The sequence below is a fragment of the Prosopis cineraria genome, unplaced genomic scaffold (assembly GCF_029017545.1).
Source record: "Prosopis cineraria cultivar Desert tree isolate PC_DT_omini unplaced genomic scaffold, ASM2901754v1 PC10, whole genome shotgun sequence".
Classification (NCBI taxonomy): domain Eukaryota; kingdom Viridiplantae; phylum Streptophyta; class Magnoliopsida; order Fabales; family Fabaceae; genus Prosopis; species Prosopis cineraria.
The window spans coordinates 33,210,957-33,283,045 of record NW_026555341.1 but is presented as its reverse complement, the minus strand read 5'-3'; the positions used below and the strand labels follow the sequence as shown (position 1 = coordinate 33,283,045).

General features: G+C 29.3%; 4 protein-coding genes and 1 non-coding gene across 6 annotated transcripts; 2 read left to right on the top strand and 3 right to left on the bottom strand.

The window, feature by feature from the left end:
• The first annotated feature begins 3,496 nt into the window (after nt 1-3,496).
• TRNAI-AAU (transfer RNA isoleucine (anticodon AAU)) lies at nt 3,497-3,570 on the top strand. The gene has a single exon. It is a non-coding gene; the product is annotated as a tRNA-Ile (tRNA).
• A 2,943-nt stretch (nt 3,571-6,513) lies between these two features.
• On the bottom strand, nt 6,514-10,695 carry LOC129322869 (transcription factor bHLH30-like). Its single transcript, XM_054969314.1, has 4 exons — nt 10,460-10,695; nt 9,703-10,312; nt 7,804-8,279; nt 6,514-6,843 (listed from the first exon to the last, which is right to left on the bottom strand). The coding sequence occupies exons 2-4, from the start codon at nt 10,309-10,311 to the stop codon at nt 6,786-6,788; spliced, it is 1,143 nt and encodes a 380-aa protein (XP_054825289.1). The 5' UTR covers nt 10,312; nt 10,460-10,695; the 3' UTR covers nt 6,514-6,785.
• Nucleotides 10,696-36,416: 25,721 nt separating this feature from the next.
• On the bottom strand, nt 36,417-38,032 carry LOC129322950 (aspartyl protease family protein 2). The gene has a single exon (XM_054969418.1). The coding sequence runs from the start codon at nt 37,978-37,980 to the stop codon at nt 36,613-36,615; it is 1,368 nt and encodes a 455-aa protein (XP_054825393.1). The 5' UTR covers nt 37,981-38,032; the 3' UTR covers nt 36,417-36,612.
• A 5,957-nt stretch (nt 38,033-43,989) lies between these two features.
• LOC129322783 (uncharacterized) lies at nt 43,990-47,716 on the bottom strand. The gene is made up of 7 exons (XM_054969163.1): nt 47,548-47,716; nt 46,696-46,758; nt 46,525-46,604; nt 45,867-45,975; nt 45,348-45,507; nt 44,808-44,971; nt 43,990-44,675 (listed from the first exon to the last, which is right to left on the bottom strand). Exons 1-7 carry the CDS (start codon nt 47,548-47,550, stop codon nt 44,307-44,309), a joined length of 948 nt encoding a protein of 315 aa, XP_054825138.1. The 5' UTR covers nt 47,551-47,716; the 3' UTR covers nt 43,990-44,306.
• Nucleotides 47,717-68,195: 20,479 nt separating this feature from the next.
• On the top strand, nt 68,196-71,396 carry LOC129322859 (uncharacterized protein At1g26090, chloroplastic). 2 transcript variants are annotated; one of them, XM_054969293.1, is made up of 7 exons: nt 68,196-68,557; nt 69,369-69,512; nt 69,610-69,684; nt 69,795-69,985; nt 70,075-70,246; nt 70,323-70,742; nt 71,039-71,396. In XM_054969293.1, exons 1-7 carry the CDS (start codon nt 68,342-68,344, stop codon nt 71,168-71,170), a joined length of 1,350 nt encoding a protein of 449 aa, XP_054825268.1. In that variant the 5' UTR covers nt 68,196-68,341; the 3' UTR covers nt 71,171-71,396. The 2 variants fall into 2 exon arrangements, with proteins under 2 accessions (XP_054825268.1, XP_054825269.1); XM_054969294.1 differs by having other exon boundaries at nt 68,426-68,557; nt 69,275-69,512.
• The last annotated feature ends 693 nt before the right edge of the window (nt 71,397-72,089 follow it).

Below are 72,089 nucleotides of genomic sequence, written 5' to 3'. Positions count from 1 at the left end.
ATAGCCTTATGAAGTTTTGTCCAGTAGAACCCTTCAAATCACGTATGAATGAAAGAGGGACACACGCGTGAAATGTCCATAGAAAGCTTCAGTGTCCAATTCAAGCGTGAATCCTCATTACATTCACCTGTGAATTAGCCTCCAGAAGACTTATTTTCACTAAATAGCTTCCGTGGTCCATTTCAAGGGTGAATAATTTTCTATACACATGTCAAACGTCACCCAAAAGCCTTGTTTTTTCACTAAATAGCTTCTGTGGTCTAATTCAAGTGTGAATCACTTCTCATACATGTGTGAAATGTCGTCTACAAGCCTTATTTTCATTCAATAGCTTTTGTGATCTAATTCAAGCATGAATCACTTTTTATCCATGCAAAATTTGTCGCCTGTGCAATATCACATGACGTTTCAAGTGTGATTTGTTGTGTTTCAAACGAGATTCGTCATATTTCAAGTGACATTTGTTATTTGCGCATGTGAAATTGTCATTTCATGTGTGAATGAGGTTTATTCCACACTTGAAACATCACTAACGGCCATAATCACTATGTAATGACTATAAACGGTTATCTTATATCTTTAACACCTATTTCAATGGATTATAAATATAACATTTTAAATTTATCTTAATAGGTGATTAAGCTCAGAAATTATCAAGCTATGAAATTAATGTTCATATTACTGTTATTATATAAAAATTATTGTTCTTGAGCTAATATCATTTATATAATCATCATTCAAGTATTAGAGTTTTATTGTACTTATCATTACTCTTAGAGAGAATTTTAACTGAGTGATTTACATAATCAAAATCATTGCAAAGGTGAGGGAGAGATTTCTCTTGTAATCAACAGAAGTTATTCTCTTAGAAAAAGAAGCTTACTAATAAAGTCATTTGCTATAAAAGATTACAAGTGCCCGAACTAAACTTGTGAATATATTGAAGTGGCAAGCACCCACTTAAACTTGTATTATAGTGGAAACATTTTAAGTGACTGATTAAGGACTGAATGTAGGCTCAATTGGTGGAGTTGAATCAGGATAAATAATTATTTGTAATCTATCTTTCCTTATCTTTTTATATTTTCAGCAACCTTAGTTTATGCTATGTTTTAGTGTATAAAATTGAAATTGATATATCTACGTACTCTTACTCAAACTTTCATTTAGAAATTTATTTTACACATATTGAGCTTGTGATTTTTTTTTTGGCATTCTTGTAATAAGATTTTAGTATTTAAATTTGCTTAAACTTTTCTTTGAACATAATTTTGCTAAAAAATTTTTTAAAAGAACAAAAAATTTTATAAACACCCAATTCACCCCATTTGGGTATGTTGCCATAGCTAACAACAACGAGCATTTTCTTGCTTTACCTCGTGCCATGTGAACCCAATTCAATCGAACTTCTACCTTAGCTCAATCCTAAAGTTATTCATAATCCAAAATGTCAATTAACAACTCAAAAAACATGATTAACTTAATTAATTATTTTTAACTAATTTATCCTTTAATTAGTAATTAATTACAAATTAAATACTCCGAATGTTACATATATGTAGTTAAATGAGAACAAATTAACCCTCAAATTAGTATAATTTCTTACACTGTGTTTTGTTCTTTTGTTTTTAAAAATCTCATAGTCTAAATTTTTTCCTACCTAAATATAACTATACCTTTTTTCATTAATTAATATGATTGCCATCAATATTCTATTATCAATATCAATAAATTTTAATAATGTAACCTATTTTTTTAAATAATAAAAAACTAAATCGATAACAGAAGTAAACTTAAGAAATTAGATTCATAAAAATTAAACTTAAAAGATTAAATTAATAACTAGAACAAATTTAAAAGACTAAAAGTTGCATTGTCTCTTGCAATATTGATATATTGATACTTCAAAAAAAATTACTAGTATAAAGTGAAAGTGTTGACATTTTTAAAATATAAAATAAATGAATTATAATATAACGATTTTTTAATAAAAATAAGTTTAACAATGATGAAATCATTAACTTATTATTAGCTCCCCTTCCCTCCTTTCCAATTAAGTTAAACAAGGGATCATTAACTATCTTTCTTTCCCTCCTCTCCTTCAAACCAAACACGTTGGAAGGATTAGAATGATTAGTATTTTAAATAATTATGATGTAAGAGAGATTTGAAGTTATAAAAGAATTATAATAAAACATGGTATGGATTAAATCCAAATCCATGAATTTTTATTAATCTAAATGATGAATTTGATCTAAATCTAAATCCAAATCTCCTTTATCCAAGCATACATTAGTTCTTAGAAGATTAATTTAATAATAATTAAGTCCCAACAAAATTAATTAATTATGGAAATCTTAGCTGCAACATAGATGAAACCTCAAGTAGTGGTTTAACCTTGAATACTTAACCAAGCAGTTGCAAATATGGAAATCTTAGTTGCAACATTTAATCTTGAATGCTAACTACATGAAACCTCAAGCAGTGGTATATTTAATCTCATCTCTAGCAGCTAGTAAGAGTTTTCCCTCATCAAATAATCTTTATCAAACAAGGTAGGAGTTTAAAAGTAATGGCGGAGCCACACAAGATTGCACTCCCTTACTTTGAGAAAAATTATAAGGTATATAGATTTGTAACTTTACACCTCCTACTCTTAATATTTTGTGCCCTATAGACTATATAAAAAAGATATTTGTACTAACAAATTATTAGATATATAATATTTTAATAATTTGAAAAAGATATAAGAAATATATTTACAATAAAAGACCATATCAAACTATTTAATATAATTTTTTAAAATAAAAAATAATGATCACTTTTTTTATGTTATTATAATTTTAGTCATAGTATAATGATTATTTTAAAAATATTAATTTTTTTATAAAATTATTTGTACCTCTACTTCTAGTCTCAACTCTACCATCAATGGGAGGGGAGAGAAGGTGTCTCGATTCCCCTTCCCTCCATTTTTCTCTTTTCAACTTTGGACCAAAATTGTTCAACAATTTAGATTTAATTATTGAGAAAATTATTATTTTAATTTTATATAAAATATTATAGTTTTAAATTATTTAAATTAAAATGTAATATTTCAAATTTATTTATATACCTTATATAAAATTAAAATAATAATATTATTAAAGCTTAAATTTAAACTGTTAAAATTTTGATCCGAGAGTAATTTCAAAAAAAAACAGGGAAATAGAGACACCTCTCTCTTCCAGGGTTGAATTTGCTTAATGCAAATATTTCACCCTAATTTGCAGCCTTTTTTCTTTTTTGAAATTACGTAAGAAAACTTGCAACGCCCATCGCATGTCCACCTTCCACTGGCGTTGCTTTTTAGTCTAATGAGGTTTTTTATTAATTTTAGGAAGCTTCGTTGAACGGACACGTATCAGTACTTTTCTGTTACTATTGACAGACTGCAGAACTGTTCTGCGGGTTTAAAAAAAAAAAATATAATATTAAATAAAGCCACTAAACCGACGGCCTATTAGCTCAGTTGGTTAGAGCGTCGTGCTAATAACGCGAAGGTCGCAGGTTCGAGACCTGCATGGGCCAAATCTGATTCGTTTTGTTTTATCCATCTGTCAAATTATTTTCCCTTTTAAAAAAAAAAAAAATTGTACAATGGGCTCACTAAACGAAACTGCACTTCGTACCCAATAACCTAAACGAGATCCCAGAGCCCAACTTCTTGGCCTAAAAAGAAAAAGATTTTGAAATGCACACATAATTTCTCATGCCAAACTTCCTACTAATTGATGGAGAAGTTCATGGGCAAATTACTCTCCCCCGTGTAACTGGTGTAATGCTGAAGAGAAAGATATTCTACATATACTCCGTGATTGCATTTAAGCGGGACAAATCTGGAGTAAACTGCTGCCAAAAAAGATTTATTTTTACCTTCTTTTTCTTGGAATCAGAGAGTGGAACCTGAAACCACCCCCAAGCATGGCGATCTCAACGAGCTGGAATCTAATCTGGGCTCTCTCTATTTGGAAATTATGGAAATGGCGAAACTGTTATGCCTTCCAACAGGATTTCCAAAAGCCAAAGGATCCTGCTGCGGATATTCTTAATATATACGTGGAGATCTTTTGTTATGACAGAAGATAGGACAGAGAGAAATGGAAAAATTCCTGAATTGAAAGAAGGATGGAAGCCACCGCCTAGAGGGTGGGTTAAATTCAATACTGATGGTGCTGTCTCTTTCAAACAGAACAAGGCTGGCTGTGGAGGTGTCTTGCGTGATAGTGAAGAAGTATGGATTGTGGTCTTCTCCTTTTCTCTAGGTAATTGTAGCCCGTTTGAAGCAGAAGAATGGGCAATTTTTTGGAGCTTATGCATGGCTTGGGATATGGGATTTAAGAAAACCCTGGTTGAATCAGACTGCCAAGTTTTAGTGAATTTAATCAATGGGAAAAACGATGGCTTATACAGCGGCAGTTTAGTTTTTCTAGAAATACAAAGTTTACTCCAATATAACTGGAGCCTGATGATTAGCTTTATCCCAAAGGAGAAAAACTTGATTGCTGACTCATTGGCTAAAGAAGGAATCTCAAAGTCCTCCCTTTTTGACTCTGTCCCTTTATCTTTAAGGGATCTTGTTTCGAAAGATTGTTTAGGGTCACATCCCCCAGTTTCCTTTTAATTTTCAATGTTAGGGCTTTACCCCTCTTTTATACCAAAAAAAAAAAAAAAAATCTCATGCCAAACTTTATTAAAAAAATAAATTCTAAAATTAAAATTGGTATAAAAATATATTGCATGTGTTCTTAATGAAAATGTATATATCTGTCTTGAAATTAATTTGCCGGCGTTTTGTATTGCCATGATACATTGATAGCAAATATTTGTGATTTTATTTGGATGCAAACTTTGGTTGCAAACTTTTAGTTCTTTATAGTTTGTTTAAACAATTCTTTTGTGAGATACGATATATTTATAGTATTGTATTAATGTGTTGCCCTCAAACCAATTGATATTTGGTTAAAAATTAATATATAATTCATATTCTCTTCTACTAGCTCGCTTAACTTGATGTAAAGTTTGTCATGTGGTTTCTGTTTTTTCCCCCCAACTTACTTGAGGGCTTAAATAAGAAAATTGAGTTTCTTTTATCACAGAAAAAAAATAACATTTTAAAACATCTAGGTCTTATATTATTTGTGATCGTTGTAAATTCATAGAGAGAGAGACACACACACATACATAGTCTTAATCAAGACCTTGTGCAGCGTCCAATATGCAAGCAAGCGTGCAGCATATATATATATATATATATAGCTGCAGGACCAAGCCAAATTGTGTACTTAAATAAACTTACAAGTTACTAATTAATCTGGAAAAAGGTTTGGTTAGCAAGAAATTCATGTACTCTTTGCCCATGCATAAAATGTTAGCTTATCAGGGTCTAATATTTTATTAAGAAAAAAATATAATTTTTAATCTTTAAATTTTTTATCGATATAATTATCAATTCAGTCTTTAAGCTTCAATGCAAAGCAACATAATCTCTATATGTAGTTTGTTTTTAAACTTAGAACAATTTAGTCTATATAGTTTCTTAATTTTGTACAACAATCCTTGTAAATCCTTAACTCGATAAATTATAAGAATTAAGTTTATTGAATAAAAATTCAAAAACTAAATCAATAATTGAGATAAAATTTAATAACTCAAAGACATATTATCACTTGTTGGCCATCCAACTTGTGGCTTGCCGATGATAACCCCTGGTTTTTCACTCGTGGTTAGAATGTGCGGCCATGAATCAGAACAAGGATGTTTTATATATAAAAAATATATATACTCTTAAATAAATTAAAAAATAATAAAGACATAATTCCCACTAAATGGTGATCACAAGAGTACAATAGTTATTCGATATGTTGATCTGCATATTATAAATAAGCCACCTTTTTTCGTATGGTAATGTAAATAATTAATAATCAAATCTAAACTTAAAGATAGACAGAAGTATGAATAGATATAAAGAGAGATAGATAGAGAGAGAGAGGGCTTAAAGATACATGGGCATGCATATATTCCGTCGTCACCTTTGATCTCGTGACTCTGAGGAACATATGCAGTCTCATCATTTTGTCTCTGTTGTTCAGATATTCATTATTCTATGCGCTCAAAGAACAAGGGAAGCTAGATGTTTCATCATGCACGGCAAGCCTAAGAATTGGTTTACCATTCGTACAAAACCAACTGAGAAGTGAGAGGGAGAGAAAGAGAGAGAGAGCAAGAAGATGAAGCTATATATATATATATATATATATAAGGTTAATGGTTTTTAAACTCATGGAATTATGGATATATTAAGTTGATCTTTTTATCAAAATAGTTTCGCTAAGTCAATTTGACAGGACTTACTTAAACTTATATATCTTCAATTGTTTTTTTATTGCTCATATAGGTATCTTTCTATTGTGAAGACAGTCTCCCAGTAAGGATTTAAATTTTAATTAGCCAAGATCAGCTCCTTTCGCTATATCCAACTGACCGGTTGGTTTCTTTTGGTATTGAATCACCCATGAGTACTGGGGCCCGAGGTGATCTGTGGTGTGAACGTACACAGCCGATCCATGATGATAACTGAATCGTGGCCTTCCCAGATTGGAACACACATTAATGCCATGCAATGGTATAGAGAGAGAGAGAGAGAGTACAAGTGTTCATTACAATATTACAGGAATGCCCAGCTGCTGAGTGTCTTGAAAACATTTGGGTTCGGTTTCACAGAGCCATCATCAACACTTCATTTTCTATGTTGGGACTTTATCTAAGGTTTCTCTTTTCACGAAAAGGATCCGTTCCCTCTCTCTGCAAAACATGACACTATCAGCGAAAATGTTTTTGTCTTGTCAGAGATTGGGATCACTTCTACTGTATATCATTTTATTAGTTGTAAATGCACATATATATATAGTTCCCTTGTTCTTCATCACAGCATATTCAAACGTTAAAGGGTGGTTTAATTTATCGACTGGTTATTCCAATAATGAAATATGAATATTAAGGTCTCATGGATATTCGGTTTTCAAACTTTCAACAAGAAGCTTTATGATAAAAGGTTTTAAATGATTCAGATTCAGAGTTTACTTCAATAGCACTCATGCTGTCAGTGACATTATTATTTACGCTGGTATAATTGCTAAGCTCATAACATTTATATTTGGCAGTGTCAGGGGTCAACAAAGAAAGAGCCTTACTCGAGAAACCAAAATTAAAGCAAGTCCCAGGGTCAACAAGGTCTCCAAGGCATATAGTACTGAAAATCAATTCTGACTGGTTGAACCTGTATACTGTTTCCTTAACTATAGAGTTTGAATACAATTTTTATAGCCGTTTACCTTTAAACTACCTTGCCAAAAAACATATATATATTTCTCTATGTTTTGCCTGTCAAGATAATTAAATTACACTGCATTTTTATAAATAATTATGAAACACACACACACACACACACACACACACACGGACCCCCCTTCTCTCAGAACTCAAGCAATAACACTGATCATGACAGAAACCACATTATCACTAATGACCTCACTGCATGATGATGACGATATATATAAAGAACAAGCTAATATATAAAGCTAGAAGAAGAGACACTGTATGTTAAATTATTGTGTTTATATTTATAGCGGCATTTTCCAGCACACACTATCCAAACCACAACCCAATAAAAATAAAAAAATATATATCAACCATAATCTCCATGAGAAGCAAATCAAATAATAAAGATGGTAATAAGAAAGTCAATAACTTGATCATAAAGACCTGTTTTGTTCGAGGATATTGATATTATTATTAGTTCTTTGCCTCTTCACATTCCCATTCTCATCACCTCCACCGTTCTTCTCCATCACTGCCTTCAAAGCCTCTTGTATGGAGCTTATACAGTGCTGATGCTGTCTCTGTTCCTGGCTTCCGCCGCCACCGCAGCCCAACTCGTCTTCTTCTCCGGTCATGAACAAGACGTTCTTCACGCGGCCGCCGAGCGTGGTGATCTCTGCCTTGACTGTTTTCAACCTTAGGGCCTTCAATGTTTTGATGAGATCCGGCAAGAGATCGGACCTGTCTTCGCAGCAAAGCGAGGCTTTGATCACGAACCTGCCGTCCTCGTCGGAAGCATCGTCCACCGTCAACTCGTCGGCCTCCGTCGGCACCGGGCTTGTTTCTGCTATTATTGAAGTTTGACGCTTCAGCTCCTTCACATGCTGGATTACTTCTGCTAGTAACGAAGCTTTGTCTGTCTGCGTACACACCATCACAGAGAGAGAGAGAGAGAGAGAGAGAGAGAGAGAGAGAGAGAGAGACAACGTACGAGAAAATTCAGTAAATATACGCATTCTCGGAGAAATTGTCACGAAACATTACACACGTACCTTTCTTGCTGTTAATTTTGTATTATGTGCTAGCTAAAATATCATGGAACAAAATTATCACATGTAAATAAATTGTTTAAGTACTACTGCCATTTGGTGAAAAAGGCATGCATATATAATTTTTACTAGAAAATTTCGCAACAAATATTTATCAAAGTAGATGATAACAAGCAGCACTATTGATGGACATTACAATTTCTTATAATATAGATTTGTTAGATATGCATCAGACACATATTTGACCTATTTCGTATGCCATGAGACAAGAGTGTTTTACACGGATCAAACACATTAATAATGATAAACACGACTCCAAATTTTTTCCATAGGAAGTTTGAATATTGGGAGTCAGGTGTGAGTTAAATCAAATGGCTGGGGTAAACCAACAAATATCGCTGTCAATGTGAACCCTTGTTTGTGAGAAATACTCCTTCAAACGATCTTTAAAAGGCATGGCTTGACTATAATAAGCCCATGTAACCTAACTCACACAAACTTGATTTGAGCTATAAAGCTGATAATTAATTATAGCAAAAAGATGACATTGAAGAAATGGTAGAGTGGGGTTTCGTTTTGCGCAAGAGGAAGGAAAAGAGGCATATATACACAGTTACACACGGACAGACAGACAGGCAGACATATATCTATCTATATATGTATATAATTATGTAGGTATGTATAGGTATCCGTATACTTAGGATGTGGTATGTAGTGTGATGACTGACAAAGATGCTACTTTGCCTCTGTGCATGGCTTTATTTCTTTTCATTCTCGAACTGAGTATGACTGATCAATACATGGACATTATTATTCCCGGCAAGAAATTGCATTCTGAAGCTTTTCATCAACTGCCTCTCCTTTGGTTTCTCTTTACCTTACCAACCAACCGACATTAACGCTATTCTTCTTTTTCTCTTGTTCCTTCCTTTATCTCCTCGGAACTACCACACAACGACTCAGAAAAAAAAGAACCAGAAGAAAACAAAGATGACACATATATGGGTATAAAACGAAGAAACACAAGGAACTAGAAGAGCCAAAAAGGAAACAAAAGTAGTCAAGGTACAATGACACTGTTTTGCTAGCTCCTCATTTTCTAAAGTGATGATAGATTCACAGAGCGATCACAAAACGCTAGAGAAATAAGGGAGCTTTCCAAGTACAACGTTTCGTCTCAGGCGTGAAAAAGATTTCGTCTTTTTGAAGTTCAAACTTGACGGTTAGAATTATTCGTTGTATATATTAATGTAAGAATTAGATTGATAATTAATTGTGTAGGTTTAATACTTACTTTGGTTGTGTTGGGCAATAAGCTTCGAAGCTTGGCGAGATGGTTGTTGATTCTCTCGCGGCGTCTTCTTTCGGCTTCGCTGTGGCTCTTTGAGGCCGCGAGAGCCTTGGCGTCCATGATTTCTTGAGCCGTCATCTTGCCAAGCTCGGCTTGGAGGCCGAAGGGAGCTGAGCTGGGTTGACCCCCGACGGGTCCGACACCGAGGGTGTCGGAAATGATCCGGAGATGGTGGTGATCGGAATTGGACGGACCGTCGTAAGCGAACTGCAGGGAAGGAACCCTGCGGTTGAAGAGACCCGGGTAGAGCGAAGATGACGGCGGAGGGACCAAGAACTGGTGGTCGGTGTCTCGGACCGGGTTGAACGAGTGAACCGGAGGGAGAGACCATGGCGGCTGCTGCGGCGGCGGCGGATGAAAGATTGGAGAAACCTCAGGAAACATCAATCCTCTTTCGTTGTTGTTGTTGTTGTTATCAGAATTACCTCCGAAAACGTCGGCGTTTAGCTGTTGCTGCATCATTTGGTGAAGAAGAAGCTGTTCTTGATAGCTGTGAATGTTATTGATGGCTTGAGAAGATGAACACTTTCCTTGATCTTCCTGGTTTTTCATCCTATTTCATATGATATGGATGTTATATTACACAAACTAATCAGAAAAGCAGAACATGAACATGGTCTTCTTCAACGCATGCGCATGTACATAAGTAATTAACGGATTTAAAAAAAAAGAGAGAATGAATGAAAAGTAAGACACAAACCTTGTCCCTTTATTAAATTAATAAAGGAGTTGTTGTTCTTCTTGTTCTTGTCCTCTCATGATGGGTCTGTGTGTGTGTGATATGATATGAGTTTATTTCTTTTTTCTGTGTATTGGGTTGAGTGGGTGGTGGTGAATCTGGAAAGGGCAAGAGACGGCTTTGATGTCTGTGTTAGACTGAAATCTGTATCATCACTTGGGGAAAGTATTGTTGTGATGCCACAATAACCTTTGTGGAGGGCTAGGGGGCGAGATAATGGTCCTTTTTATCTCCCCCCCCCTCTTTTTTTTGGAGGCTTTGTTGGTATCTTTTTGGAATTTTTGTTTGTTTCTTTCTCTTTTTTTCCTTTTCTAATATATTGTACCACCTTTCTCCATACTCCCTCCAATCCTATTATATATTAGTCACCTTCTAGGGTTATTTGATGGTCCTATATAACATTAATCACTTTGCATTAAAATGTGAAGTATTAATTAACTCTTTAACCTATGTTTAGGAAAAAAATTATACTTTTAAATAGAGGTAAACATGAAAAGCCATAATTTTATTTTTAAACTATTTTAATAATTTAACTACTTTTTAGTGCCGGCAAAATAGTTAGATATGTCTTCTATTTAGAATAGGAGGGAGAGAGGGAGAGGGAGATGAGAGTGTGCGTTGGGGGGGGGGTTTGAGTGCTCATGGCATGTTGTCCCTTTCCTTTCTTCCTACGGCATTCTCTCTATCTACATTCAAATTTTGATTTGAACACAAAGCTGTAGACTATTGATTGAGTTGAGACCAACTGATCCCAAGAATTACAACAAGAAATGCATCTTTTAATTTTCAACGTAAATCTTTGTGACATGCTTTTAAAGTTGAGTGAACTACACACACACACACACACGTATAACTTACAAAGTTCGCAATCTATAAGAAATTCAAATTCATCACCAAAGTTAAGATGGGAAACCCAGTTCTTCCATATGGCATTATTAATTCCATGGCAGTGCATGCGAAATGATATTCTTCACGTAGGAAACATTATTGCTGATGAAACGTGATTTCTTTTAAGATATAAGAAAGACTAAAGGAGGACCATTGAAGGAGCAGAGAGAGAGAGAGAGAGGGAGTGAGAGCGCAAATAACGCAAGACAGAGAGAGATTATGGAGCGACCAAATAAAGCAGCAAAAAGGCTGAGACGGAGAGGAGAGTAGATGAATATGATAAAGGCGAAGCGAGGCCTTTTCTTTGGTTAGAGGAAAGATTAGGGAGAAGTTTAGTAATTAGTGAAAAAGGGGATGGGCTTTATCGATCTAGCTGAGGTAGAGATCTAGAGAGAGAGAGAGAGAGGGTTATGGTTATAGACTTACAGTTATATACAAAATACATGAGAGAAGATAGTGATGCAGACGGGGAGGGAGACCCCCACAGGGACAAAGGCAGAGGCCACGTTGTGAGACAGTGGTTGGCTAAGAATGCGAGCATATGTGTCACGCGACCTTTCTACTTCTCCAAGACCCTGCCATCATTGTGTCTTGGAACACACTCCTCTCTCTCTCTCTCTCATGGGTCTAACATTAAGATCTCTTGTTTGGTTTAGATTGTTCTTAATCAGTGAGCTTTTCATTTCTGGGTGTAATAATAACCCTCCTTAGCTTCCAACATATCTTAAGAAGGATGGCCTCTGCATGTACTCTTGCTATTTAATTAATTAAATTGTCCTCAGTTTACTAAAAAAGAACAGGTTCTTTATTAAACATAAAAAAAGAAGAAGAAGAAGCAAAAAATACAACAGTAAGGTCTCATATTTTTATTTGCATTTTATTTTTAACTTTTATAGTTTCATTTTGTTCTTTGCTATCCTTTTAGTTTGATCCTCAGTTTCTATAATTTAAAAAATGTGCATGATTATCATGAGATGAGACTAATGGAGTTATTTATTTATTTTGGCTGTGATTTTCCTAACCCTTCCGCTTTCCTGGAGAGGGAGCAAAGTAAACTTTCTTTTTTATTTGGATTAAACATAAGGGAGAAGAAGACAAACTTAAGTATGATATATCTTGTTAATAAAAGTTGACAAAGTTAAGTACATGTCAGTAAAATTAGCTCTCCCTATGCCGTTCATAGTCCTTAATTATGAGTATTTTAAAAACTATTAAGGATTAACATTGCAGACAAATCAAACTATAGGACTTGAAAACAAAGATCATATAAAATTACAAAGACTAAAAACAAAAAACAATCACAATACAAGTACCCACTTTTTATTTTCAAAAAAAAAATTCATTGAAAGGGTTTTTCTTCATCTAAAGCCTAGCTTAACTCAAATTTAAAGCGCAGTTGGCAAAAAAGATAGTTTGTTATACAAGTAACGAATAATCATTTATCAAAATCTTAAGGTTAATATTGATTCGAATACGTTCCATACCATTTCTCAGTATTTCTTTCTACACATAATCTACCTGTTTATTCAATTATTTCATTTGGTTTAACTATACATGTAAGATTGCTAATTATGAAATTAAGTTAAATATAATATTATTAATTTAATTACTACTATAAAAAAAGCATTATGATATTGTTTTCAAAAAATTTAGGTGATGATAATAAATATGCAGTTAAATAAAATAAATAAGTAAATGGACTGATAAAATTAAATATGGAAATTATATGGTGAGTGAGTATAGAATTAATGGATCCAAAACACTATACACATATTCCCTCAAACACAATGTAAATCATTTTCTAGAAGTTTTGTTTAGTGCAAAATACAGGCATTGGATAAGTGTTACATTTTTTTTTCAATTATACCCTTTTTTTGTTAAGTGAGTAAGGATAGTGTTTTAAATAAATTAAATGTTATATTTATTATATTTAAGGCCATGGTTGGAAAGATGTGAAAATTTTAGAAAATTAAGATTTTAAGCAATTTTTTTTAAAAATGTAAATTATCAAAGGCACATGCATGGGATATATAGTTCACCATTTTTAATAACCATTATTAGCAATAATCATCATAGTTCATCTTAACTTTGTTGAACTTATACATTTACATTAAACTACACTTTTTCTCACATTTTTCATTCTCTCCTTGAACAAGTTTGCCGGCAATAAACTATACTACATGTTTTCCTTTGGCATAATAATAATAATAATAATAATAATAATAAGGCTATCTGTTCGTTCTTTAAAGAAAGATTGAATCTCGTTGAGAGAGGTACTTTATTAGATATGTGAATACCCCAATACGTGCACACACAGATTCATACTTTAATTTATCACAAAACGATATTGGGTTATATAGTGTAAAACACTCGGGACTGATTAAACTACTTGTATTATAGAGGCTTTCTGACATTTATATTACACGGGTCTAAAAAGATAAGCTGTAATATTTTATATCAATATATTAATCGATATTCATAATTGTAGAAGTACACTGGGAGAATGACATTTAAGAATCCTTTAATTTGTGCACAATTTACTTAACTCCTGTACTTGAAAAAATGACATTTAAAGACCTTACAATAATATCAATTACCAGGTAAGGATTCTAAAATTATTACTTTAAAAAAAATATCATGGTCCTTAGTTGGTATTAAAAATTTTTGATTGAATATTTTCAATACTACTCATCTTTAAAATTTTCAGTATTCAGTTTTTTTTTTTCAATTTTTCAGTAGTTATCTTAAATGTTTTCAATATTCATCTTCCATATTTTTTAGTACTGAAAAACAATTTTTTTTAATTCTTTTTTATTATTCATAGGTATCTTTTTATTGGAGGTAATCCTATTTTAAGCATGGTTGAATATTAAATATAGTCACTTCTTCTAACAAAAAATCAAACCTTAGTTCTTCATGTTATGAGGAATTAGCTTTTTCCTTTAGACCCAACCTTATTAGTCAATTGTCTTTAATTCTTAAGTACTAAAACCATGGAACATAAGTATTGAAAATATCAATATTAGAAAATAAAAAATTAACTATTGAAAAAGTTAAAGATGACTATTAAAAATATGAAGATGAGTATTGAAAATATGGAACATGAGCACTAGAAAAATTTAATCAAAAAAGTTTTAACGTCAACTAAGGACCATATTTTTTTTAATTTCATAATTTTAAAATCCTTAACTGTAATTAATGTTAGTATAAGGTGTTCAAATGTCATTTTTTCCCAGTACACAAGTTAATTAAATTGTACACAAATTATTGCGAACATGACTTGACTAGAGTTTAAATTGTACGGGAAAATTCTTGGTGTAAACTTTCATATCTGGACACATCGTGCGTGCCAAAGCATGGCTTGTGTTGAGTATATCATTTTGAAATGCACAATCTGTAGGAATAATATATAAAAAAAATTCAACATATGATCTTCTTGGCCACTTCTTGATAATATAATCTGTCCTTTTTTTACCCCTTTCCCTCAGTGACATAAATTCTCTAGTTGGGATAAGCCACGAAAAGATAAAATCAAAATTCTTTATCGCTTTAATAAGCGACCAAAAGATAACATAAACATGTTGATCAGAAAGAATAATTGGGAAAATGAAAAGAACAGAGAGATGGTTGGTAAGATATTGTCCATTTAGAATTTGAAAACACATGAAAGGGCCACCCAACAACACCACAAAAGGAATTAAAAGATGTTTTCAAAAGAGAAAATGCTTTTCACTTAGTGGCACAGTTTTCCAAACTACTATGTCCTAATCAAAGCACTCGATGTTTGGCTTATCTTGTGCCACAACCCCAAGCTCTGATGGCTACTGCTACATAGGTCTCATTGGTTGGTCCAAAAAGACTTCATTTAATTGAGAACTATGTTGAGAGTTTCGTTTCAGGATGAGGACAACATTTTTACGTCTTGAATAAATATTTGTTCATTAGTGCAGGATTACTTTTCTATATCGGTTAAAAAAGACTTTCTACATCAATTCTGATATCAATATAAGAACTACCAATTTAAAAAGTTTAGAAAAAAATTTCACCTAAAGTCCAATACTTTTTAAATTATTTTTGCAAGTGCAAATGCCCCAAATACAAATATATTTCTTCATAAAAGGCGTATTTGCTCTTAACTACACAAATTATGTATAATAAATGAATTATTTCAGGTTGAGAGTTTTTTTTTTCAGGTTGAACAAAAAAAAAAAGATTTTTACATCTTTAGCAGTATTTGTTCATTAGTTTAGGACAACTGCTATAAAAAGTTTTCATTTTATACACTGGTTATTGCCCTGGTGTGTATATATACAAATACAACCAGAGTAGAAAGTTAAAAAATATTTTTTATTATTATGTTGTTTAGTTTATCTGACTTAGTGAACCTTGTAACTCATATTTAATTATTTTCAACTATATTTTAATTTTTATTACTTATAAAAAACATTAACAGTATTGTATACTGTATACTCCCTCCGTTATCTATTGTAAATCAACTTCCAGAATTTTTTCCCATAATTTTGAGTCATTTTTCATAATGTAATGTGTTTATCTTGAAAATGCCACTCTGACAAATAAAAAGACATGACTTTGTTAATTTAGTTCATTACCCATTAAAAGAGTCGATCATATAATTCAATGAAATATGTATTTGAAAAGATTAAATATTATAAGGATATTAACCAACCGCATGCCTTGATTTCTTTATCTGGAGGAGAGAGTTAAAGATGGCTTATAATAACCAAGGAAGGGAGTAATTAATTTTTTGGTGATCACTTATTTGATAGGACAGAAAGAAAATTCATGCTCTATCTATCATGATCAGTGTTATAAATACATAAAATAAATATTGATAAAATGTGAAGAATTGAAATAGCGAGTGCAAGTTTTGTATTAAATATATTTGTCATAAAATGAATTACTCCCTTCATTAAAAATATAGATATTTTTTTAGGAGTTGAATGTTAAAAAATATAAGGCATTTTTAATCTTTTAAAGTGTAATTACTGCTTTTTTTAAAAGTACACATATTAATAATGACTTTATATTTATCGTATGGTGTTTAATAGAGATAAATATGAAAAGTAAGGTTAATTTGAAAGCAGGTAATTACTTTATTGGGGGTGGGATTAGTTAAAAATACCTTATATTTTTGAACGGATGGAATATGTATATTGCATATATAACTTATCAATACATTTCTCATTCTCATAATATATATATATATATATATTCTTTTTATTCTTAGTCCTAATTAGGTAATTACCAATGCAATTTATGACGCAAGTGAAAGATGACTTCGTATAAGGATCTACATTGTTTATGCTTTGGACCAATTAGTGAGAGAAAATTTTATATTTTAAATATATAAGGAGTATGTAATAGGTGTGTATATATATGTGAGTATATATTGAATGAATCATTAATGGGTATTGTAATGATTGAGGAGTGATAGAAAAAGAAGGTAGAGAGACAGCCAACACTTAAAAGGCAAGCATGCAAGTCTTTGAAGTCTTCATAAGCAAGTCTGCAAAAATTTTTTGGCCAACCAAGCAAGTCTGCAAATTACCAATTATTAAATCCAAATTCACATCTCAATTTCATAGTCTAAACCTAAACCATGTACCGCAACAATTTTATAGTATATTATACTTGCTGTCACTGCATGCATGTCTGATCTGGGAAATCCAGAGAAGATTTTCACCTTGGAATCATAAGTATACTGTAGTTATATATTCTCTCCTTCTTACATATAAGTCACCTTTTGAAAGAAATTGATTTTTTTTCCTATTGAAGTCAATTTTACATAAAAAGATAAAGATGATTTATTAATTATTTTCTTTTAGTTTTATCCTTTCACAATTTTTTAAGTTGTAAGAGGTTGCACAATTTTTACAAAATTAATTATTTAACTACCCTTCATTAATTAATTTCAGTAAGATTGTTAGAAATGACTTACACATTCATTAAAAAAAAAAAAACAGAAATGACTTACACATATAAAACCAAATTAAGGGGAGTAGTAATCTGGCAACTCCATTCCTTTTACTCCCTTGATCGTCATTTTCATCATATTTTACCCGAATAAATTTTTTTTAATCTCATTAACTTTATTTAAAATTTAATAAGTTTTTAATTTATTTCCATTAAATATACATACTTTTAAAATAAAATACTCTATCATTTAGTAACTTTCCTTGTATTTAATAGGACAAAAGAGTAAATAAAACCAAAAGAGTATCATCTATTTGTTTTGGCCAAGGATTTTATCTAATATATATATATATATATATATAACTAACTATACAAATTAAATTAATATGTGAATCAATTAAAATACAACATAAATACATACATCAATCCTCACATACACAACTTGTCCTTTAAGATTATATTAATGAATAAATTATACAATGAGAAATCCATCTTAATTTTAGATAGATAGGTAGCTATAGATACAAAGCTAAAATTCATTAATATTAAAGTTGGGAGAGTCTCTAGCTTTTTACTACTCTTGTTTTTCGTCGTCTTCTTTCTAATGTACAATCATTCTTACTTTGGGTAAAGGAGAAGGAAGGTAAGAATTAATCGAAAGTGCACATTGAGGCTCATTACATGTTTCCTTTGAAGGTAATATTTTTTATTTCTTTTTTCACAAATAATAAGTTCAGTCACTCAGAACTATCGTCGTTTTAAATGTTTCTATTAATGTAGCTCACATGGAACCCCAATTTTTAAAGTGTGAGTGTGTGTGTGTGAATTATGTTGTTTTGTTGTGAAGGAAAGTGGAGGGATACACAGAGAGAGACTAAAAGGGTTGTTTTCTTGGGAGCTTTGTGGTCGCACGCATGTCTCTACTCTGGTCCCCTATTAACTCCTTTTCAGCTTTTTTAATTTAACACTAGTTCCTTTTTAAAAAAATTACATTCAAGCCCTACGGAGGGAAGTTTGTTACCGAGAAGTCTCATAAATTTTATAAAATACTGTCAAATCTTAAATCCTGCGCATTAATAACTTATCTAAGGGCATTAATAACTAGTTGTCCAGTTATCAATACCCTTAGCCAAATTAACAATGTGCAGGATTTAAGATTTAAAAGTATTTTATAAAATGAAACTTCTCGATAAAAAACTTTTTTTTGTAAGACTGAATGTAACTTTTTCTTTTCTTTTTTTTAAAGCATTGATATTTGTTATTATATTTTTTCTTAGATGGCTTAAGAATAGAGTTGGAAAATTCAACCTAGGCTTGACAGACCAGTTTGAATGAGTCGAGTCAATTTTAGGATTAGGATTGACAAAATGAGTAGTTTTTTACATTTGGATTTATATTCAAGTTGATTCAAATAAGTCCATTTTATTTAATTTCCTATAATTTTATTTATTTTTATAATTTTTTTATCATACAGAGGAGATTGAAGAGGATTAATGGAGCAAATTTGAATTTGGTTTGGTAGGAGGAGGGAGATAATACGTGTAATTATTTGGGATTTTTTTAAAAAGAAATAAATTATTATTTTTTAAAAGGAGAAATAATTGAGACTTTTTTGGACAGGCTCAAACAAAACTTGATAGCTTAAAGTATTAGAGTCAAATTTAATTATATAATTTTTTTAATATATTTAAGCTTATTTAAGCCTGCTTAGATAAGCCTTTTCAAATTGCCAACTCTTCTTACCGTAGAGGAGTTTTGCTTTACAAAAGAATTATTCTTTCCTCTTGTTGCATTAAAAAGAGAGAGAGAGATCTGATATACAATATTTATGGTGACATTATTATTATTATTTAATAATAATTATTTTTTCACTATTTATTTTTATAGGATATAAATAACATTTCTCATTTGCAAAAGCACATTTGTCATTCTATTTTATTTTGCTAAACAAGTTCCTAGATAATATAATTATCATATTTTCTAGCTATGTAATCGGTGTAATAAATTATAATTATCATGGGAGGATCGAATTCCAAATTAAAGTGTGAACTACATATAGAAAATCTCAAGACCATAGTAATGAATTCCATACTAACAAGATGATAATTATATATATATATATATATATATAATCTTGAAAGAACTATTACTATTAACTCATGGAGAGGCCATGATGACATCAATCCCACCTTATCATGACGTGTATGTGAACCCTCTTTCAAACATGAAGTGTTATGGTTTCTAATATCTCTAATTTTTTTTTCTTTTTTCTTTTTAAACGTTACATTCGCAACCAACTCAAGGAAATTAACCTTTGCTCCTCTTTTTTGGATTAATGAGTGCTCTTTGAATGTATGTCATTTCAATTTTCACATATGCCTTCAATTATTTCTCATCATCAACCTTCTTCAACCAATACAATTTTCTCCCCAGAAACTTCTACATTTTTTTGTAAGTTATTGTTGGCATAAAATGTAGGATATTTAATTTTTTAGTTTTAAGAAATATCTTTTTTTTCTTATCCTTGTGTTAATCAATATGGGTCGAGTGGTTATGCATGAGAAATTGTGGGTGTTAGTTGTGGACAAATATAAAACTGAAAAAAATATAATATGTCATTTTTCAAGAAATTTTGGGGGAAAAATTGAATTCCCTTCATACGCGTGATTCTTATTATGAACCGAATGAAATATCAAGTAAGGGAAGATATTTTATTCCATTTGTGTTAAAGATGAAATTGATTATGCAATAAAAACAGTTGAAATTAATTAAACATGTTTTCTTAGGCATTATACAACACATGAAAAATGAGTAAACTTATATAGAATATATCTGCTTCCCCATCCTTTGTAATTGCCATCCGAAGCAATTATTTTTTAATTAAAGTCTTTTTAAGAAATTTAAATTTAAATTGTATTTTTAAAATTTATGATATTACAATAATAATAAATAATTTTATTTTACTAGATAGGATTGGTTACATTTTTAAAATGTCTGATATTATATTAACATATTTAATATTTATGTTGTTTTAAAATTAACTATCAATTTTTATTTTGACAAAATTTATTTTAATTTAGGTAGGGATTACAGAGTTTAACATAAAAATTATTCTTTATATTTTTAACATACACAAAATTAACAAATTAACTGTTTTTTTTAGAAAATAAATTCATTAAAAATTTTTCTCTTGCCCCTTCTATATCTCTTGAATTAGGTGGATTAATATTCCCTTATGTTGTATTGGTTAAAAATCTAGTTATATATATTCTAAGAACACGTCGCAAACACATGTAGACTCTTTTTTTGAGCCTGTATGGTGCATTAATGGAACTCTAAGAAAAGTAATATTGGCACTTTGCATATATAATTAATATATATATATATATATATATATATATAACATAGAATATATTATTATTTCGTGTTTTAGTTTGCTAATTTTAATAGCTAATTAATTTCAAGGAATTAAAAAGTTGGTGTAAATTATACAACCTCTCATGATTTAAATAAGTGATTGGGGTTTGAATCTCTACCCTTATGTATGTAATAATTTTATTAAAAAAAATTATCATTCATCATCAATATTTTGGAGAAGATATTCTATACTGTTGATGAAGTCTATTCTTTATACGAGGAGTGGGGAGGGGACCTTAAGGATCATAGACATAGATTCATTTGGCTCCAAAGAAATCAAAGATGGAGGATTTGTCATGCTAAAGACAAAAAGCTACATCGCATTCCCCAGTCAATGAAAAAAAGGAGGCATAAAATCAGATAATATTCGCTGCATCTTCTTCTTTGGTTGTGTTTCATATATTAAAAGGACAAATATAGAACCGGTTATGAAAGATAAATTTAAAGGAAATTAACTTCTAAATTATAGGACTAAAAGTATCTGAGACTTAAACTTATTTTTAGTGTGATGTTTCTCTTTAATTTTTAAAGCAGTCTAATCTAGCTTTTATCATTAATAAAAGTTAACTTTTGCTGTAGAAAAAGGTCCAAATAATTGCATATAAAAAATCAAAAAATTATATAAAAAGATAAAGAAATTTTTATTGTTCTTTTTTTATATTTTTTGATATCTTTTTTTGTTATTTTCTGATTACCTAACAGTGAAAGTTATAGTGCTTTACTTTTAAAAGTTGAAGGGGAATATTTCACCAAATTGAATTTATGATTCCAAACATTCTTGAGCCTATAGTTTATGAATTAATTTACTCTTTTTATCCTTTTGAATATATATATATATATATTCTTTAAAAAGAATATATATATCAGCCAAAAAAAATTATATATAGCGTTAATAACAGATTCTTCCCCCCTCTATTAAGTTTTGATGATCAAGGTTGCTTCCACATAAGAATGAGATCATTCTGATGTAATTAATTCTATAAATCAAACAAAAAGTTTCAATGAGTTTTCTATAATTAATCTACACACATACATATCAATTTTCCCACTTATTCTTTTCTCACATGCATGCACCCCAAAAAGAAAAATCTTGCCATGGCCGTCATGTCAGTTAATGCTTGCACCTTTCCTTTAAAAAAATGTAAACTATTTTTAATTAAAGGAAAAATATATCTACAAATTTTTATAATTTTACTCAATTTTAAATTAGATCTCTATATTTTATTTTATTTTAATTGAGCCCTTATAGTTTAACCAATTAAATTTTTCAATCCTTCAAAGTTAGAATCCTTGCATTTTCCTTTTAAAAAACAAAATTAAGAATATTTATATTTTTATTAAATTATTATATGAATTTAGAATTAATTAGATAATTTTTATAACTCAAAATTTATAAAATTAGGTTGTCTTCTAAATATTTTTTATATATGTAGAATTTTCATTAAAAAATTATAATAAAAATATAAATAATGGATTAAATCAAATGTTTTTTTTCACAAACTCAAAATTTTTTTTGTTTTGTAAATTTAATATAAATTATTAATTTTTTTAGATTCAAGGGTCAATCTATATAATAGATAAAATTATAAGGATTTAATTAAATAAAATAAACTGTAGAAATTTAATTCAAAATTCAATGGAACTATAAGGACCTGTAAATATATTTTTTTTAATTAAATTTTATCTTTCATAAATTATTTATCCATTTTTAAATAAACAGTATTTTTTTCATATTTAACAAACTGTTTTAGTTAAAAATAATTATATAGTAATTTATTTATTAAGGGTATTTTTTAAAAAATATATTAATTACATCTTAAAATATTAAAAAAATTTATATTTTTTAACATTCAAATTCTAGCTTTTTAAAAAATATTTTACATTTTTTAATTGAGAAAATAATACAGTTAAAATGAATTACCATTGATGCTCATAATCTATGATCACGACTTGTTTTCATGATCAATGTTTTTAAAGATAAAATATTGATATTAATAGGATAATAAGAATAAATTAAAAAATTACTATAATTGGGAGGGATTACGCACGTGATGAAACATTAAATCAGCATATTTTTTTTCATATGACCAAAAATGCCAATTCGCAATATACAAACTATGGTGAGTCTAAGTTGCGCACATGAATTTCACACTCGAATTGACCACTCAAACTACGGTTTATATCATCATCTTCTCTTTTGATTAATATGTTTATTTTTTCCAAACAATATATTTTCATAGCTGTAACACACAATATATACGGTTTGCATGGATAAGTACATTGAACAATTAAGAACACAAACATAAATCATAAATGGTACTAAAATCAGGACTCGCCATTGAATTGGTGGAGGACTCAAGATAATGGTAGTCAATTCAGTTATAGTTGAGTTGAACCGAAGTGAATTTAGTCATAATTAAAATAATTTAATTTAATTTATGTATACACAAAAATATTTATATATGATATTGAAAAGAGTAATATTTAAAAAAAATATATTAATTCACAAGTAAATGAAATGTTTGTGTATAAATCACATCATTCAACAAACAGAATTACTAAATCACAAATTTCACAGGATGACTGCTGTAATTTTTTCTTCTTTTATTTCTTAAACTCAAAATGATGTTATTTTAACTGAATAAAAAATAGAAAATATAAAATCAATCAAGTCCACCCGACCAAAACTCTTAATCCAGACCTGTCAGAGAACTGGTTCACCAGTTTATTGATCTAACTGACCAACTTTGGGTTCATTTTTTAATACCATAAAAGTACAATACTAGTACAAAATTTTAGAAAACGTCATAATGAAAATAATATCAATCATAAAAAATCAACATTAATAAGTTGGAGAATATTCGTATGTAGCAACTAGCCAAGAACAAATAGTTGATAAGTCGGGCATGGGTCGTGTCTTATTCCGGTTCAAGAAATCACGATAAAAAAAAACAAAAAGTAGAAGAAAGAAATATGCTTCATAGAAATTAAAAGAAAGAAGAGGGCGCGATATGAAATTAATAGTTCCTCAATTAAAACTACGACAATATATTCATTTTCAAATTCTAGTCATGCAATTTTTTTGACTTTTTAGCAATAAAGGATTCATTGGTTTCAAGTATCGACCTTCAACAATCTCATTACGACATACAATAATGAGAAATCTTATATTTAAATCAGTGTTTTGAAAAACAGATCAGATCGAATAGACCGATCGTCGATCCTTCAATAAAATGGCTTGGTTTAATTATTTTGACCATCTAGGTATTTGGATTGGATTGACCTAGGCAATATTAAGGGAATCAAAGTTGACTTGGAAAGCGGAGCAAGTCAACCCGATCTAAGCTCGAAAAATAAAAAAGAAAAAGAAAACTTATGCTTTGTCACTTAGATTAACGATTTGTCATATCTAATATTTAGTTCTATTTTATTTTCTCTTCTCTAATTCATGATCTCTCTTTCACGACCTAGGCTCAATCTTTAATCTTTCCTCCAGCCTCTATCTCTAGTTCTAGTGATCTAGTTTTTGCATTGAGATCAAAACCTAATGAGTTGTGACATGATGACTTGCCTCTAATTCCAACATTTTGCTTTGAGATCGTGAGCTCGTGTTGACATGCTTCTGCTTTCAACTCCAGCAATCTCGGTGTCTAGTATTTGGCTTTGAGATCCCAAAGACCATCGCCAAATTAATGTTTTATTTATATATTTGTGTATATAAATATTATTTTTATTTAATTTTTATGTCACTAGTTTGATTGTTGGTCTAACCAGTTGAACTATAAGAATCGTGACCCGTTACTCTTTTCCATTTGGTGTCCGATCCGAGTTTCAAAACATTGATATGAATCTAAAACAAAATATATTATCTTATAAACTTGGAAGTCAATATAGTACTTTAAATTACTAGTTGAAATACACTTGCTACAAAACTAACTAACTTCTTTTAAAATAAAATAAAAAATACTAAGATTATATTTGGATGGGTGAATTTGGATTGAAAATTTAGATTTAAAATTTCATATTTTAAATCTCACACTTGAAATTCATAGATTCTAAATTTTTTATTTGAATGATATAAAAAATTTCAAATTATAATATTAAAATCATTTGTTTGGATCTTAAATAAAATTTTATATTTTATATTTGAATTTAAATGTAACTTGGATGACGTTGGCAATTTAATTCTAGTCAAAGTTAGTGGTTCGGTTCAAATCAAGGGTGGCAAATCCATCTTGGTTGACTTTGGCTATCTAAACTTGGACGACATTAGTGGTTCAATCTTGATCCGCAACAGCAGTTTAGTCCTGGTCAACATTGACGATTTGATCTTGGGCAGCAACGATGGTGGTGGACTGAAACTAATTGGATGCAATGGACTAGTGTTGGGCGGTAGTAGCAGAATTGCTCGGTCTCAGAGGAAGTCAGTTGGAGGTAGTAATGTTAAAGTCAAGATGGTGAACTCAAACAAAGAGAGATGGTTCCATGAAAATTTAAAATAATAGAAGTTTAAAAATAATTTAAAATTACGAAATGATTGAAGTAGAATTTGAATTTGGATTCGTGTCAAATTTAAATCTAAACATTTTTAATTACACAAATAATGAATTTGGCTCAAATCTAAATCCAAATCTAGATTCATATGCATCCAAATATAATATAAGTTCAAAACCTAAATTTCTGAAAGTCTAAAAAAAACAAAATAAAAGAATAAACAAAAGAAAGATACACACACACACCTACAGGACGGAGCAGAACATTCAGATGATCATTATCTTGTGTCTTATCCCGTTCTGCACCTATGTTTGTTTCGATCTTGTTGTGTGTTTCATGCCCACATCTTTGATAGGTACAAGTCAGCCCACAAGACCATGGCTGCGAGCTTTCAAATGAATGAAACACACTGAAACAACAAAACATCATTATAGAGGCAGACAATAATGGAAGACATGGCCGAACTTTCCACAGAGAGATGTTAACTAAATATTCAAATGCTATGAATGAAATAAAGTGTAAGGCAATAAGCTTCAGAACCAAATATGCGCGCGCGCGCATATATATATATATATATACACACACACACATGTGAGAGTTAATTACGCAACACTGTAAATTAAAGATTTAAAATGTTCAGTTCTATGATATAATATATTTTAAGCATGCATGTCTGGATTTGAAACTAGAATAATGAGACCGTGCTCAAATAAAATTTCAAGTGAGTTATGTTGCGCTTGGCTTATTAATAATGTGATATGATATAATAGTTACTCTTTCCGTTTAAAAATATAAAATATTTTTTAAAAAAAATAAATATTAAAAAATATAAGACATTTTTAATATTTTAAAATATAATTATTGCCTTTTTTTAAAGTACCCCTATTGATAATACTTTATATTTATTGTAGGGTGTTTAATAAGGGTAAATATGAAAAGATAGGATTAGTTTGAAAATAAATAACTACTTTATTAGAGGACAAGATTTAGTTAAAAATATTGCCTTACATTATTTAATGAAGAAAATATATTATAAAATTCACTTATTAATATAACATATAAAAATTATATTTTGGGAACTATTTTTGAACATAAGCATAAATAATGTGTTTTCCCGAACAAAATTATATTGTTTTGAATTTTGTGCCCTTTTCCTTTTATATTTCTCAATTTTTCTCTACCCTTTTCAACAAAATTTAAATGCTTAAATAATAAATGTGAGCCATCTTTTTAAACTTCTAAGTTAAAAAATAAGGAGAATTACATATAGGTCCCACAAAAGAAAATTAATTACTACAATATCCATTGACAACTAAATTAAAATTTTAATTTCATTATCAATGAATTTTGTAATAATTAATTTTTTTTGGTGAGATTTCAACATAATTTCTCCTATCCAGTAGTTATAAAAAATAAAGTAAAGAAAGTTGAATTCTTGAAAACTCGTGAAGATTAAACTTCTGAGTTAGTTGAATTAAAAGGTACTAGTTGTATGAATATGTGCAATGGTGGAGCCCGGGCTTTGAATCAGGGGGTGCAAAATAATTTAATACAAAATTAATATTTTTTAAAAAATAGTAATAATTATGCTAGGATTAAAATTATAACAATATAAATAAATTTATCATCATTTTTTATTTTAAAAAATTATATTGAATAAGTTGATATAGTCTTTTATTATAAATATACTTTTCATATCTTATTTAAATTATTAAAATGTTATATATCTAATAAGTTTTTAAATTTAAATATTTTTTATTTCGTTTAAAGGAGATAGAATGTCAAAAGTAAGGGTATAAAGTTATAAATTTTAGATGGCTCACTTGTAATTTTTTTTTAAAGTGAGGGGGTGCTCACTCCCACATGGCTCCGCCACTAAATATGTGTGTGTGGATGTATTTTTTGAAATATCAATTGTAAATTAACTTGGTTTGTTGTGAATAGAAGTCTCATATCAAAAAGACTTAATCTATTGAAAATATTTATAATGTGAGGGGGTGCTCACTCCCACATGGCTCCGCCACTGAATATGTGTGTGTGGATGTATTTTTTAAAATGTCAATTGTAAATTAACTTGATTTGTTGTGAATAGAAGTCTCATATTAAATAGACTTAAGTTATTAAAAATATTTATAAGTAAAAAAATTATAAATTTAATTTCTTAAAATTTTGGATTAAAATTTAGTGTTGATCTTACTTATATAACATGCAAGCATCATCTTGACGCCATTAGACTCGATCGTGTTTTTCCCCCTTTCTTTTTCATACAAGCGGAAAATAATATTAAACTAAAAGCAGAGAAAATTTGAGGCCTAAAGCAAAATCATTAATGAGGCAAAATGTGTGTAATTGCTCCTTCCAAAAAATGTCCAACTTTTTTATATTATATTTTTTAAACTTATTAAGTAATTCTAATAAGAAGATCATCATTTTAAATTCTTAATTCATTTTTTATTACCTATATGTATCATTCTATTAAATGCAATCTTATTTAAAGTATGGTCAGTCATTGAATGTGAATATCAGTTCTTATGAAAATTATTTGAAACCTTTTGGTTCTTTAATTATTGGTTATAATTGATGGGTTTGGAAGTTGTTTTCTTTAGATTTATAGTTTGATAAGTATACACTTTTTTATGAGTGGGAATGAAATGAATAAAACTAATCCAAATTGAAATAACATATAAATTAAAGTATTGTGAGCAAAATGCCTAAACGCAAGGATCGGAGAACATAGAAAAAAACCATAATCCACTTTCAAGTTTCAATATAACTCACCTCAAATGGAGTGAATAGTGGGTTCTTAATTATTAAAGTGAGCAATACAATTAGGCCACTATATCTAACTTTTCTCTCCCACTCAAACTTGTCTCTTTCAATACGGCAAGTACAAACATATATGCTTCTTATCTTATCTCCACAAATTTCTCTACTTAAAACGCAATTAAATAAAAATAATAAGGAGTGGTTTTAATAATAAAAATAATTAAATACAAAAAATATAAATTGAAAGGAATCCTCAACCTTATGTTTTAAAATTTTGGCTTAAGATGTCGTATTGGCGTCGCATATAAATTTCGCTCAACATTATTAAAAAAAATTGTACAAAGGCAAAAAAAAAAATGTTGTTGATTTGGTAATGGCTTGGTTAGACTTAATCATGGTTAATATAGCTTGTGAATAGACTAAATTAGAGGTTGGGTTTTAAAATTTATTTATTATTGTATTATAAATTAGATATCAATATATTAACTTGAAAGTGTGCTGATCGGTAAATATTAACCTTGAAATTGTTGGTAAATATTAACCTGCGGGTTCTTATAAATTAAGAATTTTTTCACCAGGACTAATGTCCATTAAATATTAATAAAGAACGAGTTATACAGGAGCAAGCGAAAAATGTCGAGTCACTGAATTGAAACTTTAGTTGGGCCTTTATTGTCTACGGCGTTTTGGGCTAGGAATATGGGCTTACTATCATGGCAAAAAGGCCCATTAAGTTCACAATAAATTAAAGTGCATTGGGATTGAATGGATGTTAGTTCCCCGAGAAGCCTTAAATTAAATTTGAATGGATCAACTTTGATGAAACAAGATATACTCCCTCCTGTCTCTATTAATTTGCCTTGGTTATTTCACAATGTTTAGAAATATGATACATTTTAATTATTTTAAGAGTGAAATTACTGTGATGCAAACAATTTAATTAGGACATTAGGTATTTCCCGAAAAATAGTGTAAGCGTAAAACTACATCTTAACTCTTAAATATTTATTATATATGTGTGTATAGTATAAAAGTTACTCTCCCCTCTGTTGTTGACTACAGCACCTTTGAAAATATTATAAAACATTTATTGTATATTTATTTCAAAATATACTTTGGTAGAATACCCATCCATAATTTCATATGGCTCGAATATCAAGAGCCAAGCAAAACTTGAGAAATGGAAAGAAGTGAAGAAGCAAGCAGCGAGATTCCAGCTTTCTCTCAGGCCCAATAATCCCTTAGAGGAAACTTTATTTTCTTAAATAAAAACATGATGGCAAAAGAATTTTCATCTTTTAATTGATTAAGGATAACTTTAAAAAATCCTAAAAGTGATTAATGCTTAATTAATTTTAATCAAGATTTTTAATCTTTGTAAAGTAGTGAATATAAATAGAATCATAAGGAATATAATATAAAAGTCACTCCTAAGTCCCGTCTATGTTAATGACTACAACAATTTTTACAAAATTTAATGAAATATTTATTATTAATTTCAAAATATACCCTTTTTTCTTTCTTTTCTTTGATAGAATACCCATCCACAAACTAATTGAAATTGACATAACTGGTGAGAACTCTTGTCAATTACTCTTTCTGTTAAAAAATGTAAGGAATTTTTAATCAAATTTTATTTCAATAAAATAATTATTTATCTTTAAACTAATATCATCCTTTTATATTTACTCTTATTTAATAGAATGTTTCACTCTAAATAAATATAAAATAATTTATTTATTAGGGACACTTTTGAAAAAAAAAGGCAATGATTATACCTTAAAATACTAAAAATGTTTTACATTTTTTAACATCTAACCCCTCAAAAAATATCTTATATTTTTTAATGGAGGCAGTAAGTAAGTAGTTTGGAGTTCGAATCTTAACCTTTATTCATATAGCAATTAAGTTTTTGGAGCCCAAGTCTCAATAGTCTCTTAGATGACACTCCTTTTTTTTTTTATAGTAAAAACATAACGGTAAAAGAATTTTCATTTTTTTAACTTGATTAAAGAAATAATAAGTTTCAAAAATCCTAAAATTTGTTACTGCATAATTAATCTTAATCATCAACTTTTTTAATTTATGTAACTTAGTCAACAAATGTACCCCTTTTTTTATAAAAAATTTATCCCTAACCTAACTATTTTCCATGGGAAAGGGAGACACGCACACCCACATGCACACACAAATATATTAACGTTAGGTTTCAACTTAGGACTTCTTTCAAAAGAAGGAGGTGGCATTGCCACTAGAATGATTGACCATTGACAATCAATAAATGTTCTTATATAACAAAAACCAACAAAAAATATAAGAAATTAGATTATTGATAAAATATAAATAACATAGTTCATCTCAAATTCAACCTTCAGTCGAGAGGCCAAGCTAAAATGAATATGCCTTACGAAAATTAGACAACCTAAGGAGCATTAAAGTATGTTGGATACATGAAAAAAGGTATGTTCTGAAAAAAAAAAAAAAAGGAATAGATGCATTTTTTTATTTATATTTTTTTATATTCCAAACATTGCATTAGATATTTAGATAGACCAAAATTTTTAGTGATCTGCTTGTCTAATTACTATACTAGCTGACGACGCCGATCCAGATAAATGGACTATCAAACATTGCAAACTTGGATACTCCATGATGGTAAAAAAAAAATAAAAAAAAAGGGGAAAAGGGAAAATTTTACTGCCAAAGAAGGGTATAAATTATATGAAACATGACTTACTAAATTGGCTCAATTCATATATCTTATACAGACATTATAGGTTAATATTTTAGAATATCTAAAATGAATTATAAAAGAATATCACATCAAAACTCATCATTTAAGTGCTTTTTTTTATAAGTTTTTTTAAAAAATAAATGAATTGGTGGGCTAGTTCATTTAACCCACCAACCTTCAAAAATTGGATTGAGTTGAGATTTTTCAACTCATAAAAATAATTGAATTCAACCGTATCAATATTTCTCTAACCTATACGGTTCAAGTTAGTTCATATTTTTAACTTTATTAGAACTTAGGACGGATCCAAAGTTTCATGGTTGGGGCAAAGTGAAAAGAAAATAAGCCAAAATCTATTTAAACAAATTTTAACAGAGAAAAGTTTTTTACACAGGCCATAATCCACATAAAGAATGGGGTGGAGAAAACCCGCCATCTCCCTTAGATCTATCTTTGCATAGAAGTGAGTTTCATGTTCTCATGCTGGACGATATATTAGTTTAAGGATTCAGTACTAGTTTAATCAAAACTCTCGAATTTAAACTTTGAATATGCAGTTTCATTATATATTTATTGAGAGAGTCCGAATTAGTTGAGATTTGAAAAGATTAGGATACTGGGTATGCATCCAGGCTAGGCACAGTCATAGTCGGCTTCTCCAACGGATGAGTTAGAGAGAGAGAGAGAGAGAGAGAGCATGTGAGACAGAAGCTTCTGGAGCCATGTCGACAGCTGGATGATCTGCAGACACAGTACACGACCCTCTCTCAGTGTCTCTGAATCCATTAATTAGGGTTCCCATCCTTCCTTCCATTTTTGAGTATTGCAATCAGACTCTCCCACTTTACACCCTTACTGCCCCACATGTCTTCCATCTCCATCTTTACTCTCTCTTTCTCTCTCTAGATTTCATTTCTTGGTTTATCATCGTGAGCTTCAACTTCGCAACGTCATTTTAATGCTCTGGTTCCTTCATTATGAAACGATGGGTTTCTAAACTTTAACGTAAAACTTTCCTTGCCATTAATCCTACACGTTCCTTCCTTGTCATCTCAGCAGTTGATATGCAGCACTTTATTAATATACTTTCTGTTCTATATAATGCGACATTTCGATATCTTGTACCTAGGCAAGGTGACCCCCCCCCCCCCAAAAAAAAAAAGGCAAAGGTGAATATGAACTACTGCTCTGATCTATTTATAATTCATTTTGAACATGTTTAATAGAAGTTAAGGAAAATCTTAAAATTTATTTATTGTGTCCACAAATTTATATGTTTATAACTTTGCTTCTATTAAGTATGTACACTTTGATAGCATACCTTTTTTTTTTTCATACTCTCACCAAGATTTAATAGGTGATAAAAGAACTTCGTGATAAAAATTTAATAATTTAACTTATGAATGAAAACAATTCTTTTCTCCCTCTGGCCCTCTCCCTTATAAATAAAACAGGAACAAATGAAGATTGCACATCTAGTAGAATAAGCTTCCTCACAATGTGATGAATTAAAATTTGAATCTTCATTGGAGAGATAACCACATTTAGCATTTGACTGTATTTGAATAAGATTGTCTTTGATAAAAAAAATAGAACTGAAAGGAGTAAACCCAAGCCCATGAAGTTGTTCTCATTCCTAAAGATGAAAGCGTAATAATTAGTTTTATTATTAATATGACGATCTCATTCAGAAATAATTTGGATGCTTTAATCTTGCTTAATCTTTTGGGCTCACCAATTACATAAACTTGTTTAGATTAATTATGAAAATAAAAGATGTAATAAATCCTAGGAAGGAGTTTTTTTTTTTTTTTGGCATGTGCACTCATTATTAGGAGTCTTTCAGATCCCAACTAATCCAGATCAAGCTGGCGGGTCAAACCACAAGGGTTGTAGGGCAACAAGTGTTCCTAACAAATATTTAACACAGCTACATATCCAGAACTCAAGCTCAACATTTCTGGTTAAGCTAACACATTTCTAACTAGCTGAGTTACATACACGCTCATTAATAGATTCATTTAATACCTCACTACACTCCTATGGTCCCTTGTATAGAACATTTGAGATTTTTTCATGCAAATTAAGAAAATTATTTTGTTTCTCTGTTGGGGGAATGATAAATAAATCTAGTCAAAATAAGCAAATGACAAAAAAGTACCACGAAATGGAATAATTATTTTAAAGTCCCCAAGGATTTATCTATCATAAATTATTTTTTTTGTGAAATTATGTTTATGCCTCTCTACAAAATAATAGAAAGCGTAGTCATAAATACCTACACCAAGGTTGTTAATAATAAATATAAAGTTGTTAATGTAAGAAGCATTGTTATTAGTTTAGTTATGCAATAACAACTTAACAAGTACATTTCCTATATTAACAATTTTAGTTTAAATATTAATAATATAGTTAGTCATAACTTCAATTTAGTCATACAAGTACGTAGGCTTCTTGTATTAACAATCTCTGCTTAAATATTAACAATACAATTGGTCATAACTTCAATTTAGTCATGCAATAAAAACTATGCTTCTTATATAAACAACTTTACTTATTATTAATAATCTTAGTTTAGGTATTAACAACTATGCTTTTTATTATTTTACTTAGAGTTAGAAACATAATTTTATACAAAAAATTACATAATTTTGTACAAAAAATTATGTCAATTCTTAGGAACTTCAAAGTAATTACTACATTTTATTGTACGTATTTGTTATTTGCCTATTTCCATGGGATTTATTGGTTAAAAAATATCCTAACGTTTAAATCATACTCTTGTTAATTAAAAAACATAAATATTATTACGAAAATATAAATAATGAAAATGAGGGGACAATTTGTTATTTGTGCAAGTTCACAATGCTTTCTAAATTACAAGAATATCATTAAAACTACTTGATAATTCAAATCAATTTTTTTTTATAAAATATTTTATATATAGAGGACGGGAAGTATATACTACTATACTATGGATGTAAAAATTATAGGATCTTTACAAGTTTTATTAAATGACAGTATTGCCAATATGGCAAACCTGGATGAGTTTCTAATTTAGATTGGTATTTATATTTAATGTGGACGCACGATTGAGGAATCACAGTTGAGAATTTGGGTGTGCATGTGAAAAAACAGAAAGAGAAAAAAAGCAGCTTTAATTAATTTGTTTGCATTATTTGCATGCGTTGGAAGTAGTCATTTTCTTAATATGTCACTGCCAATCTCGTGAATCAAATTATATTATATAACGACACGTTCCTCTTTCGTCTGTCAATTAATGTCCCCAACTCAATAGATTCTCACCATTACAAGAAACTTCCAATTTTTTCCTCCGAAAAAAAAAAAGGTTGAACCATCCATTCCTAATTAATCCAGATTAAGTTTGGTTAATTTGAAAATGAAAGGTGAATTACCCAAATGTCTCTTCGGTGGTATTTAAATAGATTGATCAGATTCTTTTGCTTTGTTTTTTATTTTTTATTTTTTTTTTGGAAAAAAAACTTTAGTCACTTGAAAGTTGAAGGTGATTTAGTTGTAAGAAATTATGGGAATGGATGGAAAAGAAGTAAAATTAAAATAAAGTGCCTAAAATCTGCAGTGGAGATAGGTTAAAAATGCTCATGACATGAGAGATGGTGCCTGATTTTTTTTTTTTTTTGGGAATGAAAAGGCAAGCTAAGCTTAAATAGAAAAACAAAACAAAAGAAGAATAATCTGAGAACTAATGGCTATTTCACAGTTTTCGTGATTTAATTGGTGAGACAAGCAATCAAAAAAGTGATATAATAATTAAATAACAATAATATATATATATATATATATTTATAAAAGGAAAAACATCAAATTGACCCAAAAAAACCACAATATGTTACATTCTTTATTAAAAAATATAAGGCATTTTAATTAAATCTCACTTTTAATAAAGTAATTACTTACTTTAAACTAAACTTATTTTTTTATATTTATCCTTATTTAATAGAGTATTTTACCTTATAATAAATATAAAGTGATTTATTTACTAGAGATACTTAAAAAAAATAATGATTACACTTTATAAAATTAAAAATATTTTATATTTTTTTACATCTAATATTTTAAAAAATGTATCACATTTTTCAACAAATGAAGTAGGTTATTAATATAATAACAGTGCAAATTCATTCTATATTTTAGTTGTCAACCCATGACACCACAATATCTAAGATTGAAGGGTTTAGGATTTTTCAGGTACCGATTTTGCCCCTGCTTAAGACCTGCCAAGTCAAGCAAACTTGCTTCAAGTTCTAGGTTAACTTGAGGCCTTTCAAACCCGCCCAAATCGAAATGGGTCACTCTCCAAATATAGTTAACATGTCAAACTGAGCTACTACTCTTACATTGTCCAGTCAGTCCGAGTATATGGGATAATTTGAGTCTTGAAACTTTTTTGAAAGTCATCATAATTGATCATATTTGATAAAAGTGTGTTGAATCTGTAGTCCCAAAAACGATGTTGTGCGAGCAGCACATCATGATTAAATGGTCTAGACATGATCCTCTTCTCTTAAACCTTCACTCAAAACAACCAACTACAAGGATTTGGATTTAGAGGTAAATAAAGAGAGGGGAGCATTGATGGGACAAGATAATGATGCTATCCTTATCACCTTATCTCTCTCTCTCTCTCTCTCTCTATATATATATATATATATATTCCTCGAATGTTACGTTTCAATTATTTATGCATGCAATCATACTTTCATTCCTTGTCAATTTGTGCAATTTTTCAACACCATGCAATGGTAATATGAATTAAACCCAAAAAAAAAAAAAAAACTTACCATTATCAATGGGTAGAATAGAATAAAGAAGGTGGAGATTTTGACTTCAACGATTCTCCTTGTTAACATGCAAGTACAAGCACAAATAATCAACAAATCAATTTTTAAAAGAAAACAATAATTGATTTTAGCTGGAGTTTTATTTAATTTATATTTGCAATTTTTTAAGCCTGCACGCATCATTTGTATAATTATTAAGCCTAAAATAACCACAAAAATTGAAGAATCTTGTTCAAAAGTTTGGTTTCATATTGAAAAAAAAAAGGATGTTTAAAATGTTAATTTAGTCAAGAATTTACTTTATTTATTTAAAAATATAAGGTATTTTTAATTGAATCTCATCCTAATAAAATAATTATCTACTTTTAAATTAACCTTATCTTTTTATATTTATTCTTATTAAAAACCCTACAATAAATATAAAATCATTTATTAATATAAATACTTTAATAAAAAAATAATTATATCTCGAAAGATTAAAAATAATTTATATTTTTTAACATTTAACTGTTTAAAAAATATAAAAGGAAGTGACAATTAACATTGTCATTTAGTATTATGCTCCTAAATATTCTCCGTTGCTACATAAATCTAGACTTGCTTTCTTTCAAAACATTTTAAAAGAGCCTTAATAGGCAAAAAGCAACATTTCGTGAATAAAAATTCCTAACAACTATTCAAGAGCAATTAAAACTGTTCTTGTTAATTTGTTCCATGGTACACTGTACTTAAAGGCAGCAACATAATTAACTTTTGCAGTCATTAAAGCCTTTTCTTTTCTTTTTTCATGACGCCTCACTTTCATTTTCTCTTTCTGCGTCTCTCTGTTAAAAAAGAAAAGTAACCAAACCCATTAATCGGATAAAAATCAAACAAAACTCTAATCCTTTTACCATTTATCAATGAGGATTCCCATCTTCACAGTCACAATAATGCAAGATATACCAAATTGTCTACAAGTAAGTACTAAGAATATATGAAGCAATCATAGCTATTATTTCTTTTGGGGAAAAATAGGAAGCGGGTTGACCCGTGAATTGAGATTGACCCGGCTGACATCACGGCGATGCGCAGCCATGGCGCGAGAATCCCAGTCGCGATCTGTCCTTGTCGAAATCCAACAAGAATCCTTGTTGCATCAGATTCCCTATCACTGAAAACCCGGACCCAGTTTTGACGGGTTGCAATGCCAGGCACATGACCCGATCCGCCAACTCCAGGAAGTAGTTTCTCGACGGTGGTGACAGCACCGACCTTCCCTTCAGCCTGAAGCTCAGCTTCGGCAAGTTCGGCCTCCGCACGCCGGAGACGTTCACGCAGAGATCGAAGCTCAACTTCGACTCCATCGATACTATCGGAAGCCTGAGCCGCCGTCGGAACGCCTCTAAAACTTGGCGGTAAGCAGGCTCAGCTAGGAAGCTTAATGTCGTGCCGGAGTCAATGACCGTTCCGCCGTTACCGAGTTCGTCGATGGACCATACAGAAGGGTTGATTGGTAATTTCGCGCCGTTAACGGAGACGCTCTTAATGCCAATGTAGTAGAACGATGGAGAGAGAGGGTTGGTCAGTAATGGTGTGTAGCTCATTCTGGAAGATTTCGAAACGGCGCCGTTTTGAGCGCTGCCACCGATGGTGAGGTAGCTCGTAGGAGGCGGGGATATGGTGTAGTCGAGTAGACAATAAGAGAACTTGTTCCCGAACCGATGACCTAACTGTGAAGCGAAGGAGATAGAGCCTCTTCCCAAACCCATGACCCCTTGAGCTCCATTGAAGCTCGCACCAGTGACACCCGGGCCGGAAATCCGAAAACCGCACCCAAAAGCGAGATCTCGGAGCTTCGCTTCTCTCCCAGAGCTGGTGTTCAAAGTCGTCGTTTCCCTCGAGAAGAAACCGCTCGTTGTCGACCCGTCAGCGTAAGAATACTCATATCGACACGGACTGTGTAGTATCGTACGGTTGCAGGGAAAACTAGGTTTCGGGTGGGGAACGAGCCGGCAGGCCTGATCGTAGCAATGGTGAGGCGAGAATGTGGAAGAATGGCGAACGAGGAACGCGGATCCTGGACGGTGATGGGAGCAGTTTCTGCAGGCGGAGCACTTCACCCAAACAAGATCGCTGCCAGTATCGGCGACGAGAAGGAGGCTCTGCGGTGGGGACCCGATTCGGAGATTGACGAAGTACTGGCCAGAGCCGGTGGAGGCGCCGGAGATAAGGGGAGACTTAACGCTGTTGCGACGGCCGTGGAGGGTGGAGAAGAGAACGGAAAGACGGTGGGTGTCGGAGGAGAGAAGTTGAGCAGGAGAGGAGAGAGAGTTCTTGTGGAGAAGAGGAAGCTTGAGGTAATCTTGTGAGGAGCTTAGTGAGTTACAGAAATGGAGGATGGCGAAGAAGAAGATACGGAGGGTGAGTGAGAAGGGAAACGCCATTGTTGGAGGCAGAATGAGAAGCAGACAGAGAGTGGGAGAGAGACAGAGTGAAAGAGGAGACAGAAAAACGCGTTTTGGGGGCTGAAATGCCGTATTGTATACGTATTTGAATACGGATAGTTGTATTAATTCGATTAGTGTGATACGATTAAGAGCACAAGTCTGCTATGACCATTTACTGTAGTATTCCATTTTATTTTATTTTTGTTTGTTTGTTTCTGAGGGACAAGAGGATCATTGCCTGTCGTGGCCCGTGGGTCTTTGCCCATGCAATATTTTAACTTTATATATATATATATATATATATATGTTATAATTTAACCAATCAGAGTGTGCCAGGTCATATATGTCCAGCTGTAAAAAGTAAATATATTATATTTTACTATTTTTCAAAGTGTTTATTGCAAAATTTTTCTCCCAATAAAATTGGGAACGTAACTTTACAAAAAATGGTTTTATCACTTTATGGTAAGTGATGCTTTTCTCTTCGAAAATATGTTCATGAATGAAAAAAAAAAAGTATATTAGATCATTAGAATAATTGTAAGATTTTCAAGCAAACAAGATCAAGTATTTAATTAGATTCATAGATTGTAGTATATGGCTTCTTTTGTTGTTATATGAATCTACCTAAAAAGATGGTTAAATAAAGGACACTCAAAGGCTTGCTTTATTTTTTATTTTTTAAAAAAATACAAATATTTTAAAACTCTTTATTTTTTATTTTTAAAATACATTATATTTGAGCTGTGAGGTAAAATAATTTTATATGGTCAAGAGAAAGCATGTGATTGGAGCAAACATGAAACATGACTGCAACACTGAATGTCCATGTTGGATGGATCAATTCCACGTGCAGGAATCTGTTTGTATGAAATTAACAAGCTGTTCAGTTCATAAATCTTGATTAACACAATTCTGGGTCTGTGAGTTGCATGAATTTCACATCTGGTTTTTTTTTAAAAAAAAAACTTATTTTCTAGCGTCATCCAGCTTATGCATAGAATTTGAAATTATCAAAATTAGTTTTCAAAATTACCCTCACTAAATTATAAGTATGTCTTAATTATATCTTTTTTTTTTAATTCCTTTCCCCGTTTTAATTGCGTAATATCATAAAGAGGCACAAATCCTGAAAATATTTTTAGTATTTTTCACATCTTGCAAAGTAATTTATATTAAAAATACTCAATCTTTCAAAATGTGTTTCAAATCATGCTTCTTCCTATCCTTTTTATAAATAACGTTTCAGAAGGTTTTTTGGGTCCTTTATATAAATAATTTTCTCTTTTTTTTTTGGGTAACATTTGATATACAATTCCAAAAATACCCTCCAATAAGGTATAAAAAGAAATGCAATATTTCAAGTTTCAAGAAAATCCTTCCTACACATCAAACCACTACATTTTAAATGTAGGGATAAAATTGGAACTGATTTATTTTTAAGATGATTTTATTATTTTAACCAATTAAAATTAGTTTTGGTAAGTTAACTATAAGTGACTTATTAAAGACATAAGAGGAAGTACATCTCATATTTGAGACCCAAAAGGAGGCATAATTATTTCCACAAATTCCACAAAAATTTGTACTTCTAGATGATACATCTTATTAGTGTGTATTTGGTTTTTAATTTAATAAAAGTTCATTTAATAAAAATTAATTTAGTGAAAGTTAATTGTTGTGATGAAATTTATGTTTAGATATATTTTTTTAAAAATCGATTTGATATACTGAAAGTTGTTTGGTTTGTGATAGTGAAATGTATTTTTGAATATACAATAATAAAAAAGGACATTAATTTATAATGATTTAATATACAAATGTAATATATTTAAAATATTTTAAAAATATGATAAAGATTTTAAATAACATAAAATTTAATCTATAATGTTAAAAATTTGATCTCTAGTTATTTGTACTCTTTAATTTGTAATTTTAAAAAAATGTGATAAGATTTATAATTTTTATCATACATTAATGCTAAAAGTAAACATGATTAATTATTTAATTTTGTAGTGATGAAAACTTGATACTTAATTATTATAATTGAAATGATAATTATATTTTTAATGAATTAACTATTTTTAAAATAAAAGAATAAGAGATTAAACTTGAGGTAGTATGGTCAAATAACATCTTACTTTTCAAATTTACTTTTTAAAAGTTTTAAATAGTTACATTTTAGAAATTCACTTTCAACCACTGTTTGAATGTGCTTTCAGGATATTTTTTCTGTAAAATATTTTACCCAAATAATTTTAATATTTTAAAAATAAAATTTTCTTTATGAATGTGAAACGAAAGAAAATCAAATGGGTCCTTAATATTTAGAAGTCACTTTTCAACATGTTGTATCAAAATTTTTAAAAACATTAAAATTCATTAACTCCCCTTAAAAATTTAATAAATTTTCAACTTTGCTACTATTTTAAACATATTTTTAATATCATACTTTCTATTACCTGATATTTAATAAAAGTAAATGAAAAAATATAAAAAAATAAATGATATGTTTTATAAATATGACTAAAAATAATTTCTCTCTTTCATAAATACTTCAACATTTCAGATTTTGGAATAAATAATGTTCCATGCAACTCCATTTTGAATTTGCATTGAAGAAAGCATCTTCTCAGTATTGAGTGTTACCAAAACACTAAACTATTAATTAATTTAAAATAAAAAGGGATGATTCTGAGATCTATGTTTGTCATTAGATATGCTATGGTTTACATGTGAGAGGATTAAGGTTGAGATTCTATTATTTAATAGCCAAATCAGTCAAAAGCTTATTTTGTCTTTTAAGGCTGAGTAATTTCTATCTTATTTGATTTATCTGTCAATGTCTTTAGCTCTAAAAGGACTAAAACCAATAACATGTCCACATATTTGCTTACTCCGCCTTTGTTATATTCTCTCCCATTCAATTCATAAAATATACTTAGGAAAACATAACTTTTTCACTCTATTTAGCTTATAATATTTTATTATAATTTCTACTTTTTTTTATATTTTAGATTCATATGTGTTCATTTTTTGGTGTTCAAAATTCTTAAATGAAAAAAGTGTAGGGATTTTAAAGAGACCTAACATATAAAAAAATAAAAATATAGGGATCTAAAATATTGAAAAAATGTAAAGACCAATAACAAAATACAAAAGCCAAAAGTTATGTTTTTTCAATATACTTTTATTGGTAATTTGTTATAAAATATAAAATATTTTAAAAAAAATAATATTTTATTAATTATGCTTGATATAATATTATTCTTCCCCTTTTATCATATTCTCTTTCTATGTAATGTTTCATGAATAAAGTTATATTAAATAAAAAGATACTCTTAAAAATTTACATTTATGTTTTTAAAAAATAAAATTATGAAGTGTATTTTAAAATGTCTTGTAAATTTGGACGGAAAGGATGACAAATTAATAAATAGGAAATACAGCAAGGCAATCAGAATATTATTACCGATTTTTTTTTTTTTTTACCTTAAATACGCACCTTTGCATGGGTAATACTGTTGATTAGCATGAGATATCTAATAATAGTACTCCCCGCATTTTCGTTTTTTTTTTAATTTTGAGAATAATATAGTTTTTAGTATTGATAATTGAAAAAAAAATTCAGGGATTAAAAGTTATATTTTTTTTCTTTTAATTTTTATTATTTTAATTAAATCACACATATATAAGTCGAAGATCAAAGTTATTTAATAATTGAGATATTCCCTCTGAAAACTATTACAATAACATTAAAAAAAATACGCTAAATTAAATCACTTTTTGCTAATATATTCATTTTAAATACCTAAGTCTGCCTTATTTGCAAAAATGAATTGATGAAAGTCATTTTTGGAAAAAAGTTTATCAATTTCAGTGTTCCTTGTAGAAGGATTTATACTAAGAAACATGAAAAATTAATATCCAATCGTTAATATATATGTATATATTGCACTATTAATAAAAATTAATATACTGTACATATCTCAATGGGTAATGCCATGTAATATCGCTTGACAAAACTCTTTGCTCACATGTGTTGAAATATTTGAAAAGAGAGACATGAAATCATTTACTCTAAACATGATATTCTTGAGAGAGACATTGCCTTCTCCAACATACAAGATATTTTCAATGATCAATACTTTCAATCTAGAATCAACTTTTTGATTCAACAGAGTGATAAAACAAAAGTCAAATGGTTCCCTCCTGAAAAAGATTGGGTAAAACTTGATATAAATAGCTCTGTCAACAATCAAGGGGCAATTTTTTGCGGTAGTCTCATTCAAGATGATCACGGTAATTGGATCAAAGGTTTTATTAAATTTCTTAGTTATCATCCCAGCATGACAGTTGAACTTGTGGGCATCCTTAAAGGACTCAATATTTGTTGGGTAGAGAAGTTTAACAGAGTCAATGTTTACTCTAATTCTATTGAAGCCATTATACTCATACACAATGAAGTTTTTAATACTCATCCACTTGTTGCAACTATTAAAAAAATTAGAAATCTTCTTATGCGTGATTGGTCAATTACTTTTGATCATGTTTTTAAGTAGGCTAACAAATGTGCAGATTGAATGATCCATCAAGCCTTTCTGACAAGTCAACTATTTGAATTTTTGATAGTCTACCTTCTGATTGTAGAAACTTCTTGTACGCTGATATGACTTAATATGTCTATCTGCATGGTTTTTTTGTGACCTCCTATTCAAAAAAAAAAAATTCACTTACTTGGATAAAAATATAGTAATTTAATTGAACATTAGCTATAGAATTGATGTGCTCCCTTCATTCAAAAATAATAAAATATTTTTTAAGGAGCTGAATATTAAAAAATGTAAATATTTTTAATTTTTTAATGTGTAATCATTGCCTTTTTTTCAAAAGTGTCCTGTTGATAATGACATTATATTTATAATAGTGTTTAATAGCGAAAAATATGAAAAAATAATATTAGTTTGAAAGTAATAACTACTTTATTAGAGAGTGAGATTCATTTAAAAATGCCTTATATTTTTAAACAAAGGGAGTACATATTATTTTATTTATTTTGGTCCGTTTTAGAGTGTGTTTATAAATTAATCTTAATTTAGTCTTGTATAGATTTCTTTAAATATAATCTCTCACATAATATAACATAAATTTAGTCAACATAGAAGCTATTGAATTGAGAACTATTCCATTCGTGAAGAAGCTGGAGAGAATTTTATCCCCATGTATTCTAACGAAAGATATGATATCTAAAATTATTTAATAAGGAAAAAAAATCCAGTAAAATAATTTTTTAAAAAGATACATACGTTTCTACCACATAAATTTTAAGTTAGAAGTACAAATTTAGTTTTTTAATTTTCCAAATGATTTTATTTTAACACTTTAATTTATAAAATATTTTTTTAATTCTTTTAACACAACATCATTAATTTTATTTTAAAAAATTTTTATATTAAATTTTTAAATATTGATTAAACATTATTAAATATTAAATTTTATTTTTTAAAAAATTATAATAATCAACACAAAAAGTAATTAATTAAAACTAATAATATTAAGATTAGAAGATCAAAAAAATACTTTAAATCAAATTAAAAAATATTTTATAAAATTAAAAGATCAAACTAAAATTTTATATAAAATTAAAGAACTAAAAATACAATTTAACCTAAATATTAACTAATAGATATGGTTATATTTTTCAAATTCAGATTTGTTGCCCCATCTGTTTTGCAGATGCAAGAAGAAAGACGCAAGCTTTAAAAGAGAGCAACGGAAGTTGAGTATGAATAGTAGAGTTAAACAACGATGTAATAGAGGATGTTCATTTTTTGTTTCACAAGATTGAAGCATACTCATTCATTATGTCAATAGATGCTCTAATACCTATTCCGATCACTTGCTAAGATGTCTCATAGATTAGATGTTAGCTTTTGTACTTTTGATCACTCCTCAACTTTATCTCAAGATGTGGTAGATGATGAGAGTAATTCAGCAAGTCATATATCGTTGTAATCTCGTTTTATTTTAATTATGAATGCATTTCTTCAGTCAAGAAAAAAAAAAAAGTCTTCTTAGCCATTCCTACACAACATTCTTGGAACCAAACGATGCTTCGTTCATGCTGAAACACCTTGATTCTTGCAACAGAACAAAAACTGGCTATCTACATATATTCTAATATTCTTGCAATGTAAACTAAAGGATAATAACAAGACGCAATACTTTCAGCTTAGGCTCCTATGACAAGCATTTGCAGAATAAAAACATAGTGAAGCGGCATCTATTCACAAGATCAATCACCTGGGCGTTGCGGATAGTTTTCACCTTCCCAACATCTTAACACGCATAGAAGCTCCCTGCTGCCTGCTTGTTGAGGTGGCACTCTGTGACCATGATGGCGGCTTGAATCCCCCACTTAGTAGGCTAGACGCTGCAGCGGCAGAAATTTTCCTTCTTTTAGATTCTAGCTCCAGTCTTCTCTTATCAGACGTGGAGGAGGCAGATGCTTCAGAAAAGATGGATGCAGCTTTGATTAGCGCCCGCTTATCTCTTCTATTTTTGTCAAACTTGGTAGAAAACTTGACTTTCGCTGCAGTGGCTGCATCTTCTTGTGTAGCTGGAAGCAATCTCATTCCAAGGCCTCTTTTCCGGGAGGCAGCCTCTTCTTCAGCCACTCTTTTCTTTTGACTCTGAGAAAACGAAAAAGTAAGACTGGTCACTAAAGAACAGTGGCATTATTATAAGAAATCAAATCCACAATGGACATAAAGGAAAATGAAATTAGAAAAAACAGAACAAATGTTGGGAGCTCAGAAACATACTCTAAGTTGGGCCCGAAGACTCCTGTTGAGAGCATAGTCATCTGAATGCCTTGCATCAGAAAGTCGCTGCAGGCGCACAAGCACTGGTTCAGCTTCCTTCTTTTTCTTCAGATCTTGTTCCTGGTGTTCCAGACGATAAAATGGATCCACAAGCTTACCTCTCTCTGCAATAGACAGTTTAAAGTATAGTTAGTTAGATAGCATTCAGTTTTGCAAATGCTCTTTAAGTCTTCCGTTAAAGAATCACTATATAAACATCATAATTAGTGGCAACTGACAATTAACAATAATGGAATAGCTGCTTCCTTGACCACAGCCGAAAAGGCTGAGAAGGATGAAGCAGTGGACTCATTATTATAAGAACCGGGATCTCAGTCCATGGAGAAAAGCCATTAGAACCCTAGGCCTAATTGCGTTCTTTCCCTCCTTGAACAACAAAGTTAGACGGCACATTTGCAAATTCCAAGCCAACTAAAGCAGGTGCAGATAACGAATAACGAATAAAATCTCAATAAGCATGATTTCATCCCCATTACAAACCTTCATCAGCAGGTAATTCAAGAGTTTCTGCATCCTCAACATCAAAATCCTCAGTTTTCTTCTGGGCTCCACTGATAATGACATACTCACAGTTCTTTGGATCAGTTTGGATGACAATCTCATGCCTACAGCATGCAGATTTCATGGTAAAGCTCCATATCTGACGGAAACAAGAAACATTAGTTTTAAAATGGTCAAGAGAAAATAAGATCAACAAAAATACTTGAAGAAGCTTTAAAAGAACATGATGCACGCTCTGTGTGCACATGTGTGTGTATTTGAGAGAGAGAAATTACATGCATGTGCAGTTAAAAGAACATGAAGCACGCTCGCTCTTTGCGTGCGTGCGTGTTTTTGAGAGAGAGAGAGAGAGAGAGAGAGAGAGAGAGTTTATATGCAGGTGCAGGATCTTGTATTTCTTCTTTCATCTCTAAAGCATTAATGCGGAAATAATAACATAACTTGCCAAGGAAGCCAAAAATAAACTGTCAGAAGCTTTTGCAATCATATGCAGCTTACCTTTGTAGAATAGTAATTTCCAACTTGTTTTTTCTCTGCATTGAACCGGACACCCTTTGCAATCATAGAATTGCACCCTCCACACCATATATTAAAAGGCATTTCAAACCTGAAAGCATTATAATTCAAAATTAAGGGACAACAATGTCAACATAGTACCCAGGAAAATTAATTTAAGCTTTGATGAGAAAAGAGAGCCATTCAAGGACCAGTTTCTCTAGCTTATTTATTCATCAATTAATGTTAAAGCAAACCCATAGATTGCCAAAGCAGTTTATTAATGCGGAAGAACGGGTTCCAACATATAATAAATCTTAAAAAATATGGATGCATTTTAAATCATCATTCATCAGGTGATCACTAGAATTTGCCCATGAGTCTTTAAATTTAGAGAATAATTTCCTTCCTAAACCATGCAACTATGCATTCCAATTATCCAGCAGCAATTATTTGGTATTCTGGTGCAAGTATATCCATGATCCAGAACAGACATCAATGACAAAGGTGTTCAACATCTACATTGTTTCCTCTCCCAGGCTAGAGCACTTCTTGCAAGATATTTAACAACTTTGCATTGAAGACCACTATCTCAAGAAGGATAGTAGACAACAACAATGGCAAGGTTATTGCTACTACTACTGTTACAGCAATTAATTACCTTATAATCAAGATACCCTGATCTAATTTTCTTGCTCTCTCCCTCAAGGCATGCTGACCATGAAACTTGTTCAGAGAACCCTGCAAAGGAAAAGCATCGTGTAAGCCTCCTGAAGTCCTGATATTATACTGTTCTGGACAAAAGCAAAACAAAACCTCCAAGCAAACATACCTGACTTGGGTCCCATTCTGGAGGATAGTAAAAGTTGTCTGCTCTAGCAGCCGCAAGTGAAGACTGCGGAAAATCAAAATAATGTGTTTAGTGTAATTATTATCGACAGATCGTTTATCAACTAACAAGACCCAAAAAAGTATGAAAGTAGCAAAGCCTTTACAGTCTCTACTCTTTTGTTAGGAATTAAACAGGGATTGATAACAAAAACAGAAATTTTCATCTCAGAAATCCACAATTTTATCTGCACTTACATATTAAACAGGAAGTAAAATTTCAAAGCTTCTATCAAAAAGAATACCGTCAAAAAAATAGTTGGAACAGCTAAAAGAGCTCACCAATTAGATTTCAACTGAAACTTCGCACATAATCAAGGCCATTGCAAACAAAAAATAAAGCATAATCCAACCTTCTCATTATTAATTATCCTTTTTTAGTTTAGTAAATGCATTCTTAATCTATAATAATGGCACTACTCCACCAATAGCACAGAAGATTTCTCAATAAAAAGATGAAGTTTATTGCCATAATAGGGAAACGTTAAGCAAGAAATAGCAAACGCTGTCCAGAGATGAATAAAATTACATGACAGTTAAGATGATCAATTACTGGCCCCAATGGAATCCCCTACCCCCAACACGCCCCCACAAGGGGGAACACTGAAAATCCCTCCCAATCTAATCAAATTAATATCAATTCCTCAATCTGCTGTCTTCACCAAACCAAAATAAATCAAAAGAGCCAAAATTTCAGAGTTACGATGAATACAAACCATTTAATCAGCGAAAAAAGGGCTCGCAGATTAAACCAAAACCCTAATTCACATGGAAAGATCGAAAAAAAATTTCGTACCATTTTCACTTATTCTTCTTTGAATTCGATGAATTCCTCACAGTTGCTGTCGTTCGAGAAAAGTCTCAGATTCAGAAAGCTAGATCGGAATGAATCAAATCACCGATTGGTGCTAAGCCTCCACGAACGATTTCTTAGGTTCCGCGAAACGTGTCCTTTGTTTTTAGTATTTTACGTGTTTCTAAATAAAATAAATCGCTTGATACTTGCAGACATGACGTGGAATCATTATCTTTTACATAAATAAAAATAAAATTAAAATATTTCAAACAAAAAAAAATACCCATATTAAATTTTTTAAATTAACTTTCTAAAAAAAATGAAATTGTTGCATTCAATTGACATGACTCAAGTAATTTAAAGAAAAAATATAATTATGAATATCTATAGTTTACTCAAATTTTATTTTTACTTTTAAATTTTTATAGTTTTTATAATATTTTTAATCCATATAATTTTAAAAAAATATGTGATTTTTATTTTTTAAGTCCCTATGATTTTTATTTTTTAATATTTTTAATCCTTACAAGAATTGATAGTATTAAAAAAAACTAGATGAACCAAAAACAAAATATGATGAAATTATAGAAATTAAATATTATGCTTTCCCTAATTTAAATTTTGTCGGGCAAAAAAACAGCAATTTAAATTGTGAAAATGCTATATTGATTAAAATTTATGAAATCAAGTAAAATTTTGAAAAGTATATTATATTTAAAAAATAAAAATTTATATCAAATAAAAAATTATTAAACTGTAAACATTCGATCCTTTTTATAAGTCATTTCTACCAACATCATCAATACCAACACAAAAAAGTACAAGCATTAAAAGTGTTTAGAATTTCAAATATGTCCCTATGACAAATTTAAAAAGTGATGTCATGTTACTTTTTTCTTTCTCATGAGGGATAATTTTAAAAATATCTTTTAAATATTACTTAAAAAGCTGCACCGTGATTTATAAATAAGATTAAATAAATCTTTTAAAATATGCATTATAAATAGGACTGGAGGGAGTATTTTTTTTGTTGGGTAAAGCTTATTTACTTAGTCTTAATATATTTTTATCCAATCAAATAAAGACAAGTAAATTTAATATGTTAATAATATTAATAACAACAAGTTGCTATAAAATGATTAATTTGTAAAATATTCATGTGTTTTGATTTAATTAAAAATAAACATCTTGAGTATATAAAAAAAACCACGAAGTTTGGATGTTGATGTTTATGAAGCTGACTTAGGGTATCAATGGTTTGTGCATGTTTGGTCTTGGATGTTGCTATGGAGGCTCCATGCTTGTTTGGCATCTCATCTGATTGGCCCAATCTATAGTTGGCATAGCTAAAAGCTAGCTAGAGATTTTTTTTAAAAAAAAAAAAACATGCTTGGGTAGAAGTAGTTGATAAATGGGCTTTTCTTCTTGTATGAGCTAAAAAAGAAACGTCACCGGCTAAAGGCCATAATCTCATATGCATTAAGTAATTGACGAGTAAGATCTAATCAACAATATAAACAAAAGGGTTAGTCCGGATCTCAAAAAAAGACTCAATTTGATAAACACATTGAGACCCTATTAGTTGCGAACTCACTTCATAAACTGTTGGTACAAAAAATCACAATTTCAAACGGTCCCAAATCTCGCTAGGACATGATCGCTATTCCCAAATATCTCAGAGGCATAAGTTGATTGTTTAATAATGGAACCCATTGATAAAAGACCATGCCATGCATTTCGCAGACCATGCATTGGGAATCCTTGACTATTCCTAAGCACATTCCAAATTCCACAGGAGCAACTGCCATAGCTCTGTCATATAAATAGAGTATCAAATCACAAAAAGAGGACATGAACATTGCTCCAAAGACTTCTATTTTGCACCCATAACTCTTAGATTTATCATATAGTTTTTACTTATAGCTTTTATTTTCATTTTCATACTTATAATCTTTTACGCTTTATAATTTTTTAGTATTAATCAAGTACTTATTTTACCGATTCTTGCGTATCTTTTACATCAGAATAAATTATGATAAAGAGTCTGAGAACTACTTGTTATCAATTGAGACTTAATATTTCTGACATACCTAATAATTTATTATTGCCCACGAACACTTCTACAACTACAATCATGTTAAAAGCTAGCTTTTGTGACTTTTAAATTAGTTGCGTTTGGCTTTTATTTGTAGGAGCAATCAGTGTATTTTTAAATATTATTATACCATTATTTACCCTTCCCTCATTCAACTGCATTTAGGGTTCAGAGCTTAGACATTATGCTCTTTCCATGGTCATCCCTTTGTGCTTTCTCTATATCTTTACAGCTTCTTTCCCACTCTCATCGTGCTCTATCTCTGACAGTCCCTCCCTTCTGCTTGCTGTCCCCATTTTTTCTGGTAAGAGTTAATAGTTTCTTCAACCTTAAATTTTAGGAATTCATTTGTATAAGCTTTTGCTGCTTCATTGTTTCTAGGTGTCTCGCTAATTCATTTGTTTTTGCTGTTGGTTCATGTCTGGTTGATTCATTTGTTTTTGGCTGCTAGTTCATTATTTTAGTTAATAGGAATTTTGTGTATAATAAAATCTTGGGGCCAAGATCTATTTAATTTCATGTTTTGCCAAGATCTATACCTTCTTGGGGGGATGGTTTTTTTTAGGGGTTTTTCAGATAAATTTTTAATGTAAGTTATTAATATAAATTCATTTTATTAAATTTTATAAACAAATAAAATGGAAGTTCACTCTATTTTTTTTCTTTTTTAACATGTTTTTAGCCAATGTGACATTGTTTTGTTTTTCTAGTTGTTATATTTTTTTTAATTAAAGTTGTTGTATTTTTATTAATATGCACTAAATGATATAATTTTCTATGTTAAGATTTAGCAATGATGTAATTTTATAGAATTTTATATTATATAATATTTATATTAATGATTCATATATGTTATATGTAAGCGGCTGCACATAGTACCGTGAGATAAATAGGCTTTTCTTATCTTATTTTTCGAGGATCTATCACTTTAATATATGGTTTTTGGGTAACTAGACATGCATTTGCTTCTTTTATAGAATCATGTCAAATGATAAAGGAAAAGCAACATGTAATCGCAACAAATATTTTCATGAAGGAATGCCCAGATCAAATATACAAGAAGCAACGTCAAGAAAAGTCTTTCACAAAAGTTGGGTGCGTTGCAATTGTTGGTGCATTTAATGGAAAAACAAGCAAAAACTATGACAAGAAGCAACTAAAAAATAAGTTAGACAACCTAAAGAAAGATTGGAAGAAGTGGGATGATTTATTTTTTAAAAAGACTGATTTAGGTTGGGATAATGAAAGAAATATGATGATGGCACCACATAAGTGGTGGGAGTAAAAAAATTGGTATGAAATAGTGAATATTATTTGATCAATTTTAGTTATCCAACACCAAATGAATAACTTGATTTATATATATGTGAGCATCATCTTCTCCTAGACTTCGTCCGAGAATTGAGATTTGCAAATGATAATGAGATATTTAAATATTATCATTCAAGTTTAAGGTACATTATAGAAAGAACTTTTGGGGTTTTGGAAGAATATGTGATCACTCCTACAAGTATACGAAATTACAATAATAAATTACTTGGAGTATTTCAGGTGTCGAACCCCACAAAAAAGTTATACTTTTATTAATTTAAATAATTAATAGTTCGAAAAAAATAGATAAAATGGATAATTTGATGAAAATATAAATAATAAAAATAATCAAGAAAATAATGATGATGAAGACACAATTACTTAAAGTGTTTGGGTTTAGGATTCACTCTATAGGTTGTTAGTTTCTAGCCTCTGAGTTGACTTTGATAAATTATAGTGACAACTATTCATAAAGTGTTCTAATATTCTACCAAATTATTAGTCCCTTTTTAATTAGCATTGAATTCATTCCCACAATACTCAAGCAACAAATTAAACTGTGAAGGTATAGTTTAAGTTATCACAAATTTTTAAAATTATCCCTAACCTAGTTATTTATGTTTATTTCTTTAGATTTATATTCTCTCTTCACCTCTCAATCCATCAAGATTATCCATAAATTTAATTAAATGGTAACAGTCATAAAATCAATATGAAGAATAAAAAAATATTTATAATTAAAAAAATATTTATAAATATAAATGTAAAGAGTCAAAACAAAGAAAGTAGAAAGTTAACTCCTTAATTAGACTACATCTCTACCCCAACTAGGTAATTAAAAAACACATAATAAAATCCAATAACATTGTTCTAAAATCCTCAATTATGAAAAATGATTATAGAGAAAATTAAGAAATAAAAAAAATAATTATGATTTGTAGAACTCCTCAACGATCTCGCTTTTAACTTTTAAAATGTTTCTACAGGCTCTAAATATCTTAGAGAAAATTTTTGAAGTATTCAAATAAGTGATTGGATGCCTTTTCTCTTATATATATATATATATATATATCTTTTCCTTCTTTTCTTTTATTTAATTTATACTTTTTCTTTGCAAAATATAAAAATAAAAAGATAGAGTTGATTTTGTATCAAAATTTCTTTTTATCTTATAATTAAGTGATGAGAAAAAATATATAAATATTAATTAAATAGATATACAATATTAATAAATATAATTAAATCTAAACCAAAATATAAACCTATTTAATTATAAAATATATACTTATTAATAGGTTTGCAATTTTACAACATATGCCGAGATTCAAGTTTCAAAACACAAGTTTACATAGTTTGTGCAATGATGATTATACATAATTTTATTAGGAGAAATTCTAAAACTAATATGAAATTCATACAAGTGGAAGATAAAAGTGCAATAGTGGATCAAAATAATGAAGCATCCTCATCAAATTTAACTACATCATCTTCAAGAAGATGTATAGTGTTCATGACATAATTAGAAATCAATTTGTAGAACACATGAGATCCAATTAGTTATGTATTAGTTTAGAAATTTGACATTTATATATTGTCTTTTTTATTTTTACATTTATAATTATAATTTTAATATTTTTTCTTAAATTTACCAAATTATATAATTATAATATATATACATATATATTGTATATAAAACTACATCCTCATCTGTCATTTTACATGCAAACTTACTTTTCAATTATATCATCCAAACATATTTCTTTTTGTTAAACTAACTTTTTCACAAAAGAATATTCAAACATAAATCAAAATACAATATTTGAGATATACCCTAATTTAAGTTTACAAGCTATAGTTTGTGCAAACTATAGTTGGCGAAAGGTTAATCCAAATGGGCTTAAAGATAGTTTGTGTATTCAAAAAGAAAGTCGGCTTAATTTTTGAAAGAATGACAGTTATGTCCTAAAATAATAAATTAACACAAATTAAGTCCTTGATAAATTTCTTTGAAAAGTAAGTTAAAAATATCAATATTAATTATTACAAATTTCGAATTTTAAATTATAAATAAGTATTTAAATGTCAAATGTAACTTTTAAATTGTAGTAAAAAATTTTATTTGTAACATTTAAATTGATATTTATTGAAAACTTAACCAGTATTAATTTATTATTTTAAAACCTAACTATCATTCTCCTTCAATTTTTCCATTACCAAAAAATAAAGTTATTAAAATTTTATTTAATAAAAATTAGTTTGATAAAAATAAATTGTTGTAATTAAATTTGTATTTATTTATTTCATATATTTTTTTTTAAAATTCGGCTCGGTAAATTGAATCTATATTCTATATTCTATTTAGTATTTACCTTCGTCTGTGCCTTAGGTTTGTTACTGTATTTCAACAGTAACCAACTTTTTTAAAAAAAATTTTAAAAATTTCTTTTTATTTTTAATTATTATATAATTTTCAATTTTCAAATATTCAAAGTTTAAAATATAACTTATTTTTTTATAAAGGGAAAATTATTTCTAAGGACTTGAAGAAAATAATATTTATTATAAAGGATGATAAAAATTAAAATTAGGTTGAAGGATCAAGATAAATATAATTTATTATTATAACCTTAATATAAAACTTGTTAATAATGTCTTAAAATTAATGGCACTTTATAAGTTACAAAAAAAATCTTTTAAAAACAAATTTGTGTGGATTTCAATTCCACACAAATGAAAATAAAAATATAGTATTTAATTTAATTTAATTTATTTATTTTAAAAATAATTACTTTTTGAATAATTAATTGAATATAATTTTAAAATCAACCTTAGCAATAATTTTCCTTTTTATTTATTTATTATGGTTTTAGCACAGGTTAATGAGATCCTTCATGGTCTGGCACTGGTTATTTATTTATTTATTATTTATTATTGTTTTTCTATAATACTATGACCTTTCATTGGAGGCATTGAAAAATGAAAATATTGACATTTGTTAGGCTTAGATAGAAGAGTTTATTTTAACTTATCAAATAACATTTGAAAAGAAAACAAATTTATTGCTATAAAAAGAAAAAAAGAAAACAAAACAAATATATAATATTTTATTTTCCTGAATAAAGAAAAGTAAGTTAAAAAGATACATTCTTTGTTAAAAAATATAAAACATTTTTAATTAAATTTTACCTTTAGTAAAATAGTTAATTATTATTAAACTAATATTATTTTTTATATATTTTCTTATTTAATAGAATGTTGCACATTAAAATAAATATAAAATAACTTATTTATTATAGACACTTTTAATAAAATAATATTAATTATACTTTAAAATAATAAAAATATTGTATATTTTGAAAATTTAACCTCTTAAAAAATATTTTGTATTTTTTAATGGAAAGAGTACGTAACAATTAAAACTCTAATCCCTCCAGTTTTACAATAGAAATCATGAAGGATTCCATTAGCCTGCGCCAAACCATAATAAATAAATAAAAGGAAAATTATTGCTAAGGATGATTTTAAAATTATATTCAATTAATTATTTAAAAACTAATTTTTAAAAAAATTTATTTAATTAAATTTAACACTATATTTTTGTTTTTATTTGGGTGGAATTGAAATCTCTTCATTTTCAAATATTTTTTGTAATTTATACATTACCGTTAATTTTAAGGGTTTTTTTTTAGAATTTTTAAGGTATTTTTAACAGGTAAGGTTATGATAATCAATTAATTATCTTGGTCCTTTAACCTAATTTTAATTTTTATGGTTCTTTATACTAAATATTATTTTTTTCAGGTCCTTAGCAATAATTTTCCCTTGTATAAATTTAACCCCCCAACTATTTGTATCTTGGTTTTTGCTCCACACACAATGGTTGAGACTTGAACTCCAAATAAAATAATTGTTATTTTTAAGACACATGAAATTATAAATTGTATGACAGATTTTTCTTATAAAAATATTTTTTTAATAATAATTTAAAGTTCTTTAAATTAGGGAGAAGGAAATAACAGTTAGATGGTAAAGATTTTTTTTTTATCAACAGATGGTAAAGATAGCTTAATAATTTTAAATTATTTAACATATTTACAAATCATAAAAATTAAGTAATTTAAGATTTTTAACGTATATTTCTAATAATATTAAAAATTAGATTCAAGTATATAGTTTCAAAATAGAGACGAGATCTCTATAATTTCAGCAAAATAGAAAAGTGAACATTGTATTTTACTCAATTCTTTTAATGATTTCTTTTCTTTTCCTTTTTTATTTTTTAACAGAATTTTATAACTATTTATCCATCTTTCCTAAATCACACACATTAAAATCTTTCATCCCCTTCACTTTTATTCAATTTCCCTCAAATCAATCCTTCGTTCCCATCATACCAAATAGATGGTAATTAATATCTCATATATTGCGCAAGTGTTAAATCTAGTTGGATTATATATAATAAAAAGTTCTTTTAAATATATAATTATAAAAAAATTGATTTTTATTATTTTTAATTTTTATCATAAATGTCTCATATTAAAAAAATTAATTTTGATTATTTGTAGTTTTTATTATAAAAAGGCCTCATATTTAAAATGTTAAAAAATATATGTGATAAAAATTTTAAATAACATAAAATTTGATATATTAAATAATAAAAATAAAAAATGTAACATTTGATATATTGAATAAAAATTATATACATAATTTAATATATATTAATAACGAAAATTAACATATTTAACTCCCTAATAAATACTCAACAATCCCAATGTAAACATGTATCTGAAAAGCAAGTGGGGGCTTTGGAGAGCAGTCCAAAGTCAAAGCTTCCAACAACATTATAGGAAGATGTGAAAAGTCAAATGTAAATTTGAAAAGCTCGCAAGAGTTAAATGGGATAAATCCACTTCCAACAACATTCTAAATACATTTTTGCAATGCATTTTCATCTCATAATTTTTTTTAAATAGCTTTTAAAGTATTATTTAAAAGTTAAAAGTCATTTTTTCAAACAATGACAATGATTCTAATGGATATTAGTTCAATCTTCTAGCTCTTCTATGGCATTGAATTAGGTTTCTTCTTATATTTTAAAATTTTCCCTAGTTCTTGAAAATGGTGATTCGGTTGACACTTAGTGTAGGTCTTTAAAAAAAAAATTGTAAAAGCTATTTTAAACTTTTCACTTTTAAAATGTATACCATATCTTCGTTCAAAAAAAAAAATGTATACCATATCAAACTAAAAGTTATACAAAAAAATTCATTTTATCCTAAGCATAGTATATCTCAATTTAATTTATTCCTATTCCTATTCTAATTTTGTTTCTTTTTTGTATTCCAATTTATTTTAAAACTTTAGCCGAAAAAATTTATTTAAAAATATTAACCTTGGTTTTCATGATTACAAACATAGGGAAGTTGTTGTTTTGCAAACTCTCTCCATTAAAAAATGTAAAGCATTTTTTGAGGAGTCGGATGTTCAAAAATATAAAATATTTTTAATTTTTTCAAGGTGTAATCATTGTTTTTTTCTCAAAAATGCCCTTATTGATAATGATTTTAGATTTATTGTGGGATATTTAATAGGAGTAAATATAAAAAGATAGAATTAATTTGAAAGTAGGTAACTACTTTATTTAAGGATGAGATTCGGATAAAAATGACTTACATTTTTTAACGGAAGGAGTAACTGTTATTGACAAATTTAAGGAAATAAGGTTTATATATTCATAATCTTTGATTTTTTCTTATCCTTAATTCACTTCTATTTATTTAGAAATATTTATTTGAACTATTTTTGGTTCTTGAATTGATTATAGTTTAAATTAAATAAAATTAAATATTTTGCTGGACTTATCCTTGGACATACCAGTATATATCATTCCGACTAGTATGACCATGTCTTGCCCAAATATCTCAACCTTACCTAATCTTGACATCACTATTGGTATATCTTGCATTCTATCCGAAGATTTTATTCCCATTCGAAGATGTGAGTTTTACCTAAATGACTAAGCCTACCTAGTTTATGATCTTTTTATCGGTATGTTGGACTTCTACCTAAATGTCCCAATGGATTCTCAGTGCAATGTTTCAATCGATGTAACTTTATTCTACCCAAATGTCTCATTCCTATCCAAATATCTTTGGCCCTTTCAATAGATGTCTTCAAGAATGAATGCTTTTTACGGTAAATCATTCTAGTATACCTCTCTTCTACCCATATGAAGCTCTTCTTTGTCTATATTAGAACCTTCATACATGTGTTAGTGTGTTCACACTTTTACCAGTATATCTATAAAGAATTTTACCCTATTTCTTCATTACTTGAACAGAGCATCTTGAAGCCCTTTATTCTTTTCAGCTTCCAAGTCTTGTGTTCACCTTCTTATCATCCTAGAATACTTTTAAACATAACCTTATATGAAATCAAACTCTTTTTCATTCCTTGATTTATTGCTACTACCCGTATGTTTTTGCTCTACTAGTATTATTCTCTTTTACTTTTTGTCAAAGCATTTAATGCATATAATTATTACTTTTCTTAAAGCGCCAATAACATGCAAACCCGCTAGAAAGTATTGTTTTATTACCTTAAATAATGGGAAATTCAAAAAAAACAAAGATGAAGTCTTCAACAGCAAACTTATGAGTCTAACAAAATGATTTCAAGAATTATCTATAAATAGGACTAATTTATGAAGTAAGAAAAATAGAAATTATTGAGCTAATTACATGAATTCATTTCTAACAACTTTCTTCTAATACACTTATTATTCAGAAAGTTTCATTTATTGTACATTCACTTTAAGAGAAAGTTTTTATTACAATAGTAATTCATTATTTAATTCACTCTTTTCATTTTTATATTTCACACTTGAAACAAAGTAACTTAAATTTGAAAAGTTTAAGGGGATTAACAATCACCTTTATAAAGGGAGAGTTTCAAATTTAGTAAAAAGTTTGTATTATAATGAGGAGACCAAGAGCCTGATTTAATCTTCGTGAATTTAGTGAGAAATCTCAAGGGTGCTTTAAGGATTGACATATGCCTGAGTGGATAGAGCTATTCTAAAATAATCTTTTGATTCAAAGCTTCTTTTCTTTTCACTCAATTTTGTTTGGTGATATCCTTCCTTACTTATTATTAGATTTGCTTAAATTGTTTTAATTTTTAATTAACCCAATTTATCCCTTCTTTTGTAAATTTTGGAAAAAACTCTATTATCATATAAATGAGGCATTAATGTTATGTAATGGAAATAAAAGGTTATGTCCAAAAGATATGGACGTATGTCGTTCGGTAAATTGGAGTGTGCATAAAATAAATTGATAATTTATTGGTATTGTATATTAAAAAAAAAGAAACTTAGGCCGTGGCAAGTTAGCCCATTTGTCTAGGCCCACATGTTTTTGCCAGTCTATTTCCATTTGCAAAAATTACATAAAGTTTTCCATAATGAATATGGTACGGATGGTAGTGGTTTGAATTCCTTAATTATCATTATAGGGTTTAATTTCTAAAGGTATATATAAAAGCATTACTTGAGATAAGATAACTCATTAAATGGAGTTCAGATTTTTTAGAAGATTAATTTCACGACTATTAGTTGTGAAAATACCTTAGATAACAAAACAAAAAAAAATAGAGCTCTGTGCCAAAAAGGGAAAGAAAAAACTATATAAACCTTTACACACTTGCCATTTTTCTTATAAGTAAAGTGGGCCTTTGTGTTTATATACTATTAACAGGTTATGCATGACATGATTTCCTACAATGTTGATATTTTATATTGATACTGTCAATATCAATATAATATCATTCAGAATTTTTCCAAAATAATGTGCCTATGTGAAGAGTGTAATATCTTAAAACTCAAGAAATGTGTGCAAAATATTAAAACTTAAAGGTGCTGAGTAGTTCAAAATTTCAAGAACATGAATGTAAAATATTAAAATTTATATACTCTTTTAATATTTTCTAAAGTGAGAGGTGCATTTGCCCCCTCAACTTAATGTGACACCCTAAAGCTTATTTGGTTCAAGAGAAGAGGATAAGAGGAAGAGGAGATTCTAATAAATTTAATTTTCTTATAAAATGGATAAGTGGTTATAACATTTTCATGGGGAAAAGATGAAAATTAAAAGAGTAAGGAAGATTGGATAAAGAAATTTTAACCACACTTCATTATCTTTTTAAAAAAATCATAATCAAAGAAAACTTTAGCACACATTAAAATATGTTTAAAAAAGTATTAAGATTTCAACCTTCTTCTTATTAAATATACATAACAGCTTAATTATTTTTATTATTAAGCTTTCGACCTTATTCAATAATTAAGTATTAAGCATACCCCCTCCAGTCTTAATTATTTGACAAGTTTTAAAGCTCTATTTGATCTTAAATATAGGGAAAAGATGTAGTAGTTAATTTTTTTCAATATTAATTACCACTCTTTAATTCATTGAACCAAGTTTTAATATTCTTAAACATGTTTTATTGTGATTATTAATTTTAGTAAAAGATAAAATTAAAAGAGTCAAACATTTTTTACAAATTTAAAGATATTAAATTATTAGCTATCATTTCTTTAGAATAGTAAAGTTTTTTAACTTTGTCCTATAATTAAAAATAAGGGAACACTTTTTCTTACTTGAATGAGTAGTAAAAGTAAAAAAAAAATGTGAAAAAATCATCGACATGTTTTATAAATTGAAAAAGAAAAAAAAAATCTTCTCCTCTTGTCTTATAACACCTCTCCGTCTGTTTTTTTTATAATAAAAATATATGAACCTCTTTCTCTTAGTTTATATTTTTTAAAAAAAGTATTTATTTCCAAGGAACTTTCATTGAGAAATGGTCTTGAACCCTGTGATTCCCCACTCCCTCTAATCTCTCTCAAAAAATAGTAAAAATACAAAACATATCGAAAAGGCACTCATCAAGAGTCCAAACTCTCAATCTCATCACATGAAGAAAAAGTCAATCCTCCGTGTATCTTGCTCTTCTCTCTCCCAACTGAACTCTTCACTCCCTCATAAACCCTACTATGTCTCAACCCTCAAATAACTATCTGCTAAATCCATATCTATATAATATCTCTAACATCCCATGCTATCTTCTCTCTCTATCATCACCTTTTGCTTTCTTCTTCTTCTTCTTCTTTTTCTTCTTCTTCTTCTTCAATTACCATATGGCTTTCAAATTCTCTCACTTAAATCTTCTTCTCATACTTCTATGGCTAGCTTTACTCTCATTTCTCTTCCATCATCACTACTTCTTCGTTCTCAACAAATCCAGCGCCACTCAGAAACATATCGCCGAAGAGTTAAGTTTTCCCTCTCATCATAGCTCTTTGATAATCAGAGGAAGAACCAGAAAAATTCTGGCCATCAAATTTGACTTCACTCCAGTTTTCAAACACCATCATCACCACCACCGTCATCATGGGAAAACCTCACCGGAGACTCATCCGGCGGCGACAGAGATCAAACCACGTTACGGTGTAGAGAAACACCAGGTCCCGTCCGGTCCAAACCCATTACACAATTGATGGAGGCTTCTGAGATGAGGAGTTAATTTCTCTTATTCCTTCTTCTTTTTCTGTTGTATGGTTTTTGATTATTCCTATTGAAACCAGAAAAATAAGATCTTATCTTCCTTGCTAGTCACGGCGTATGTATACGATGATATATTTTGACGTTTTATGAGTTCTTTTGATTTTTTATTTTAATAAAATAATTGATGCCTTGTGAATCCATAATAAGTAACTATAATGTGAATCTTGCCTGTTAATTACATGGAATTAGAAAAAATAACATTGTATATGGTCCATGAATTTAGTGTTTTAATACTTTACTCTATAAATAATTTTAAAAAATATATATATATATATAATAAATTTATACATTGCAGAATAGTTCTTTTTATTTTAAATTTTGATTGTGATCCTTTTTTGGGATAGTGATATTTTTTTGGCCGGAATTTGGATAATGATAGTGACCCTTTAAACATGTAAGTTTGCATTCACTTATATAGACCAAATCAATCGTTTGTTGATTTATTATTTCAATAAGAAATTTTGATATGCAGGTGATAATTATAATAATTATATAAACTTTAAATGATGAGATCATTGTTATAAATTTTAGGTGATATTTATTAAGTAATTTGTAATATGCTACTTTCTCTTTATAAACTAATGCAGGAAAATTATGCCCTATTCATAATTTATGTTCAATATTTATTTAGCTTCTTTTGAATGTTATATTATAATTATATAGATGGCCCGAAATAGATATATAGATTTTAAAAATTACAAGCACACAATTGTATGTATTAACCATGCAAATGATATTTATATACATAGTAGATTTTGAAGGTTTCAGTGCTTTTGGTTTTGATGATTGCCATGAAAACTAGATTTTTCACAAGATATTAGCTCTCAGTGATAATATAAAAAAAAACCTCAGATATGGGTGACATTAGAATAAAGATTTGTACATTATAATTTTCATAAAAGTTAGCTGATGAGATCTATATCTTTTTTAAAAAAATTTTATCTTTCTAATTATACCCTTGTTACTTACTTGATAATGACATTTGAAATTTTAAAGATCATTTTTTTAAAAAAGTGTAACAAATGAAGTAAGGGTATAGTTAAAAAATAATTATAAAAATTATCAGCGCCTTATATTTTAAATTAAATAAGACTTCTAAAAAAGTCTTATATCATAATTTAAAGAGAGTATTTTTTTAGTATTAATTTAATACTAACCACTCATTTTCCCTGTGAGTCCCAAACCAACTTTTTTCTATTATAAAATAATGAGTAAAGGAGCATTTTTATCCTTAAAATATTTTCTAAAAATCACCTAGCACCTTAACATTTTTGTTGGAGTGATTTTACTTTTAAAGTTATTAAAATGAAGCATTTTTATCTTTTTTATTAAATTTTCTAACAATCAACATTAAAGTCAGCATTAAGAATTTGACAGAAAGGGCCTATTTTAATAATTCTAAGGGCAAAATTGCTTCACAAAAATATTAAAATGTTGGGTGCTCTTTAAAAAAAATTTAAAAGTAAAAATGCATCATTATCTTAAAATATTTATAATCTTTTACTTTTTTTTACTATATAATATCTAAAAAAAATTACTAAAAAAAAGGTCAGATGGTTACTGGAGAACTACAGTTCTAATTCTACTCTATCAAACCGTCTTTTAACCCTTGATGAGATTCATGAAAAAAAAAAAAAAAAAACACGAGTTTGACTTTTTAATATTTTTTGGTGTTGGATAAGATGTGTGAATCTGACTTTTGGTGAGTGATGTTAGAGAAAGTGAGAAACTGGAGTACCTGAGACGGCACGGCACAAAAATGAGAAAGGTTTCAATTCAATGGTAGAATACGTGTGATAATATTTAAATAAGTATGGTAAGTATAAATTAAAAGCATATAATTATTTGACCCAAAAATATAACATGTATAGTAATTAAGTTTTTTTTTATATGGTTATCTAAACTTGATCAAATTTGAATATTGTCGGATTTAATATAAAATAATTCTCTAACAGATATTTTTTGCATTTAACTCGAACTTGAAATCAAAATCCCATGCTAAAGTGGTGTTCAAAACCTCTTTCACTTGATATAATAATTAAGTTTTATATATGAAGATTCCTAATAAAAAAACAAAAAATATAGACTAATTAATAAAATCAATTGGTCTCGGGTTAATTTTTTATTATTAAAAAAAAGAAGAAGAAGACAAAATGAGACATTTGATAGTCATAGTCCGACTTTCATGCTTTTAGTGTTGAACTGTACTGAATTTGAGGAATTAATCACATCATTTATGATCGATAAATAAAATGTGTTTTCATACATACATACATACATACATATATATATATATATATATTGATTTATTTATTAATCCCCTTTTTTTAAATTGTGTGGCAAAATGAAGGATGTTCAGTTGTAATTTATGTATGTGAATTTATTATTCATTTTACCTATGCATATAGTATAAAGTCTATCTTTTTTTTTTTTTGATAAATTGCATTCTATAGTAAGTTGCAAAAAAAGACTATAAATACTTCTTTTTATTAACTTTTAGTACCATATGTGCAGAGCAAGTACACTCATAATTTTAAATTTTATCCAATGTTCAAATTCTATTACAATTATTTGCGAAAAAAAAGTCCGATCACAACCAAGATGTAAAATATATGAAATATGTAAATATATATAATATCAAACTCATATTCAAAGACAAATTAAATTGAGTTAAAATCATCATTTGCCGCAAAAAAAAAAATTGAGTTAAAATGATTGTGAATATTTACGTTTAATATTACAAACTTAAATCCACTATTTATATTCATAATTTTATTAATTTCTTGTTTGTATTTTTAAGTTGTTCTAAGGCCCTGTTTCGTATACAATGAGAATGAAGAAGCATAAGAGAGAAGGGAAGGTAGATATAAAGGAAATAATTATATTTTTTTAATCTGGAATCTTAATTACCGATAAACAAAAAGAAATGAAGGGATTATTTATGCAGGAAAACAAGTGATGAGCTGGAGACAAAAGTTAAAAGTTCAACAATATCATTAAAGCTATATGTAGAATGAATTATATGGCAGGCTTAATTACTCGTGCCTTATTGGCAAACCATTAGTAGGTTTTTCCATAAGTCAAGAATTTTTTTTTTTTTTAGTACAGGAAGTGGATCATACGCGCTGATCGACATAAAAAATTATCTCTCATATAAGTGCACCATACACATCCCAATTAAATCAGTGTATAAACATATAATGGTTTCAAAACCCTAACCATTTATTTAAATAATAAAAACTTTTACCACCACTTTCTCTATGAAAAATGTAAGATTTTTTTGAGGATTTAAATGTTAAAAATTATAAAATATTTTTAGTCTTTTAAAGTATAATGATTGCATTTTTTTTATAAGTGCCTGTGTTGATAAATAATTATATTATATTTATTTTAGAGTGAAATACCTTATAGAAATATATATATATATATATAAAGATAGTGTTATAGTGCTAGTTTGAAGACAATTGACTCTTTTATTTGGGAGTGAGATTCAGTTAAAAATATTTTATATTTTTTAATAAAAAATATATAAGATAACAGTTATGAATAGATAGTGAACACATCAATATATATATATATATATATATAATAGATAGCTGTTTGAATTATGGGGTAATGGTATCTTGAGACCAAAAAATTTCTGATGAAAGATCAAGTCATTTAGTATTTCAATATTGATATGTTAAAATTTTGTTCTAATGTTCCAAAATTTGACTATAGGATTTCAAAATTTAATACTAGTATTTTACAGTTATTGAATGCTTGATTTAATTAATTGAGAGAGTTAAATCAACTTATATTGAGGTCATATTAAATAAAAATGTCAAAAATATCGTTAAATGAGTGGTGGTAATACCTCCATATTTTTAAAGACATCTGGCAATATGAAATAAAATAATATAAATATTAATTAATTTCAGAATGTCATTATTATATTTCCAAATTTCAATATTAAATTGCTTCATGACCTTTGATCTTTTACCGAAATTTTAAATACTTTTCCTGTACTTAAATTCATCTTTAGTTTCAAAATGCCATTCTCCCCTGTATAAGTTATAAATAACAAACGTGGCAATTCAATTTTTTAGGTCTTGTGCACTTCGCAATTAAGGTGCCTGATTTTTTTTTTAATGTGTGTGATGTGTGTTTATGTAATATTTGATATTAAAATTATGAAAGAAAAACACATGCATGCATGTTAGTATTTTTTTGGTTAATTAATTCTATTATATTGAAGCTGCTTCTAATTTTTTTATGTATCCATTTGAAACTAAATTCAATGATAAAAGCCACAAAAAGCAAAGGAATATATATATATATATATATATAGACCCAAAAGGAAAAAAGAAAAACAAGTTGTTGTGTATGCTGTGCTTGATCAATGAAACCATGATTATACATCATTATGGAAATCTTGGGAATGGATTTGGAATAGTTAAGTAATTAATATAAAATTACACATCTACATGGAATTATTGGAATTGGATTGAGCATGACATGAACAAGATCTCCTTTTCAGTGTTCTCCTCATCTCACAGGTACTTTCCCTTGTTCACAAGACTTTTATTTATTATTTAATATTTATTTATATATAATCGTGCTGGCCATGTCTAACTTTTCACGTGAATAATTAAATAATTAAACATATGAGAAGCTAGCGATTTTATTTTAAACTGTGTGTCACACGTGTGATTGGACAATAACCGTGTATTGTTAATTTTTTTTTTTTATATAAACCATCCAATATTTTGAGATAGTTATGGTTCATTATCTATTCCAAACTAATCCGGACCTCTCATAAAGAGATCTTACGGTGATAGCAAGGTATCGATGGGACGACTTTTTTGAGATTGTGTTAATTCTTATGTCTGTCATTCTCTAAAATTTGAATCTTCATCCCAAAAAATGCTGGTAGTAACCTTTATCAACTCTACCAAACCCCCATTGATCATGTATTGTTAGTTAGTTTTTTCTTAGTGGAATTTTTCTATTGGGCTGCCCAATGGTATTGATGGGCTAACCTATTTCTATTGGCCTAATATGAAAGTATGAATGCATAGATCGATTAATTAGTTAGGAGAACAAAATTTATAGCATAATTACATAAACTCTGTCAAACTTTAAACAATTGAGATCCCAAGATAGTCAAACTATTGGGCTTAGGGCATTTGAAGTCCAAACAACATAATAAATCATCTAAATAATATTTTGAAATTAACTGGATTCAACCCATATTTCAACCGATGTATGAGAATGCAAATTCTTCAAATAAAATCCATAATAGCATAATTATAATACTTTTGTCCACAAATCCAAAATCTGTAAAGCTAGGTAAGCATCCTAAGTCATGGCAAGTAAGCAATAACAACACAAATGACCTATGCCAAGTTGACAAGAGTAACAAGAGTCATATGGCTCAATTTTCTGGCACTTTCTCTTGAAACTAACTTGAACCCTCATGACGCAATGGTTGTAAAAAGCAATAAGTAAGATTTAACATCTCAATAATAAATAGATATCCTAGTCTACACTAGCAAACCATTTTAAACTTGTCTCACAAACTAGTTTATTTCAAAATCATGGGAATGTAGTTTTTCACAAAAAAATAAGAGCATTTAAAACCATTTAACTAAGCAAATAAGCGATGAAAAATCTTAACCCCTCCTTATATCTTTCTTCCTTCTTGTCTTGCTAGTTGGAATTTTAGGTTGAGGATACACCTATAATTTAATAGATCTAAATGCTTTTCTTTAAAAGGAGGCACCTTATATGCTACAATTTCAAATCAAGGAAAGGAGCTCTCAAAGAGTCAGCCATTGTGCATTGAATAGTGATGTACCACATGGTTGTAAGAAAAATCATAACCCCTTGAACATTCACCATTAACACAATTTCACCCTTACTATCTACAAGTGCATTATATTCAACAATCAAGTTTCAAAACAACCAAGTACACTTGAAAAGAATAAAACATATTTGGTTAAAGGCTATTTTTCTTTCTATTTTTTTCTATGAAGAGTATTGAAAACCTTATACTAAAAAGACAATGTCTCTTTTAAATATTTTTTTTTAGAAACAAAATCACCTTTTTTGTCAGAGACCCGTCATCTATTCTATTATTTACTAACGTGGAATAGTTTTGAGACCGACATATAATAACAATGCATTTTGACCTTTTGACATGGGCCAAAGAGGTTAGAAGTGGTAGTGGCAAAAATTGAGCTTGATTTTAACAATGGCAAAATGAATTAGAATGCCTTATTGTCATTATACATGAGTTTTACAATTATTCCTTGTTAGTAAATGATAAATAAGATAAAAGGTCTCTGATAAAAGGATGATTTCTCTCTTAAAAAAATTATTTTGGGGAATACTTCCCCACCCTTCAATATAGGGTGTTTAGTGCTTCTTAAGGAAGATAAATAATCTTTTGAGACTTTTACCCAAACATATTTTGTAAAATTCAAATGACAACAAAAGCTAGTACATGCCTAATGGATTTTAGGCTTAAAACGCTACCATATCGATGAGACAAATGATCAGTCTCATATATGCTACCCCAAATATCCCACTTAGGCCCCTGATACGAACTCAAATTAATTTTTACTAAATCTAAGTCCTCATATATAAATTCTAAATTTTACACTTAAAAACGCTACCACGGCAATAAACCAAATGATCAGTCTTACGCATGGTGATACCTATGGATGTCAAGAATCAGACCTAGATATGTTCGGAATGTGAGGAACAAGATGATGAGATGTATGATGGTGTCATCCAAAAGGACAAAAGCTTGATGACGATCCAAGAACGTTACCTTCGCATGATTATGGATTGTCTATCCCCTCCCTCCATTAATTAGACGATCAGATTATGATCTGAGAATTAAATATGTTTAATGCCTTAATGCATACATAATTCACTCCCAATCCCCACCATCCGATCCGATCCTTCTATTAATTATCATGTACAACTATACGGGTGCAAAATCTTAATATCATTAAATCATATTCCTCAATATAAAATAAGTTAAAAAACTTTATATTTATTAAAAATGTTAGTTATAATTTTGAAATTGTAAAAAAAAGTAATTTTTCAATTTTATTCTTTTTTATAAGTAATAAAGATAATAAATTGTTATTTGAAAATTCAAACGAAAATAAATAAATAAGGGATAAAATTAAAAAAATAGTAAGTACTCTTTGTCTTCCATTAATAAATAAAAAAATTTAAATAGCATTAATTATTTTAATTTTATCTTATATTAAAGACACAAACTTTAAATTTCGTTTTATGTTAAATACTGGGATAGTTATATTTATAGGATGGAGAGAGATAATTTTTTTATCCTATTTATAAATCATATTATTTAATTTTTATTATAATTTTTTTATTTTCTATTGAACATTGAGGAGAGAAAATAAGTTCTTAAAGTATATATATTTACTAAAAATAAAACTTAAAAATTATTAAATTTTTAAATAAGTTGACAAATTTTAAACCGTTTTTAATATTAATAAAATATGTTAAAAGTAATTTAAAAATAAAAAATGATTTATTTGAGCGGCTTATTTGGGGGAGAAAAAGCCCAGTGACTATCCCTCAGCATTCCAGCCTAACGGGTCTTGAATTGGTGGGGCGGGGGAAGAATACTGCGTTTTCGATAATTGTGCAATTCGCTGTAAGAATTTGGAACCGTTGATAGTACTGCGTCATTGTTCGTTCTTCCATCGCTGAAACTTGTAGGATTTGCACCACGATCATGACTTCTTCTCTTTGTTGTCCGCTGCTACTTGGAATCCCCATACCCATGGGACATTCCAAGCTTCCATTGCGACTAAGAGTTCCATCTCTAGTTATGGCCGCTTCTTCAGAGCCAATTGGCACTGCTAGCTCATCTGGAGAATCAACAAAATTGATCACGTTTCTCGGAAAAGGTGGCTGTGGCAAGACCACTGCTGCTATTTTCGCCGCTCAGGTTCGATTTATTTTGATAATGGGTTTGAGCTACTATTTTTGACTTGTACTTACTACTATTGCGATTTTAGATTGGCTTTTCTTGCAGAGATCAGTTTATCCGGAAACATGGCATCCCTAGATGAATGTAGTTAACTTTAGGAAGGTTTCCGAACCCTGAAAACAGAAGTCGTCCGTTAGTCAAATTCTAGTCTGAATTTTGGAAGAAACCAATAATCTCGTGTTGGAAATCCCTAAATGATTGTTCTAGTTGTTGCCCATACCATGTCCTTTTTGAGGCAAAATTAGGATGCCGAGGGTTTATTGCAAATGCTGAGAACAGGGAAAAAGAAATTGGGGTTTAATGTAGTCACAAAAAAATGTCAGCTGGTCCTGATATTTTAAGGAAAAGTGTTAGGGTAGAATCTTAGCGATGCTGTAATGGTTATGCATTTTTTTATTTATTTGATAAAAGGAAAATGAATCTGGAATTTTGCTTTTTAAGTTTGTACACACCATGACTTCACAGTGCTGTGATGATCCACTGGTTGTTATCATTACGTACCATTTGCCCCATTGCCTGTCCATACTATATTTGTACACCCATGAATGAGGATACTTTTTAGTGGATCTTGAAAATGGAAGGACATAGTATATGAGATAGCTTTCCATGATTATTTTACTTACACTCACCTCTTTTTTATATCCACTGCACTAAAAATGCTTTCTTTTGCTATAGATGTGCTGTTGTGAATTTAAGATCAAACCCGTACCCTTCCATGTTCGGCAAGGAAAAGCAGTAAATCTCTCGCTCTGTTTCCTTTTGTTTTCAGCATTACGCAATGGCTGGACTAAATACATGCTTAGTTATACAAAACCAAGACACCACTGCTGACTATCTCCTCAACTGTAAGATTGGAAATTCCCAAGTTGAATGCAGCAAGAACCTTTCAGCTGTTAGGTTGGAAACAACTAAAGTGTGTCTTTTGCTCCTCTTCCTTCCTTTACATACATCATCTTGTTAACTATTTTGTCTTGGTGACTTTGGACTCTGGTGTTGCTTTATTACTGCAGATGCTTCTTGAACCTCTAAACCGTTTGAAGCAAGCTGATGCCCAGCTTAATTTGACACAAGGCACACTCGGAGGGGTGGGTATGTAATTTGTTTTCTACTAACTTTGTATTTGATGAACATGATGTTCGTCTATTAATTATTTTTTGTGTAACTGTCTTCTGCTCCTTTCATTCTTTTATACTAGATTGTTGGAGAAGAGCTTGGTGTCTTGCCTGGGATGGACTCAATCCTTTTGGCATTGTCACTTGAGAGGCTTGTTGGATTCTTGGGGACTACAGCTCCAAAGAACCAACAAAAAAAATTTGATATTGTAATATATGATGGTATCAGCAGTGAGGAAACCCTGCGTATGATAGGTGCAACCAGTAAAGCAAGGTTTGAAATTCCCCCCCCCCCTCATGTGCACATAAAAAACACTTACAGCCTCTGATCATTACCCTTGGTTTGATATTGTGAGGTCGCAGATTGTACTTGAAATATTTGCGCACCTTGGCTGAGAAAACTGACCTAGGGAGATTGGCTGCTCCTACACTGCTGAGACTTGTGGAAGAGGCTATGAGAATTAGTGGTAGCAGATCCTATTTTGATGGGAAAATGAGTGCAGAAATATGGGACACTCTGGATGAATTGCTGGTGGTAAGTCATAAGAGTAAATGTTATTTAATTCTCTTCCACCTTGATGCAGCACCAGTATTGATTATGTCATGTCCAGCGAGGATCGTTTGCCTTCATAAACCCACAGAGATTTGGTTGCTTCCTTGTGATGGATCCAAATAATCCAACCTCTGTTGGTTCTGCATTACGATATTGGGGTTGTACTATCCAAGCTGGTGGACAGGTTTCTGGTGCTTTTGGTGTCACCTCTCAGCAACTGAATATAGAATCACTGGATAAAGTGAAGAAAAATTTTTCACCCTTGCCTTCTGCTTTCATTTCTAGCATGTTGATGAATAGCCCAATAGCTTGGAACAGCATTCTATTGGATACTGTCAATGAAGATGCCAGGCTTCTTCTTACATCATTTGCAAGCCGAAGAAGCAATGTTAAATCATCAGTTAAATTTGATTCAACAAGAAAAATAGTAACTCTCTTCATGCCAGGTTTTGACAAATCAGAGATCAAGCTATACCAAGTAAGTTATATTTAAAATCCTTTTATAATCAACCAGGATTGCCACTCCTTTCATGCCAAATTATAAAACATCTTTTTAGTTGTTTTGGTAATTGCATGGGGAAGGAGGATGAAAAAAAAAAACGATAGGAGAGTAAAACCTCAAAACCAGTTTTTTTGTGATATCAGTTGATGCCTGGTAGAAGCCTCAAAACCTCAGTTGAGATCAGTTTTCCTCAAAATATCCTCGTTGTATAGTTGATGTGTGCAAATAGTCTTGGTGCTAAATTGCTAATTGCATGGTTTCTATGCATGCAGTATAGAGGAGGGTCAGAACTATTGGTTGAGGCAGGTGACCAAAGACGTGCCATTCCTCTGCCACCCGAAATTCAAGGTAAGGTTGGTGGAGCCAAATTCTCGGACAGAAATCTTGTAGTTACATTGCTGTAACCCCAGAAGTGATCTTTCTTTTTGTTTTACACCAATAATGCCTGAAAAATGCTTCGTGCTTGGTGATGATTATTATCGGTTTCAGTAGATTTTGTAGGCTTGCATATTTAGTGCAGATTAGTGATTATGCCAAGGAAGGAATAAGAGCCCACTGATATTTAATCTGATTGAATGAAATGCAAATGTTTTCCATGACTGGAATAAATGATAAGGTCTGACTTCTGATTGATTGATTGATTGTGCAGCCAAAGAAGAGTCCATGGGCTCTATTTAATTATGTTAATTTAAAAATTGTTTTAAAGTAAAAAAAAAAAAAAAAAAGGTCAGCCAAATAGTGTTGATCACTCATAGTTAATGATGGTAGCTATTGGCTTATGATAGTTATTGATCATAGCTGATGGTAGTTTCTAATTATTAAAAATGATATTTTTTAAAAATGAAAAAAAATAAAAATAATTTTAAGATGTTTCTATTTTAAATGAGAATAATTTGAAATCCAAATTAATTTTTTTTTTCTGAGAACAAAATAATAGTTTTTTAAAACAAAATCAAATATGTTCTATGCTTATTTTTGGTCTTCTAATTCAAATTTCTATTTTGTTAATTAGTTAAAAAATAAACAAATAAGTTAATAATGGTATCTTAATTAATTATGACAGTTGTCTCATTCCTATGTCTTTGAGCAACATAGAGCATTAGTGTCCAAGCATATAACATATGCCTAACTAAAGTAGATGATCAGACCCTTAGCATGTATCATAGTATAATTGGAACTAAGACATAAAGTTGGTGATAATGACCAATAAAACAAAATAAAACAAATGGAACTTATTCATATTGCATAATTTTTCATGGTTGCAGTCTCAAGTCAATAAATTAACTCATCATATAAGCTTGTTCGCTAAATTATTTCTTTATT

Bases quoted from the DNA above. Each gene is read 5' to 3' on its own strand.
- LOC129322869 (XM_054969314.1), bottom strand. From the start codon at position 10,311: ATGAAAAACCAGGAAGATCAAGGAAAGTGTTCATCTTCTCAAGCCATC. The intron at 8,280-9,702 runs GTAAGTATTAAA...GTGTGTACGCAG, and splicing joins TATTGCCCAACACAACCAAA to ACAGACAAAGCTTCGTTACT. The intron at 6,844-7,803 runs GTCTTTATGATC...CATGTTTTGCAG, and splicing joins AATATCCTCGAACAAAACAG to AGAGAGGGAACGGATCCTTT.
- LOC129322950 (XM_054969418.1), bottom strand. From the start codon at position 37,980: ATGGCGTTTCCCTTCTCACTCACCCTCCGTATCTTCTTCTTCGCCATC.
- LOC129322783 (XM_054969163.1), bottom strand. The intron at 46,605-46,695 runs GTATGTTTGCTT...TTTCCTTTGCAG, and splicing joins CAGAATGGGACCCAAGTCAG to GGTTCTCTGAACAAGTTTCA. The intron at 45,976-46,524 runs GTAATTAATTGC...TAATGCTTTCAG, and splicing joins CAGGGTATCTTGATTATAAG to GTTTGAAATGCCTTTTAATA.
- LOC129322859 (XM_054969293.1), top strand. From the start codon at position 68,342: ATGACTTCTTCTCTTTGTTGTCCGCTGCTACTTGGAATCCCCATACCC. The intron at 69,685-69,794 runs GTGGGTATGTAA...CTTTTATACTAG, and splicing joins CACAAGGCACACTCGGAGGG to ATTGTTGGAGAAGAGCTTGG. The intron at 69,986-70,074 runs GTTTGAAATTCC...GTGAGGTCGCAG, and splicing joins GGTGCAACCAGTAAAGCAAG to ATTGTACTTGAAATATTTGC.